This window comes from Silene latifolia, unplaced genomic scaffold (genome assembly GCF_048544455.1).
Source record: "Silene latifolia isolate original U9 population unplaced genomic scaffold, ASM4854445v1 scaffold_79, whole genome shotgun sequence".
NCBI classification, from domain to species: domain Eukaryota; kingdom Viridiplantae; phylum Streptophyta; class Magnoliopsida; order Caryophyllales; family Caryophyllaceae; genus Silene; species Silene latifolia.
The window spans coordinates 3,784,524-3,856,612 of record NW_027413701.1 but is presented as its reverse complement, the minus strand read 5'-3'; the positions used below and the strand labels follow the sequence as shown (position 1 = coordinate 3,856,612).

The window sequence follows — 72,089 nt, the reverse complement described above, 5'->3', positions numbered from 1 at the left end:
ACGTAGTATCCACATTGTATGCTATTCGGCTGGCGAGGGACCTATTATTACATAAAAAACGAAGAGACGAGAAGGCCCACATCAGAATCTTGCAATTTAGGTATTGTATTTGCGCACGTATTATTATTAAAGACAGATTTTTGCACTTAAGGTATTGTATTTGAGCACGTACCCCTGTTATCGTAATAAAAGTAGGGCCATCATCAGAATCTTTCGCGGGTTGATCCTCGTTAGCTCTTTTCTTCTGAAAGGCCCTTTTTTTTATAAAAAAAAAAGGAGGTAGAAACTCATATTTTTGGGGCAAAAATGAGCTTTTTGCTATAAATAAAAATTAAAACTTAATGTTATTATAAATAAATCAGTATTATAAACTTACTTAATAATCAAGCCCTTAAAGGTCTCGTTTGGTTCTCTATGCAAAGAGTCCAACAAAAAAAACTTTCTTCTTGGTCGGCATGATGGCTGCTAGCACCCAATGACTCCTACATCAAGAGACATCATCATTATTAACAAGTACATATATTAGTTATGAAAATGCAATTATAGGTGGAATCGTAATATTAATTTGTTTATTACCCGATTTCATTATAAGGGGCAAAAATGAGCTTTTTGTTTGTCGTCAATTCCCGAGCAATATAATCTACCCGATCTTCGTACGAAACCAACGTGATATGCATAGATAAAATATAGGGGCACAAGAATCCGTATTGATCACATGGAATCTTGTTCTCGGGGATCACTCTCGATTTCAAGAACCTACATTATTACGGTATTAATTCCGGTATTTAAAACACTATCTAGTCAGAATATTAGAATATGAAATGATTTATTAAGAAACTTTTTTCATCCAAATAAATAGGTGTTGGACATCAATCTCGAGAAGGCCAACCCAAATGGCTAGCAGCTCCCATGACAGAATTGTTTCGCGTTCAATCTCTAAAATTTCCTCATCGCGTGAAATAAATATCAATTGCTCATTTGCTATGCGACGGCTAGCCTCCAAATACAGTTCCCTCATCGTCAGCGTTCTTACTTTTTGCATGTATTCGCTCCCAAAAAAATTAGTGGAGGTTATACTCCTAACATCTTTCAGTTCGGGGAAATAATGCTTTTCTCTTTTTTTTTGCTACTACCAGCCTATAAATGTAGATAAATAAAATAATAAAAATCCAAAGGTAACATATCCTAGTTGGAGTAATAAAAATAAAAGAGTACTTAACTAAATACCTCATCAACCTGCTCTTTCAATGATGAGGCAGTAGTAGGCATGTCTGGGGACTTAGGCTTATCAGTCTTTTTTGTCCCCTACACAAAATTTCCATGCATTTTAGAAATACAGAAAAATATAAATAAAGGGAGGTTTTAAAAAAAATGGAGATGTTAATTAAATACCTCATCAAATTGTTGTTTCGACGAGGTAGTTGGCATGTCTGGGGACTTAGGCTTATCCGTCTTTTTTGTCCCCTACACAAAATTTCCATGCTTTATAGAAATACAAAAAAAAATATAAATAAAGAGAGGTTTTTAAAAAAATGGAGAAGTTAATTAAATACCTCATCAAGTTGTTGTTTTGACGAAGTAGTTGGCATGTCTGGGGACTTAGGCTTATCCGTCTTTTTTGTCCCCTACACAAAATTTCCATGCTTTTTAGAAATACAGAAAAATATAAATAAAGAGAGGTTTTTAAAAAAATGGAGAAGTTAATTAAATACCTCATCAAGTTGTTGTTTCGACGAGGTAGTTGGCATGTCTGGGGACTTAGGCTTATCCGGTTTATCCGTGTTTTTTGTTCCCTACAAAAAAAAATTACATATAAATTTAACATATAAAAACATTTAACATATAAAAATTTTACATATAAAGGTATTTTGTACCCCCAACTGCTTTTGGTTGAGGCGGAGACGAACGAGCCAGGAAGATGTGAGAAATAGGCCATTGGATGAAACTTCCAACCGCATCTGCCAGAATGGTAATGTCGCCAGGAACTGGGAAGGGCAGTTGAAATTTTTCATGGCCTTCAAAGACTTGAGTTATCTCCACTTTTTTATGATTCGACAAAAGTGGTTCGCCATGAATAAAGTTTCCGCTGATTTGGTGGGCAAGTCTACGAGACCCCGACCAACACGCACATGTTTTGCGGATTTAGGGTCAGTAAGAATAACTACCTTCCTGTTTATGGCCTGAAGAATACACATACATTATATATTTTATCCCAAAATTTAATAGAATTCATATAAATTTCACTAAAGACTTCATGCATACCTTGCCGAAAACTGGGAACTGATTTGAAGGGGATGTATGCTGCTGTATTTCATCAGCCGTCTTCTCAAGTTGCATCTCCTGATTATTGTCAGCTGTGGCGGATAACTCAAGTTGCATCCCCTTTCCAGACGCATTTACCTAATAAAATTAACCAATGGCACGATGTCAGAAGTTATAGCATTAGAGCTGGCAGGGAACACACCCTCTGATCTTACCCATAAAAAAAGAGAAGAAAAATAAGGAAGTTGATACGTGCATTTTATATAGCCTTTTTAGTCTTATTTTGCACGTATTTCTAGGCGTTTTATACTTTTTGTATTGCAATATGCCCCGAATTGGCTACTTTGGTTTAATTTGTCTGTTTAGCAGAAATGAACCAGAAAGTGGTGGAACCGTACTCTTTTCATCCTGTTTTGCATGCATTTTGAGGAGATGGGAATGTTAGAGCAAGACTTATGCATTGGGATACGTGAAGGATGGTCAACAAAGCAGTCAACGGCGAGTTTGAAGCTGACTTGGAGGAAGAACACTCGATCGAGGAGCATTTTGGTTTTATCGAGTGGTTTGGAGTGTTGAAGAGGTCGATCGAGTACTTTAATCTACTTGATCGAAATGCTGTTTTGAGGGTTTCCTCGATCGAGTGGAAATATTGCTCGATTGAGAGGATTATCATTTGAAGTCCTCGATCGAGTGGTTTTATACTGCTCGATTGAGAGGTTTTAAGTTTTCACGGGCTTAATTAACCCGTGTTGCCTTATTTCGTTTATGGACTTAGTTTTTCCTATTTAAGCATTCATAATTAGGTTATTAATTACGTTTTACTCATCTTAGAACGACACTTTACTCTCTTAATCTCTCCCTTAAACTTTCTACTGTAAATTTGCTCTCGGATTTCTTTGCTTGGATTTTGGTTGTTCTTTACGCCGGATCACTTGTTATTGTAATCCTTCTTCTCGTTATTAATCTTAATCTCGTTATTTGTTGCTTTAATTCTCATTTCTCTCATCATTAATTTCTACCCTAATTTCGTTTATGCATTATTATTGTTATTCCATCATGTTTTCTATTAGTTCATTCATTATTGTTATTATTGACATCATTAATGATATGAGTAGCTAAATCCATTCATGTTGGGATTAGGGAATCAAAGGTAGGATTGTGACGATGTAGCGAATAGACTAGATTGTTTACTTGTGAGAATCTGTACCCATGGCAATTTAATTATAATATCGACTTAGTTGAGTGCACGCTTCTAAGTTACTTTTAATCTGGTTTAAATTATTCCTGGATCGGAAGATTGGACTAAATAAACCTGCTATGAACAATAGACTACCCTGACGAGGACGGAAGTTAAGTTAGTGGAAATCTAGGATAGAAAGTGGACCGGAAGGAACTTTCCTGTATCCGTCTCACAATAGATTATCTAGGCTATTTGCAGTTAAGTTGCTAGACTACCATGGTAAACCGAAATCCTGACACGTTCTCTCTCATTTGATTATCTCTATCACATTTGCTGTCTTTTATTGCTCTTTCTTTGTTGCTATTTCCTTTAAGCCTTTATTAGTTTAGAAACCAAATTTAAACCCCCCATTTTGTGACCAAATAGACGGACCTTAACAGATATCTTGCCTCCCTGTGGAGATCGACCCGAATTTCCTAGCTATATTAGTTAGTGCCAGTTGGTTATTTTTGGTAGGTATACGACTAGCCTGTCAAATTTTGGCGCCGTTACCGGGGAGGCAATAGCCCTATCTGTTTTTGTTTTCGTTTATTTTTATCCGTCCCAGGGAATTTTTATTCCTTGAGACAATTCTCATTTATCTCTTTCAGTGTTGTGTATGCCCAGGTCTAACAGGTCGGAGTTAGTTTCAGCTAATCCTGAGCTCACTACAGGAAAAACGCGGGAAACTGACGGAAAAATAAAGCCTATACTGACGGCTTTTCCGTCGGTATTTCCCTTTCCTGACGGAAATTCCGTCGCAACTGTGGGTCACTTATTTCGTCGACAAAAATACCCATCTTGTGGAATTTCCGTCAGTCTCTAAAAAAACTGACGGATATGTGACGGAAAATCCGTCCTTTTTTATAGGTCAATAGTGACGGAATTTCCGTCAGTGTTTAGCATTACTGACGGAATTTCCGTCAGTTATGACTGACACGTGGCATTCCACGTAGGTTTCTGAAATCACATTAACAGAGGGTAGTGACGGAATTTCCGTCAGTTTTTTAGTTTTACTGACGGAAATTCCGTCAGTTTGTGGGACACGTGGCAGTTTCTAGTTAAATCTGGAAAATGGGGAGGGAAACGCTGTGACGGAAATTCCGTCGGTTTTTTAATATTACTGACGGAATTTCCGTCGGTAGTATTAAATAACAGAGCAGGAAACAGCAGCCTGCTGCCCAGCCACGATGCGTTTTTTGCATCGTTTCAAATACAGCCTGCTGCCAGCCACGATGCCTATTTGCATCGTTTCCAATATAAACAAAACCTGCAAAACACATCCAATCGTCGACCGCCAAGCGGGAATCCATTTTCACGTCGACCGCTAATGCGGGAATCAATACACAACAAAAGAGAAGGGGACGCAAATTGTTTTACATAAAAACATAGTCAAATTTGTACATTGTCTTACAAATTAAACAGAGAATTGTTTTACCATGTCTTTCATACTTACTAGACGACAATACTAACTAAACTAAAGTTCTAACCTAAAGGCTCTAACCTAAAGGCTCTAACTTAAAGGCTCTAAGTGTTTATAGGGTCAATAAAACTACCACCAATACCTCCAAACCCGTCATCACCACCCCCAAAGTCATCCCGTCTATGTGGAGTAAATTGTGAACACGTGTTTGGGGGTTGAGATGCTTGCAAATCAGCCCAAGCCTTTCTCATTGCCGCCATTTCTTCAGCTTGTTCACGAACCTGTCTTTCAAGAGCAACTCGAGCGGATCGCTCATCATTCATTTGGGTGGAAAGCTGTGAAATTATGCTAGGAGCATAAGATAAAGACCGTCGGCCAGCTTTGTTAGGAGGAAGATCATACCATATTTGGGCCCCTGTAGGTCCTGTCCCAAACATCCGGTTCTTCTCATCAAATCCTCCTACAGCCTTGTAGTAGGCCTGAATCTCGTCGGGAGACTGTCCAGGTGGCAATGGCTGCCTCATCTCCTCTTGGAAATCACGCTGAAAAAATAGAAAATCGTCAGAAATGATATATATATACCTATCTTTATAAGAAAGAGATTATCGTTCTTTGTAATAAAAATAAATATTAAATTAAATTCAAGAATTTACCTCAACATCAGCCGCTCGAGGGTTAACCCACTCGCCCTTCTTATTTTTCTTCGTCTTCATGAACATCTTGTGGGGGGTGGCCTCTTGACCCTGAAATTATTATGGAAACAAGTAAAATCAAGTATATTTTTGTCAATCATATATATTAACCACTTTTTAAAAGCAATATAAACAATACTTACCAATTCCTTGAAAGCATCGGAGCAACTCTTCCGACCAAGAGTGTGGGTGCCCAATGCTTTCCCATCTTTCCCACCCGACTTCCTATTTGCCGTGTTGATTTTCGAATGTTTGGCAAAAGTAGCATCATTTGGCCTATTCCTAAGGTTCTCCAACCAAGAAACAGGCACCCACTTTGGCGGTTTCTTGTTATATTTTATTCCATTGATAAGAGTGGTAATCCGCCTCGTTACCCTCGCCTGCCACTCAGGAATAGGATCATACCCAGGATCGATGGATCTTACATGAGTCTGTTTCAAAAACAAGTGTGAAATTAGTTATATAAAACTTTGGAAAATTCTTATAAACTTAAGAAAATTATTATAAACTTAAGAAAATTATTATTGAAAAACATAATTACCGCAAAGTAATTCCACATCTTCCGACGCTGTGCGTTACTCGCTTCACCCCACCTAGTGAAGTACTCATCTCCTGTGTTACAGGTGAATGACCAAGTAACATATTTCTTGATTGGTTCGTCATCCCACCTGAAAAACACATAAATATTTGAAATTAAAACTGTAAATGTTAAAGTTTTTTTAAACTTAAGAAAAATTAACATAAACTTACCAAAAATGATCCGGCCGAGCACGGGCCTCTCGAGAGAATCACCGCATGTTCTCCCCGTCTAGTTGATGGAAATTCAGGATTTTCCTCATCCTCAACCTCTTCGTCCTCCCGATTCCGTTGAGATGCGTTTGCCTTACTATTGCTCCCAATCACACGGCGAAAAATGTTCGCATAATCACCGCATGTTAACAATTCAAATCGTTAGTATATATAAACAATTGAAAAAAACACTATGGAAAATTGTGAACTAATTACCACTTGCCTCTTCTTTAATGCATTTTATTGGGTGAATTGAGAGGTTTCTTATAACCAAATCTTGAAAATTGAAACACACTATTGATGTTAAGCTAAAACGACATGTATAAAACAAAAAACCAAATAGCTTAGAACGACAAGTAATAAAAAACGGAGGGCATATTTTATTGAATGTTTAATAATTGTACAATTACAACTAGTCCTCCTCACTATCACTATCACTATCACTACAAATCAAAACAGGTTCATCATCTGAAAAAAGCACTCCCACTTCTTCCTCTGATTCCTCATTTTCGTATCTAATGAGTTCTTCAACTTCATCTTCATCCCCTTCTTCTTCGACGTCTCTGTCATATTCCCCTTGACCTCTTTCCACTGTCACTTCGTATACATCTTCATCATCTGTATCTTCCAACAAAATCGGTGAAATTGAGTGATCATTCACAACCACATCTTCTTGAAAGACACTTTCTTCAATAGGAGCATCAACTTGTGATCTTGCCTTGGTTTTAAAAACCGCGGACCACTGAATACCTTGATTACCTTTCTTAATGGTTGGATAAGGAGCATAACAAACTTGATCGACTTGAAAAGCTGCCACAAATGGGTTATGTCCACGAAGTTTCTTTTTCTCGTTTACATCTACAAGTCCATAAACCTTATGGATACTAAGTCCTTGTGGGGAATTATCAAGCCAATCACATTTAAACAATATAACCCTATAAACCCTTTGCCCGGCATAATAAGAAAGCTCAATTACTTCATTTAGGGTTCCATAGTAGTCCAACCCTTCAGTTGAATTCACAGAAACCCCATTGCTTAACGTAGACTTCGAAACATCAACTCCCTCCTTATAAGCTCGAAACTTATAGCCGTTGATGGAATACCGTCTCCAAGACTTCACCATGTTACTAGGACCCAATGCTAAAGCTATTATTAGATGATCCTTCAATCTATGAACCTATGAATAAAAAAATGTTAATTAAGTTGTTATATTTTTTTCAATATCTAATAAGAAATCTAAATGTATAGTTCAATTTCAAAGAAAATGTATCATCACTTACTTGATTTCGGAACCATTTCGGAAAACTTTTCTCATGTGATGCCCAAACATCATCAGAGGATGTGACATCAGGAAAATTGATTTTGATATGTGCCTCAAATTCCCTATAAGTAGGGAAAGCATGTTTTAGTTATGTATTAATTACCTATAAATTCGATCTAATTTGATAATTAAAAAACAATTGAGTAATGATGAAGTATTAACTTACTTTTCATAAGTATCTAAAAAATCTCCACAGTTCCTTAGCACATAAAAATGAGCTTCTTCATACTCTTTCTCAGTTAAGTACCTCTGTATACATTTTCCAGTTGTAGTTCCCATGTCATCATTGAATAACTCAGGTAACTTAGATTTCAACTGGTCATCGGAATTCACATTTGATTGATAACAACCTAGCAGCTGCTTGCAACAAACTCATATCACTTCCCTCAAACACCGGTTGTTCAGCTTGCTCTAACATTTTAAAGAACGAAGAAACTTTGGGGTTCGGGGTTTCATAACGCACTTCTTCATCGTCAAGGTCATCAGGATTAAGTCGATCCTCCAAAATTTGGTCAACAGTATCACGCAATGCATTTTCCACGAACTCACGGTAAGGATTCTCACTAGCATTTGTACTAGGTAGTTTCTCACCGTGATACGTCCATACATAATAATTATCGGCGAAACCATACGACCAAAGATGAATTTGAACATCTGCTTTCCTTTTAAAACCTAGGTTTTTGCATTTCTTACACGGACACCTCATTTCACCTAAATTCTTGTACTCACTACTTCCCTCCGCGAATTTAATAAACTCTTTCACCCCATCTGCATATGCTTTCTTGGGTTTCTTTTTTTCGTCTAATCTTTCATACATCCACTGCCGTTCTAATCTTTTCATGTTATTATATATCTACACATTTATATATATCATTAAAAAAGATAATAACCTAACAATAATCAAAATCAAGCATAATAAACAATAATTTAACATTTTAACCAATATAAATATTGTATTTCTTTGAATTGGGTCCTTATCACTCCAACCTAAACCCATCAATGTACGTTTTAAGTCACTAGCAAACATGTACTTGTGATTTATTAATGAGAAAAAAAATTCGGCAAAGAATTCCCATCCGTTCTCCAAATACACAATATAGAATAAATAATTACTCTACATATGCATTTAGAGAACATTAAAGGAATTGTCACCAAACTCTTTTCTCATTAACAAATCACAAGCACATGTTTACTACCTAAGTGACTTAAAACGCATTAAAGACAGATCCCAAAACGGGGACTATTCAAAAATTACTCCTAGTGAGTAATTTTTGAACGGATACTAGGTCAATATGAACAATAATTTTAACAATATTAAAAACAAAACATACAACAATGACTACTTTTTCAATTAACAAAAACTAACATGATTTACTTTTCATTTTACATATCTAGTCTAATTCATATCTATTCTAATTAACATTTAACAATAATCTAATTTTTAATAATAAAATTAAATATCTATCTTAACTCAACATGCATACATTAAAAAAAAAAAAAATTATAACTAATAATCTAAATTAACAACATACATTAACAACATACATCCGTCACAACATTGGCTTCTATCCTAAGTCAACATGCATCAACACCAACCCTTTTTCAACAACAATTAAAACAATAACTAATAATCTAAATTAATTAAACTAATTAAAAAAATTAAAAAGAGTAATATCCGTCGATTTTTCACAATTCTGATTTAATATCCGTCGATAGAAAACCTCTGACGGATTAAAACAATAACTAATAATCTAAATTAATTAAACTAATTAAAAGGAGTAATACCTAATTAACTTGACCAAAAAAATGAAAAAGGAAGTGCAAGTGGTGGCGGTATAAGGCTGGGGCGGCGGGGCGGGGAGGCGGCGGCGGCTGACGGCGGCGGCCTACTATTAACAAAAAAAAAAAGATAAATAAGAAAAGGAGAAGGAAAAGGATGAAGGAGAAGGAAAAAGATAAAGAAAATAGAAAAAAAAGATAAAGTTAATTACCTTATAGTGACGGCGACGTGGTGGTGGTGTTGGTGGTGGTGGTGGTGGCGCCGGAAGTGGAGGAGGGTGGTGGTGGTGTCGGGTTTTATGGAGGTAAGGGGTTGAGGCGATTTTAATTGATTTGGGGGATATTTAGTAAAGTGAAGGAGGAAATGTTCGCGTGTTGCAGTTAATAGAAACCACTGACGGAAATTCCGTCAGTTAAATAGAAATCCTGACGGAAATTCCGTCAGTATTATTATTAAACTGACGGAAAATCCGTCACTGCTCACTTTATCAGAAAAATAATGCAAGGACTGTACACGTCAGTTAAAGTAAAACTCCTGACGGAATATCCGTCAGTTTTTTCAAAAAACTGACGGAATATCCGTCACTAGGTCAATTATTGTGACACCCTGTCACACACTACCACTCACTAATAATTGACCAAGTGACGGATATTCCGTCAGAAGGGTAAAGTGATTTCCAGCTGTCATCCAAATTAACGCGCAAAAAGCATTGACGGATTTTCCGTCAGTATTAAAAGATTCCTGACGGAATTTCCGTCACAGTTCTTTTGGCGCCTTTGACTTGGTCAACGCGCCAATAGATACTGACGGGATATCCGTCAGGAAACTTTACCGACGGAATTTCCGTCACACATCCGTCGATAACCGTGTTTTTCGACGGCCTCTTTTTCCGCTCGGTAGGGCCGCCGTCGATGGCCGCGTTTTTCTTGTAGTGGCTAGAGAGACTATTTCGGGATAGACTCCGTCTGCAAAGAGAACGTCGAAAGGAAGACTTGAGTACTTTCGAGCCCGAGCTACAACACTTTCTATTTGCAGAAGACCAGTCTTTAGAACAAGACAATCTCATTTCTGCCAAAGAACCAGTAAAGATGCCGAACATTGCAAGTCACTCGGAGCCTAAAGCATCCTCTATTCCTAAAGGTTTCAACCTCCAAACTGAGGACGGTAAAACTTTTGATATCCGACCGTCTTACATAAATGAGGTGGAGAGAAACATGTACAAGGGTGTGGCGGGTGAAGACCCAAGGAAGCACATGGAGGTCTTTACTGACTATTGTTCTATTATTCCCGCTACAAAGGGAGTAACACCGGATAAGATAAAGGAAGTGCTCTTTCCTTTTTCTCTGACTGACTCAGCCTGAGAGTGGCTGACTGATCTTGACCGAACAGCTGCTGGGATCATCAACTGGGAGACTCTCGCACTTGCCTTTTACAAAAGATATTTCCCTCCACAGCCCACTAATCAGCTGAGGGGAAAGATTACCAGTTTTAAGCAGGCACCTGATGAGACTTTCTATGAAGCTTGGTGTCGGTTCAAGAAGTTGGTGAGGTCTCTTCCTCATCACGGTTCTGATCAATGGTTCTTGTGAAATCAATTCTATAATGGGTTGTATGATGACCACAGAGCTATTCTTGACGCCTCATCCAATGAAAGATTTCATAAAAACATTGATGATGATAAGGAATGGGGCATTATTGAGGAGATGGCGACCCATTGTGCTGAATATGGGAACCCACGGGACGGTATTCGAACAGTCCATTCAGTTGATAAGGCAATCGTGGCTCAGCTGAAAGCCATGAATGCCCGGTTTGATAGATTAGAGCTACAATCTGCCGGGGAGCCGCAGACAGTTCATTTGTTGACAAGACAGGAAATTGTCATTTGTGAGAGGTGTGGAAGCGAAGACGGTCATACTGCTATTGACTGCCTTGCTAAGAAAGAACAAGTCCTTGCTTTTCAGCAATACAGGTAAGGAGGAGGTTCTTATTACAATAATCAAGGGGCAGTCCATCCCAATTTGAGGTGGACAAGTCAAAATGTTCTTAATCCCAATCCTCCACCGCAGCAGCAGCATCAGCCATATGTCCCTCCTCATAAAGCTCAACAAGGCTTCCAAAAGCCTCCTTCTTTTCCTCCACCGAATCAAGGCGCATCATCTTCATGTGGGGTAAGTGAGCTTGGTGAGCTAAAGTCAATGCTCCAGTCATTGACAAAGCAATGGCAACTAAGTGACCAACAGAAAGAAGCATCCATCAAGTCACTTGAAACTCAAGTTGCTCAGTTAGCCGCGAACCAGTCCACGAGGAAACAAGGTCATTTGCCGTCTCAATATGAGAAGAATCCATATTAGATGGTAAATTTTATTAATTTGAGAAGTGGTCGTTCTTATGAAGGACCAAAATTATCTGTTGACAGGGATATTTTAAACCCGAGGAAGGATGTAAATGATGATGAGCAGTCATTTGTTGCTGAAAACGAGCTGACCATGAAGAAAATACTCGATCGAGTAGTTTCAGGGGGTCGATCGAGCAGAGTTGATGCTGAAATCACTCTATCTAAAGGAATTCTTACTCGATCGAGTGAACTGGAAAATCAAGGGTTCGATCGAGAGGTCCAAACCACTCGATCGAGTGAAAAGTATGAAGAATCTGTTCGATCGAGTGGTAATTCGCCTCGATCGAACACTGCTATAATACTACGGATTTTATAGGCTGGTACTCGACCGAGTATGGCCTACTCGGTCGAGTAGTGTGTGTCGTGGAGTCTGTTTGGTTACTGCCGAGGAACACTCAGCCGAGTATGATGAATACTCGACCGAGTAGAGGATACTCGGCCGAGTATAATCTATACTCGACCGAGTATCCAGTCTGGCGAGTAATATTTCGGCGGTTTGATTCGGGAGTAATTAGAGATTATATAATTCGATAATCAGTTTCTAAAACACCATTTACAAACCTAATCAAACCTACGACGCTCTAATCACTCCCAATCTCTCCTCTATGTATGTGTGGACAATCTTAGCAATCGCATTCAATCCTTCATCCTTTCATCGGTAAGTCTTTATTCCCATGTTTGTTGATGATTAATTCTAGGGTTTGCCTTTAATCATGAATTGAGGGAAATGGGGTTGTGCAGTTAGTGATTGAAATTATGTGATTATTGTTGTAGGTGACGATGTGGTATTTGTTATGCATTTGTATGGTTGATTGCAGCGTAAGCGGATTGCAAAAAGGTAGGGTTTCCCTACTCAGTTACTGTTAATTGATTTAAGATTGTGTTTCCATTGTAATTGTTGTTATCTACTGATCATCGGAGTATGGGTGTTGTGGTGATGGTGGTGATGTGGTTATGTTGTGACGGTTGTGGTGTTGTGACAGCTGTGATGTTATGGGGTGTGTGAGATTGTGGTGGAGTCACTTGCGGGAGTGGCTTCACACCCTAGTTCGCCCTCCGTGGAACCCGTCACGGGAGGGGATGTGCACATTAAGGGACAAGGATTGTTATTCGCTCGTTGATGAGCTGGAATTGGTGGGGATGGGTTGCGGTTCCCCACTGGTGGAGTATATTACCTGTTGCAATGGGTAATCCGGCAGGGCTACACACTTCGGTGTGTAGTCGGTTACTGTGGAGGATGATCAGCCGGTTACAATGTTTGTTTGTCTTATCTTGATTGAACAGTGCTGACCACGTTGTTGTTGATGTTTTATAAAACTTGCAGTGATCCATTCGGGGATGGTGAGCAGATTGTGACAGGTAATACAGATGTTTAGCTATGGGACAGTCATGGGGAGTCATCATTCGAGTCTAGCTTCCGCCGTCAAGAGACTTAGCTTGCATTCTTTGTAATTAATAGATATTTCACGATTATGCTTTGGTTTGGTTTTGGAATCATGTAATCGCTAACTCTTTATACTTTAATAAAGGTTGTTTGGAATTGGTACTTTGATATACTAACCTCAGGAAACCGAGATGGTAACAGCCTTTCATGCTAGGGTAGTCCTTGATAAGGTACCTTGGTATGAGGAGGTGTTACAACTGATGTTATTGAGGAACTCGATCGAGAGCCTGCTATTGCTCGATCGAGTGAAATTTCACCTGGAAAGACTCGATCGAGAGGCAAAAAGTCTTGATCGAGTGATAAAGAGCTTGAACCAGCTGAGACGTTGGAAGAGACAAACAAAGGGCTAGAGATTCCTATTACCGTGCCTTGCCCGAGGCGATTACAGAGCACGAAATCCAATCAACAGTTCGGTAAATTTGCCGAGCTCCTGAAAAGCCTACAGGTTACTGTTCCATTCGCCGAGTTGCTGACACAGGTACCCTCTTATTTAAAGTGTATGAAATAAATTTTATCATGTAAGAGGCATATCAATGATCATGAGATGATAACTTTAAACGAGGTGCCCTAGTTCAAAATAAGTTGCCACCTAAACAGTCAGACCCGGGTAGTTTCTCGATTCTATGTCATATAGGTACCCATTTGATTGATAACGCGCTATGCGATCTTGGTGCTAGCGTGAGCGTCTTACCTTTGTCTCTTGCTAAGAGACTTGGTTTGACTAAATTTAATTGCATAAACATGACCGTACAAATGGCCGACCGTAGTATATCACGGCCATTAGGAGTAATAGAGGACATACCTGTTAAAATCAGGAGATTCTTTATTCCCGTTGACTTCGTAGTGCTTGATATTCCCGAGGACACTCATACTCCTATTATTTTAGAGAGACCATTTTTATTCACTGCTCGCGCAGTGATAGATGTCGGGGGTAAGACACACATTTCAGGTAGGAGACGAAGAATTAATTTTCCATCAGTCTAAGTCTCGTAGGGGTGCCATGCAACCTCAACCATGTAATGCCCTTTCCTCTACTGACTCCCATATTGACACTCCAGATGATAATTTGGAATTTTGTGCTGCTATTGTGACCCCTCAGCCTCATATTGAGAGCGAAAAGGAGGAACATTCGTCTGTTTTCCTTGCTGCAGGTACAGATGGATTAGATTCAGGAGCTGTCAAAGGTCGTGATGCAATTAAAATCAATCAAGTTGGGGAGCCTAACGTCAAAGCTGATGGGAAAGATAAAGGGACGATAAAAGTTCGTGCATACTTGGATGTTAACTATTCTCTCCCTACTGGTTCAAATTCAACCTCGTGGAGAACGAACAGGACGGTCAAGGATGCTAAAGGGACCTCCTCCAGTCATAAATCCTCCGTTAGGCTACTGAATTATTTTGGGAATTGAGCGGGGAATGCTCCGTGTAACAATTTGTAAAAATTAATTTTAAATTTCCGTTGAATTTCTTTATTGCGTTTTTAGGATTGTTAGAATTTAGACTATTTTTAGCGTAGTTAGAAAGACTATAGAATGTTAATTTGTGATTTGGTATATTCGGGATATTTTTAAGAATGTTTTTATGCAGGGTTGGGGAGATAATGACGCACTTGGATGACTTACACGAAGAAAAGAACTCGATCGAGTACTTTTTGTACTCGATCGAGAGGATTTCACAGGGAAATGTTCGATCGAGAGGTTTGTAGGTGCTCGATCGAAATAGCAAAAATGAGGAGTTCTCGATCGAGTATAAATTTACTCGATCGAAAGGAATAAAGGCCAGACTCCTCGATCGATGGATTTAAAACCACTCGATCGAGTGAAATTGAAGACTCCACGCATGAAGTTATTTCTTTAACTTCTATTTTTCTTTCCTTCATTTCATTATTCACCTCATCATCTTCTTCGTGCAAAAACAATCCTCAAACCCTCTCTAAATTTTTGCCCTTTACCAAATTCACCACCCACAATTTGTTCTTTGCTATTAATTCGACATTTGCCCTCTAATTTGCCCTTCAAATTTGCTTGTTTACACGGTCAGTTACGGGTTCTAGGGTTTGCGGTTTTTGATTGAAAAATCGCCATTTTTGATTGTTTTCTTGTCGATTAATTTGCTTATTCTTGTGGGTTATTATCAAGTAAGTATCCCTTCTACCTTCTTGTTATTTAATTGCTTTAATTTTACAATTTGAGGTAATTAAGGGTTTAGGGTTTATGCTTGGAAGTCGAAAATTTCGACTGATATTGGGGTTTTTGCGGTTTAATTGGTTAATTGATTATCTATTCCCCATGCTTACTTGATTAGGATGGACATTAGCTCAATGTCCTCATCTAGTTCGACTGTAGCTCCGTCCCTGACTGAGACGGTGGTCCCTACTTCCACCACCGTCACCACGCCTGTTAGTACCACTGCTACTAGCCCCGTGTTACTTGTTACTACTGCTGGTACTGTTGTTACTTCTGCTAGCACTGCTGCTAGTTCCGCTTCCACTTCCACTTTCGTCTCAGCCTTTATTTTAGCTAGTTCTGCTGCTAGCTCTTCTTCTGTGTCGGTTTCTGCTGCTTCTTCTATTGCAGCCACAGCTAACACCTCAGATATGGTGACCACCCCTGCAGCGTGGTCACCCGCTATCACAGCTGCTTACCGGGCGGCTCTAGTACCTCGTTCGTCTGAGGACGGGCTTCTACTTCAGGTACTAGAGGTCGGGGTCGTGCATGAGCTACACCTACTATTGGCCGTTCTGCTGGCCGTGTTACCATCCGAGTGGATGACTCACTCGACTCGCACCCCGACTATCCCCGGGTAATTTTCGTTAACGCTATTCATCGCACTAGATTCTTTGCTTTACTTGACTGTGACTTTCTGTCGACTAAGTTTTTGTGCCGTCTGTCACTTGATAGACTTGGTATTTACGAGCCAGTTTGTGAGATTTTGAGGGGTACGGGGATGTCTGGACTTGTGACCATGAGTGCCTTTACCTTCAAGGATCTGACCCTTGAGTTTTTCAGCTCCTTTACCTTCTCTTCTGGGGCACACGACGCTGACCCCACTTGTTCTTCCGTGTCTTTCCGGTTGTTTAACCGGACTTTTTCTTGGACTTTAGAGGAGTTTGGTACTAGGTTAGGACTTTCTTTTACGGGTCCTACTGCTGCCCCTAGGAAGGTCATCCGCCAGTTGTGGAGGACCTTGGCACACACTACCTACGAGGAGCGAAAGCTCGCTCAGGTCAACTTTCCCCCTGCCCGATACTTCATGCGTCTGATGGGTAGTACTATTTTTGGCCGTAGAGAACCAAATATTGTGAACAACATTGATCTTTCTATTCTGGGCGGGTACCTGAACATTGACAGTGAGGGCCCCTTTGTCCTCAACATTGCTTACCTGACTGCCCAATACTTTCACTCTGTGGGGGAGAAGACCACGGGCACCATCGTCTACGGTGGCATAGCCACTGTCCTTGCCCGTTCTCTCTTCCCCGTCTTCCCTCGTGACTTACCGTACATTGGTGTTGATAGGTACCTGGACCAGGCAGCTATGTTGTCTATGACTTGGCTTGCTTCTGACTAGCAGACTTGGAAGATTGGCGGTTCCTTGTTTGAGACCCTTCTTTGCACCACCCTACCTCGCCTCGTCCCCCTGCCCACTATTAGGGGCAGGATACCACCACCATTGCCCATGTACCACCTCACACTTTGACCACCTCCTACTTTATCCGCTTCTAGGAAGCGGCGTAGACCTGAGACCGGAGAGGGATCCACACCTTCTACGGGTGGCCAGACTTCCACGACCATTCCTACCCCGATCCCTACTCCTACTCCTCCACCCTTTGAGGCGTCCGCAGTCATTGACTAAGGACGCCGTGACAGTTTGTTGCTTGAGCTTGTAGAGAGGCAGGCTCGTATGGAGCGAGACATAGCTCTTACTTTGTTCCCACTATACGAGTATCACATGAGGCGACACCGTACCGTCCCTGAGGGTTGGCCACACCCGTCCTTTTACTGGTACCCAGCTGAGGGGTACCTTGAATCAGCTAGTGACAAGGAGGAGGACCCAGCTGAGGCGGCAGCGAGGGCTCAGGCTGAGGAGGCTAGAAGGAGAGAGCAGTAGGTGGACCCGGACTACACTGTAACGGTGGAGGACGTGTCATAGGAGGCTGACGAGTAGCTACTGGTCTACTCACTTCCCCAGTTTTCAGGCTGGTTTGGGGAAGTTCGTGTTTTGTATGTCCCGTCTCGCTCTTTTATTTCCCTTTGTCTCATTTTTCTTTTTGTTTTTCATTCATTTATTGGCTGTATTTTCCCGTTCCCCGTATATATCTGCTGGTGTATGCTGGAGGACAACGAGGGCGTTGTCCGTTTTGGTTTGGGGAGGGTAATGCATCCTTTGAGTCTGCATTTGCATTTGTTTTGCATTCACGTTTCTATTTTTGCGCTTGCATTGTTTTATTTTTTTCATAAAAAATCATAAAAATCCAAAAAACTTTAAATTTATTTCAAAAATTAATAAAATATCAAAAATTAATAAAATATTCACGTTTATTTTTGCATATAGGTTGAGTCGGAACGGTTTATTTCCATGATGATATTGCACTTTAACTTGTCATTTTACTTGAGTCCTGCACTCTTATTGACGGTTATTAGCTGAGTCTTACTCATAATCTACGAGTTTTTGTTCAAATTAAGCTGACCTTGTAGACTTAACCTGATAAATTGACAACCTACTTTACAATTTTTGAGATTTAGAGCCTTATAACTGGTGACATTCATGACCGGTTTACATAGGAATTGAGAATAGTACTCCTTGCATAACATGTTTACCATTTTTGCACTTTTATGACATTCGATTTCTTGCCAATTTCATACATTCGGGTTTGTGATCGGTGTCACATGCAGGGAAGTGCTTGCAAATTTTCCCTTTCTTAAATTTTTCACCCATTTAGCTCCACTTAAGCCAAATTTAGCCTTTTTGACCCATTAGCTACATCCTAAACTAAGCCTGCCCAGTCAAGCTAGTCTAGTGTGACTTCTGTGGTATATCGATCCATGTCGCGAGTTTGACTCGATTGTATTGCTTGGAGTTGGTGGAAAATGGAAAAAAAAAAGAAATTGAAAAAAAAAAAGAAAAACGTGTGAAAAAAAAATTGAAAAAAGAGTGAATCATGTAAGGCAGGAAGAAAAAGAAAGAAGATTGAAAAAAAAATATTTGATTGGTTTGTTTGTTTAGTTAAGACCGTATTAAAAAAGGGAAGTTTGTGACGGTCTACTCCTTGTTCGTATTCATACATTTTTTGAGGAGATAGTGTATTTGGATAGTGAGCTGTGTGCCAAATGAAGGGCACTTGTGTTATTTTTAGTCAGTTGAGATTTGGACGATCTTATATGGTCCTGTTTAGGAACTAGCTTGGCGCTTTTACCTCCACATTTTCATAATTTATTTTGCCTTTTCTCACCTGAACCTCACTATTCCTATACTATTTGTAAGCCCTTGGCTGTGACGGACATTGTTCGTTGGAATGTGTGCATAGTACTTGAATTGTCTTTCATTTTTGTCGCATGCATGCTATGTAGGTCGTAGTTTAGGTGAGTGACTGTTTCTCTTTCTCTCTTTTACATATATAATTCACCCTTTGCTTCATGAGAGAATAGTGACCACGTGAGAGTCGGATTTTGTTGGTCTCGCAAGGTCGATAGGTCAGCTTTATTTCTGAACATCCTATAATTCGTTTGCGTATTCACTGTTGTAGCTGTAACTGTTGATTTCTGTTGCATTAAATTGGTTCAAGTAGACAAGTTATAGCCAGCTCTGAGTTTTCATTTCCGTTCCATTAGTTTGCATTTAGTTTACTCGAGGACGAGTAAAGGTTCGGTTTGGGGAGATTTGATACGTGTATTTTATATAGCCTTTTTAGTCTTATTTTGCACGTATTTCTAGGCGCTTTTATACTGTTTGGTATTGCAATATTCCCCGAATTGGCTACTTTGGTTTGTTTTGCAGAAATGAACCTGAAAGTGATGGAACCGTACTCTTTTCGTCCTGTTTTGCATGCATTTTGAGGAGACGGGAATGTTAGAGCGAGACTTATGCATTGGGATGCGTGAAGGATGGTCAACGAAGTAGTTAACGACGAGTTTGAAGCTGACTTGGAGGAAGAACACTCGATCGAGGAGCATTTTGGTTTGATCGAGTGGTTTGGAGTGTTGAAGAGGTCGATCGAGTACTTTAATCTACTCGATCGAAATGCTGTTTTGAGGGTTTCCTCGATCGAGTGGAAATATTGCTCGATCGAGAGGATTATCATTTGAAGTCCTCGATCGAGTGGTTTTATACTGCTCGATCGAGCGGTTTTGAGTTTTCACGGGCTTAATTAACCCGTGTTGCCTTATTTCGTTTATGGACTTAGTTTTTCCTATTTAAGCATTCATAATTAGGTTATTAATTACGTTTTACTCATCTTAGAACGACACTTTTCTCTCTTAATCTCTCCCTTAAACTTTCTACTGTAACTTTGCTCTCAGATTTCTTTGCTTGGATTTTGGTTGTTCTTTACGCCGGATAGCTTGTTATTGTAATCCTTCTTCTCCTTATTAATCTTAATCTTGTTATTTGTTGCTTTAATTCTTGTTTCTCTCATCATTAATTTCTGCCCTAATTTCGTTTATGCATTATTATTGTTATTCCATCATGTTTTCTATTAGTTCATTCATTATTGTTATTATTGATATCATTAACGATATGAGTAGCTAAATCCATTCATGTTAGGATTAGGGAATCCATGGTAGGATTGTGACGATGTAGCGAATAGACTAGATTGTTTACTTGTGAGAATCTGTACCCATGGCAATTTAATTATAATATCGACTTAGTTGAGTGCACGCTTCTAAGTTACTTTTAATCTGGTTAAATTTATTCATGGATCGGAAGATTGGACTAAATAGACCTGCTATGAACAGTAGACTACCCTGACGAGGACGGAAGTTAAGTTAGTGGAAATATAGGATAGAAAGTGGACCGGAAGGACCTTTCCTGTATCCGTCTCACAGTAGATTATCTAGGCTATTTGCAGTTGAGTTGCTAGACTACCATGGTGAACCGAAATCCTGACACATTCTCTCTCATTTGATTATCTCTATCACATTTGCTATCTTTTATTGCTCTTTCTTTGTTGCTCTTTCCTTTAAGCCTTTATTAGTTTAAAAACCAAATTTAAACCCCTCATTTTGTGACCAAATATACGGACCTTAAGAGATATCTTGCCTCCCTTTGGAGATCGACCCGACTTCCCTAGCTATATTAGTTAGTGCCAGTTGGTTATTTTTGGTAGGTATACGACTAGCATGTTAGAAGTCATATATTTACCTTATTGGCTTTAGTTGATAAAACTTCTGAAGCAGTAGGTACCTGATCTTTCTGAATCTCGTTGACCGATACTTCCTCCTCATGTATTGCCAAGGTAGTAGTGTTCTCGCCCTCTTCACCAATCTGTTGTACCTTACCTCCTTTAATGACATCCTCCATCATCTTCAATTCTTCTTCGGAAGGCTTGCCTCCAGAATTCATCTTTAGTATCACGGATGCCAATAACTGAACCTGCATGGCAAAAATGTAATGTTTAAGCAATTTGTTTAAAACAATAACATGTGAACTTAAATGAAAATAATAGAATAAATGGTACCATGTCAGCCTTATCAGCCTTAGCCTTCCTTTTCTTCTATTCGTGGCAGTTGTCCTATAATATTTCATGACTCCAACATGTAACGGGACGCCTCTCAATCGACCTGGATGTTCGGGTCGGCCGATCGCTCTAGCAAGAACGTCATCACGACCATTGGGAGTGACTTTCCCTTCTTGTACCTCCTTCAATACTTTCTCCTATAATATATTAAATAAACTTCAAATTATATTTGTGACTAAAATAATAAAGTTAGTAATGAACTCGTCTTAATAAAATAATGCTTACTATGTTGGCCAACACTTCCTGATCATATTTGTCACACGACCGGGATCCTTTAGGCGTGTGCCCTTCTTTATAAGTTACGTGCCGATTCAAGTCGGTCACTCCCTTTGCCATCTACACATTAGCATGGTAACAGTTATATACATAAATGTGTATCAAGTCCAAGTGTGATTAAAAAAATCAAATAAACTGGGGGATGCTACTTATGAGTTTGTCTTTTATCAGTCTGTAACCGCCTTGAGAACCATACCATATCCCCTTCTTTCATGAAATGTTAGCACGATTTCTTTTGCTAACGGCCTTCAAATTATATAAAAGCGCAAGTAGATGAGATAATAAAAAAATTATAGAGAACTCATTAATTAAAAAAATGATAGGTAAATCATTAAAAGGCGAGGATAGTTAACCTCAAACTTCTCACTAGCTCGAATCGTTTTGAAAAGATCTTATTGTTCCTGAGTGATGGTGGGACACTTCTTTGACGGTGGGCTCTTACGCATTTCCCCCGTCTCCTTGTCCACATACAACCAATACTTACCAACGTCACACTTCCACTGCCTTAAGACACCCCCTGCCTTCTTTATTAAATACTTATCATAGCATTCGGCAATATCAAAGGCTTCATGCATCATCATATCATCATTCAATTTACATAGCATTCAATTTACCTCCAAAATAAAATGTTGTTTCGCTACATAAGTTATCATACCTTTATACGATCCAAGAATAACTGCTGCAATATAGGATTCAAATTCCTCATTTCATCTAAATGGATAGGCACAAACTGTCTTGTTACACATCCAATCCAAGTGGATAAATCCTTCGCATTTGGACCAGTAGGCAAACCCTTCGCGTTCCATGTTATACTAAGCGGCTATTTAGCCGCTATAGCTTCAAGGGCATCTTATTCTTTTGACATCTTTTCCGTTTTTCATCCATGATAATCCTAAAATCCTAAATATGAATGAAATAGGAAATGAACAAAGACATGCAGAGTATCTAAAACCCTAAAGAGGAATGAAAATTTAAAACAACAGTTTGAGCTTCTAAAATCCTAAAACCCTAATAAGAGGAATGAAGTAGATGATGCGGGGTGCTAAAGATAACAAAGAAGACGAAAAACAAACAGATGAAAAACAAAAAAGATGATCTTAAAACCCTAATGACGAAACACAAAAGTGAAAATATCTGATGATGATGATGATAAAGAGAACGAGCAGGATTATAAGGGAAGGCGACGGAATCTGGGCGTCGGAAACTGGACGACGGTCGGCAACGAGAATGTAGAAAGCGGGGGAGAGAGAATAAACTCAGGATACCAACGGTTGAACTATTGTGAGTGTTTGTGTGGTATACTGTATACCTGTATGTGTTTGTAAATTAGTTTTTTATTAATACAAACTATTAACAACGAGTCCTAAAAACAAAACCAGTGTGATATGTTAATAACAACGGGTTAATAAACGTCAACTGTTGTAATAAAGTTATGACAACGGTTAAAATATACCTGTTGTAATATATTTTCACCCAATTTGCGCCAAAATGAAATGTATGTCTAAAAAAAGCAATGACAACGGGTAGAAGTACTACAACCGTTGTTGAAAGTAATAACAACGGGTAATGTCAATATAACCGTTGTTATTGTTTAACTCTTTTTTTTTTAAATTACTGTAATTGCATTACAGTCCAAACCTCAGAATAATACAAAGATCATATCAATCAGTAATAAAGAGAAGCACTATATACTTTGCAACATTAATCAAGAATTTCAACAACAAAGATCCACATCTAATAATAAGATCAAGAAAATAAGACAACAACAACAAAGATGCCTCTTCGTATATCTACAGGATTTACCATGCCAAATTTGGGAATCTTTAACAATGACCATTGCTTGTATTGGCTTTTTAAAGCTACCAAAAGCTAAAGACAACATACATACACTCTAGCAACACATCTCAAACTTGCTATAAATTCAGAAAAGAGGCATCCCATTAGCTCAGTATCTATTAACTCCCCACAACTCATAAATAAACCATCAAATTACTGGTCTGAAAATGACTCAAAATGTCGGTCGTCCATATTACTATGTCCTGATGAATGCCCCAGGCCACAGAGATATAGACAATGGAAAATTTGCTGCCAAAAGCTTTAATCCTTTGAGGAATAAGCTTATTGAGCTGGGATACTCGGTCAGCAGAATTAAGCCACAATGGGGACCATGGGGATTCAAATGGAGTCTACTCATTCAGTTTGGAACATCACCTCCATATGCAGAATCAGCATTTAAGCTTGACATGATGTTTCAACTCAGAGGCCATGGCAGGAATGACTGGAATGCTCCGAATAGATTAATACTCGAACCATACTTCTGGGTAGCCACAGACGAGGATGCCAAGCTTCTGAAGAATACCATGGACTATGTCCAAGAGCCGTATGCGACCATCTTTGATGGGCAGCTGTCGGCCAGTTCAGAAAGCGTCGATGCCTACAACCAAGTTGTGGCTATTTTCCGAGCAATGTACCCCTAAAACCCCTACAAAATTTGTCTGTGTCTGTGGCTGAAACTTCCAAGCAACATCGTGTGTTATTTGTTTAGTGTCAAACTGTGTATGTCTGTATCCGCCTATCATAAGCAGTGTCGTGGGCCTGTATGAAAAGGCAACTTAAATAAAGGTAATGTGTAACCCTGTGGTCTTGTCAGATTTCCAGTACTGTTGTATAAGTAGCGTCGAGAGTATCAGTGCTTTACGTTTGTATTAAATATGCAGTTCCTAAATGAAAATATGTTCAGTGGAGATAGTTATTTCAAAAAAAAAATAAAAGGAAGATATATATTTTTAAAAAATAAAAATAAAAATAAAAGCTAATAACTTACATTATAGACCATCTCAGGCTCGGGGACGTTTCTTGGATGTCATAGTTTCTTCGTTAACCCAAATACCTTCACCATGGTCATCACGCATATAGATGCTTCCAGTGTCCTCACGATCAGTGTCAACATCGTCGAAATAACATACAGTGGTAGAGTGATCCATTCCCTCAAAAACGACATCCTGATCATCATCACCATTATCGGATGCACTACTCTTTCTACTCCTTATAGACAGTAAAACATACCACTTCTTATCCATAGGATCAGTGACATAGAACACTTGTTTAGCTTGGGATGCCAATATGAAAGGATCATCTTATTATTGTCAACCTTACCTAGATTGACCAACGTAAATCCCATATTATCCTTTCGGACACAATGGATGTTATCAACCCAGTTACATAGAAACAAAGGCATTGTGAAATCAATGTAATCTAATACCAATATTTCTTGAATAACACCATAATAAAGGCATTTTCCCCAAATAGGCTTTTTATCTTTTGAAGTAGCAAAGTGCATTGCCTCAAATTCAAAACTCACACCCCTATTTTGCATTTTGCTCAACTCATCTTGCTCGCGGGTGTAAAAAGTATATCCATTAATGGCAAAACTGCTGTAAAAGGTGACCTTGACATTTGGACCTAAACCAAGACGTAGTAACCTAGGAGAGATGTCATCACCAGTTTGATTCTTATACTCTAAGACAATATTCCTAAACCAGTCTCCAAACGTCTTCGTATGCTCGTTTGCAATCAACTTCTCGGTCTTGTTTGGGTGATCGTATTTGAGCTCATCTTTGTGTTGTTGAATATAAGGTTGCACCTCATCTTCGTTGTTTAGCACATATGTATGTGCTAAATGCAAAATTTCACGTTTAACAATTTTTTCAACCCGGCCCCTAATACCTTTTCCGGTGATCTAGTCACTATGATGATTCTTAGGAACCCCAATCAACTCCTCAGGGGAGATATGAGCGTAACAATATGAAAGAGCTTCGTCTAAAATAGCGCGTTCAGCAATACAACCTTTCGGACGATACCGATTAGATGTATAGTCCTTATAAACTTTCATCAATATTTCGAAAGGATACTGGTATCTCAAGTACACGAGCCCAAGGTACAAAATCTCCCTAACCAAGTTAATGGTCAGATGAATCATGATAGTGAAGAAAGAGGGTGGAAAATACATTTCCAACTGACAAACAGAGGTTACAACGAGGTCCTGCAATGAATCCGCGTCATCGGGATCGATGACTTTCTCGCATATGGACTGGAAGAAGAGACAAAATCTAGTTATAGCATATCTTACCTTTTCAGGTAAAATGGAACGAATAGCCACATGTAGTAATTGTTGCATCAAAGTGTGACAATCATGTGACTTTAACCCGATGAGTTTTAGGTCTTGCATCGACACTAGGCTTTTGATGTTCGACGAATAACCATGTGGCACTTTAATTCCATTCAAGCATGCACAAAACTCTTTTTTCTAATTCCGTGAAAGGGTATAAACTGCTGGCGGTAAAAATGTACGATTACCTCTCTTCTGTGGTGCCAACTCTAGCCTAATACCCATCATTTTCTTATCTTCCCTAGATGCGGCATTATCCTTTGTTTTACAGGGAATATTCAAAAGGGTATTGATAATATTATCACAGACATTTTTCTCAATGTGCATGAAATCGAGGCAATGCCTGACCTCCAGGTCAGGCCAATATGGAAGTTTATCAAAAAATATGGATCTTTTCTTATACCCATGAGTAGACAATTTAGAGTCGCTCTTCTTCTCATAATCTATCTCAATATGCTTTACTTTGTGATAAACTTCATGCCCACTCAAAATTCTAGGAGGTTGACGAAGTTCTTGACGTCCATTGAATGCTTTCTGCTTCTTGCGAAAAAAATGGTGATGATACAAGAACCTCCTATTTCCCATATACACATACTTATGGGAAGACTTCAAGTATTCAGACTCGATATCCTCCCCACACAATGGACAAGCCTCTTTCCCATGAAGTGTGTGCCCAGAAAGGTCGCCATAAGCCGGATAGTCAGATATTGTACATAATAACATCGCTCTCAAATTGAAAGTTTCGTTCTTATATGCATCAAATACTTCTATCCCACTATCCCACAACATTCGCAAATCATCTATAAGAGGTTCCAAATAGACATCTATATCATTTACAGGTTGTTTAGGGCCGGAAATTAACAACGACAACATCAAATACTTTCTTTTCATGCACACGTATGGGTTCATTCCATCAGTGGACAGCGCTAGACGTAAGTTTCTAGGTTCATTGCTGAACTCGGGATACTTAGCGTCGAACAATTTCCATTACATACCATCTGCCGGGTGTCTTAGCTTTCCATCATTTATTCTTCCAGTTTCATGCCAAGTTAACATTTTTGAATCATCGCTTTTCGCATAAATCCTTATGAATCTTGGTATCACTAGAAAATACCACAACACCTTAGCCGAGATCTCTTCCTTATCCTTATAACGCCACTCCAAACATTTAGGGCAATTGGTTAAGTTTTGATATAATTTCCGATACAATATGCAATCATTTGGACATGCATGTATTTTCTCATATTTCATACCCGCTCCTCTTATTATTTTTTTAGCCTCATATGTCTTAACAGGTAGAACATTACCATCTGGAAGCAACTCCTTTATCAAGGCTAAAAAACTAGTGAAACACGTGTCATTCACCCCATTTAACCCCTTGATATTATACAACTTCACCACAGCCGACATTTTTTGTGAACTTACAACCAGGATACAGAGGTGCTTCAGACTCACACAACTTCTCATACATGTTGTTAAGGTCATTCCAATTAATAGTGTCATCACCTACAGCTTGAAAAGCACTCGACTCATCACCATTCTCTTCATTATCTATAGACCCAACGTTCAACTTGTCTGCTTCCAACTCTTCCAACTCAAAAAACTCGGCAAACTCAGGATCATCAGTTAGCCTTTCGTATACCTCAACATCATCTTCTTCAAATATATTCTCGTCCTCTAATGGTTCCCCATGAAAAATACAACGTGTATAAGATCGACTAAATCTCCACTTTTATACGTGTATTTTAACGTCCGGAAAAGCCATATACCTAATATTACCACATCTTTCACAAGGACATGAATACTAGAAGAACCTTTCAAATTGTTCGCAACGACTTCATAAAATTCAGCTAAACCATCCTTATAGTTGGGGTCACTCATATTTGCAGCAATCATCGAAGTTCGAGTCATTTTTCTACATTCGTAATATATAGGCAACTAATTCAGAAAATCCAATAATAGGCAAACAAATAAACGAAATTCAGGAAATCAATTAAGCTAAATTATCAACAAATTAGATAATAACCCAACAAATTCACCAATTCAAAAAAAAATCGACATTCATAGGCCAGGAAATTGAACAATCATATATATATATATATATATATATATATATATATATATATATATATATATATATATATATATATATATATATATATATATAGGATCCTATGAGAACCACTAACATAATGAGAACCATGAGAACCCTTACTAAATCATCATCAAATCTTGTTCCGAAAGTTTTGATGGATCATTTACCTTTAGTTTAGTTTATTCTAACACATTTTTAGTATAGCTAAACAAAAAATTTTGATTTTATTAACAAAATGTAAACTTAATGTACAAAAATACAATTAGGTATACTAAAATGGCTATAGATGTACGAAAACCAATACTAGGTGCATGAAAATTGTTACATGCATGAAAATGATTACTAGGTGCATGAAAATTGTTACATGCATGAAAATGATTACTAGGTGCATGAAAATAGCAGGCTCTAGGTGCACGAAAACGAGTTCTAGGTGTGTGAAAATTGTTAGATATATGAAAAATGAGTACTAGGTGCATCAAAATTAATAAAATGTTTATCTTCTCGATTCCGGTCAATAATTTATACTTTTTTGACCAAGAAATATGTTATCTAGACATAAAATTCTATGCTGAATCCAAATATGTCGTTATGTTTTAGAAATAAAATCATTAAGGTAGAGTTATCACGGTTCTCACTATGTAGGTGGTTCTCACTGGATCCCAAATATATATATATATATATATATATATATATATATATATATATATATATATATATATATATATATATATATATATATATATATATATATATATATATATATATAGTTTGAAAATCTTAATAAGAAATAGTTAATAAGAAACATATATACCTGATTGATAAACACGATGAGGGTGAGATGACGGTGATAACAGTGACGGAGATGAACACAGAGAGAGACGATCAGGGAGGAATGAAGGATGATATTTGTGTAGCAAAGATTAGCTTGTGTTTGTGTATTGTAGCGTATAGCGAAATAAAGCGATCTGACACGTGGTGTTTGTTCTTTAGATCTTCATAACTTCAATAACAACGGTTATTGCGTCTACAACCGTTGTTAAAACCTAATAACAACGGGTACTAATATAACCGTTGTAATTACGTTTCACTAATTTTGCGCCAAATTATTAACAACAGCTATAATTTATTACAGAGTAAACTTTTGTTATTAGTTTTTATATTAACAACGGTTGTGAAAGTTTGACCCGTTGTTAAAATCAATAACAACGGTTAACAACACATAACCGTTGTAATTAAGTTTAGTAAAATTTCGCGCAATCCATTCTACAACGTCTTTTGGTGATTTTCGTGAATAGGCGTTGTTAAAGAGCCGTTGTGGTTGCCTGGATTTATAGTAGTGAGCAGATGATTGTATAAATTGGTTGACTTTCATCACTAATTAAGTATTTACGTCCAACATTCCATATAGAATGGACAATAAACTAAAAATCACATATCACAAATCACGGACAAAATTTCGAGTTGAATGCACTCTAAACAACTCATAGTGTATCCGTTTTCCTTCTACTTTAATGAATGTAGTATATTTTACGTACCCCGTAATTTTTATAAACCTAGAATACAATTTGACGTAACAACATACTCCCTCTTATTAGCTATATTTTTCTACATTACTTTTTGGGTAAAATTTAGTGGTGTGATGATATGTGAATGTAAATGAAAGTAAGAGAGAGAGAGAGAGAGAATATGGAGTCATAACTTATTATAACCATAATAGATAGACAATTAAGAAAAGTGGAAGATCTTTGTGAATTTGCCGTTTTAGGAAATGTGGAAGATCTTAGAGAATAGGAAGAAGTACCGGTGAGTGTTTAAAGTACAAAGGAAACTGATACACTATGGATCAGTCTGTCTAAAGTAAATTCAAAATGCAATGTGGGACGTAATATACTAATATTTACACTCGTTGATGTATTTTACTTCATTTCAGATACTGCTTAATTCTGATCGAGCATTCTTCGAGTATGGGCGGGGTCGTCATTTCAATTTTTCATTTTATTTGTTTTGAAACTATATTGACCATAAATTTATCTTCGGCTCGATAATAGGTTTTCTCGGTTGGCTTTAAATTACTGAATCATTTTGAGTTTGGGTAGTTTTCAACTATGGGTTTGGGGTCAAGTTTTACGGGAATAGACCTTAATAAAACTGGCCGATCGGGTTCAGTAAAGTTTTGACCGATCAATTTCAAAGTAAGACTTTTGAAAATTGATCATGTCTTTTATATATTTTCTATCTTGAAAATATATTTAACTTAAATTTATTTTATCCATTTTAATTTTATTGTCTCAATTAGTTGTGTTGCATGACAAAAAGATTTATAATATTGAGAGGCGCATTTTTAACATGACTCACTAAATAAAATAAAAGAAATAAAAAATTTAGTATTTCGAGACTTGAAAAGCGAATGAATGGGTGGTGTATGTTGATGGTGGGAGGTCGTGATAGATGAGGGGTCGCGATGGGTGGGGAGTCGCATAACGTTACGAGAAGAGCTGGAGGTCACGCATAGAGTAGGGCCGAGATTATGGTTATGCTGGAGGTACGAGACGTAGGGAATTGGGGGGGGGGGGGGGGGGGGGCAAAGAGGGGATATGGTATGTAGTGGGGATATGTAGTTGGAGGACAGGTATGGTTTGTAGGGTGGTGGTTAGGTATGTGGCGGCTGACGTCTGAGGTGTTGGGTGTGGTCACCACTGCAGAGGCTTTACTGGTGGGTTTCGAGGCTGTCGGTTAGTGATAATAATGGTGCATGTTGCTCAGATGTCTGACGATGGTGGCTGTGAGAGAGGAAATGGGAGAGAAGGTAGAGAATTGAGAGGATGACAAATAAGTGGGGTAATATGATAAAAAAAAAGTTTACAATAATGAGTAAAATTAATTGCTTATTGCGTAAGTAAACAGCTTATAAAATCTATAATAATACTTCCTCCGTACCACACCAAAGGTAACGTAGAGAAAATTGGAGTATTTAAGAAAAAGTGGAAAAAGTAAGGGAAAAGAGGGTAAAAATAGGTGGGGTATGTAATTGTGGGTTTAATTGTGGATTGGTTGGTGGGGTATGTAATGACATTTTCTGTAAATATCAAATGGGTATAAGGATAACTTGGTAATATTGTGGGCCAAATAAGGAATATTACCTTTGGGGTGGTACGCCCGTTTATAGTAAGTGTTACCTTTGGTCTGATACGGAGGGAGTAATAATTATTTTATCTCCATTTTTTTCAATTCAACCTCTCATAAGTTGGAAAGTTGAGGAAAATAAAGTAGAATACTTCGAATAAAACTAAGCAACACACATTCATCAAGAATGTATGGGTAGAGTATAGACAATATATTCCTAAAATTTAGTTATTTTCTAAATCCACCGCAAGTTTTACTTTTAATAAAACTTTTCGCTACCATCTATGCAGTGCACGGGTTCAAAAACTAGTAAAAAGGTTAATTGAAAAGTGATAAGAAATGCGACATAGCATAGTTAGATGCTTCTAAACAGCATAAAAAACACTCCTTAGAGCATTCAACAAAATCTAGCGGCAATAAACACAACTAACTTTTACCATTCCTTATTCTCTTAATCACCATCCATCTCCCCCTAACAAAAAAAAACGGTACATTCAATTATTCATCCCGGATTCAATGACCCAAATCACCATTATTACATCTTACACGTTACACCTTAATTACCATTTCAATGCATTGTTTAGCTTACTATTATTTCACCATCAACTTGATGGAGGATTTTGCCTCTTGATATTCATACATTTCCCCTCTAAATCATAGCTACTTATGGCAACAAATCATTGATTAGCGTACTATTACTTCACCCATCAACTATTACTGTGGTCGGAAGGTATTTTCTTGATCTCTGGCTCTACGTTATCGGACGTTATACTTTATTAATGAGTAGTTTGTGTTTATGTAAAGTTAGGTTGTTCTATAAATCAATAATACTGGTAACGGAATATTCTGTGCTATGATTTTATATCCATGCTCCATTTTGAATTACTCTGTTTTGATTAAGATTACTCCCATTTAGTTTACCAATACAATTTTGCGGCTCCACAAAATATGGACATTTGTGTGGTTTAGCATCAACTCCTTATATTTAGTTTAATTCATTTACATGTTTTTTTTCTTTTCTCAACTTCCGTCTAAAATTATTGGTATTGTTATCATCATTGTTTACTCTATGACCAATTACGTTGTATGTATACGTTATTGTTATGGATAAAAATACCACTTATCACCTGTGATGTGACATTATTCTACTGGCAGAAAGAGTGGCAATGGGTGGCAACGTGGCACGCGGTAATTGGTAGAAGAGGGGAGAGAGGGATCGCTGATGTGGCATATTGTGGACCGTGGGATCAAAAAGCAACAAACACAATGTGGACCAAAGAGGAAATTCACGTGCAAATAAGAGAAGGAACTGAGTCAACAAACAAACCCCTATTTTTTAGAGGGTTGACCTGGTATTTAGCAACAACGCAGATGCAGCTCAAAAACCCTAGTTCTGATTCCAGCAACTATATAAGGACGAGGAGAGCAACACTCAAGGCATTCGAAATTCAACCCAAGCAACTCGACAGGTCACAAAAATCCCGTCTACACTTGGCGATAATTCACTAGTTAAAAATCAATCTTGTATTTTCTTACTTGGGCGTTTACTCTCGATTATAGTGCAAATTTGGTGGGATTCCGACTCCCCCGCGATTGTTCCCACACCGAGTTTTCCGCGTCACCAAAAATCCTCCGTGTCATTTTCTTTCATTTCGTCTTTTCTTCGTTCATTGTCATTATTGCATCCAAACCGTAATTGGCATTAGATTAATCACTATCACTCACCAATTAAATTAATAACTCGATAAATTTTTACCAAAACAGTTTGGTGCCCACCGTGGGGCATAGTGATCATTTTCTATAGCCAAACCTCGCAAAACCAAACCAGCCGTCACAATGTCCGGAACCAGCCAAAATCCTTCCAACAGCCAGAGCATGTCAGCCCTGTCTTTTGGAGCAGGACTTACTTCTGCATCCGCAGGATCGTTGATGCATCCCCGTCGGCCTAGATGATCCCCACAAGATGTCGACCAGAGCCATGCCCCAGCCTCAGAAGCCACCGTAGATTCCAAAGGCAGCAGGTGCATCCAGTCAATCCAAATACACTAGGAAAGCAAAATTTCCCGAGCAGAGGTGAAGTCGTATCCGTGCTGGACCAGAAGGCTCAAGCGCGAGAAGTTCTCCGGCGAGGATCTCCGCCGATCCGACGCAGTGATGATTCGTGATGGACACTGCGTCGGGCCGTTGAGGATCTAAGGAAGGACAACCGAACCCGATTGCTCGATCGTGATAGCAGATCCAAAAAACCAAGATTAGCACCGAGGCTCCGACTGTAACCCGGTGGAAGATCGGGTCGATCAATTCCATCAGAACTAGTCACCAGACTGGACCTTACAGGAGTAGCACCCAGCGAACCAATTGAGCCCAGAGGATTGGGATGCCTGTCATTTGATAATCCACCCAGTCTGCAGCAGACAACAGGTAATGCTTTGTTTAGCACCCCATCACGATCTGACCTTCCACCCTTTTCAGGTACCCCCGCACACCAGACATCAGGATGACAATCTGGACCTGTCATCACGCAAAGAATTCCATCCTCGCAACCAAGACACCAAAGGAGGCCGGATCGGAGGATTACAAGCAGACACCAGGATGGCAGCCTGATCCATAATCGCAACACCAAGAACCAAATCATCCAAAGACTGCCAATTTTCTGAGCGCCTTGGCTAGGAGGTACACCTACTGGTTCTTTTTCCGCTGCTTAACCCTCTTGCAGGAGCAAGTAATTCGCTGGAGCAGCAATACCAGGAGCTGAGGGAGCTATTGTATAGGATACCAGGCGTAGCCCGTCCGTTGGAGAAAGCAGCCAGAGACAGCTATGCAGACTCCCCATTCGTGGATGACATAGCCCTAATTGGTGTTCCTAAAGGATGTGTGCCTCCAGCCATGACGCTCTATGATGGAACCACGGATCCACTTGCCATATCAACCACTACAAACAAAAAATGATGGTGATAACTGCAACTGGATCTCTAAAGGAAGCTTGCATGTGCAAAGGATTCAGATAAACCCTGTCAGGAGCAGCCCTGCAGTGGTTCGTCGGCCTGCCGAACAAAAGCATATCTAGCTTCGCCAACCTAGTCAATGCCTTCAACCAAATAGCCCGCAAAGAAGCAGAAAGCGGAGAAGGCATCAAACGACTTTACCTGGATAGTGCAAGAGTTCGAGGAGTCCACCCGTGATTACTTGAATAGGTTTAACAAGAAGAAGGTGTCTATCCCAAGATGTGATATAGCAACCGCTATACAAGCCTTCCGTCGAGGACTGCGCCAGGATTCAGATCTTTACAAGGATCTGACGAAGCACCCTTGCACTACCTTTGAGGAAGTACAGACAAAGGCAATTGCTGTCATGAGATTGGAGGAAGACTCCGCACCAATTAGAGGTATCTATGATTCAGACCCAGTATCCAGAAAAGCTCCAGTAGAAAAGAGGAGTGAAAGGCCCAAACCCTACAGCAGAAGCGTGAATAGAGTTTCTGGAAATTCTGAAGGAAAGAGCGAAGCAGATCTGCCTCCGAAAGTAAGTGAGTATGGTTTTACTACCAATATTGCAGGACTATTCAAAGCCTTGAAGGAGCTAGGATGCAGAGTCAGATGGCCAAAACTTCCAGAAGGAAACCCCAGCAGTAGAAAGGACACAGGCAAGAAGTGTGAATTCCACGGCAGCAACACCCACGACACCGATGAATGCCACTCCCTCAGAAAGGAAGTCAAATTCCACTATGATCAAGGAAACCTAGATCACCTCCTACCTAGAAACAAAACTAGAGTGAACTCGGCAGATCAGGTTCTGCCATCTCCTCCTCCTCAATGCACTAGAACTGTGAATGTTATTACAGGTGGATCAGAGCTGTGTGGGCTGACATATTCAGCAGCAAAGAGGCACGCAACCAGAACTAAAGGAGACAGACCAGAAAGCTCCTGCAGGATTAACCGCCAGAATCTGCCGTCAGTCACCTTTGACGAAACAGACGCATGGTCTGCTCCAGAACAGCACCATGATGCTTTAATCATCACGCTTCCTATAGGAAATTGCGAGGTGAGAAAGATCTTAGTGGACACCGGAAGCTCCGTCAACTTGATCATGCTAGAGAAACTCAAAGGCATGGGATTCACCGAGAAAGATCTAGCAAAGAAGGCGGTGCCCTTGGTTGGTTTCAGTGGCGAAACAAAGCACTCCCTAGGAGAAATCATCATCCCAACCTATGTCGGAGGTGTAAACAAGCAGGTAAGGTATCTGGTTATTGACGGACTCTACTTACAATGTGATCCTTGGCAGGCCCTAGATCCACGAGATGAAAGCAATCCCCTCAACATACCACCAGTGTCTGAAGTTTCCAACGCCTTGGGGGTGCAAGAGATACGTGGGGACCAGGAAGAAGCTAAGGATTGCTATAAAGTGGCTCTGAAGTCAACAACTAGCCCACCGGCATAGCAATTACAGAGCCAGTGCATCCAGGACGAATATCACTACTACAGATACAGGCTATAACAACGGTCAAAAACCGTTGTTATATAAAAAAGCGGACGTTGTTAAAGCGTCCGTTGTAGAAGGTTTTAACAACGGTTGGCTTACTTAAGGAAACCGTTGTTAAAACTATTAACCACGCTTTATGTATTAAAACCCGTTGTGGAAAGTGTGACTCAATTTTGGGGGAAAGTTATAACAACGGGTTTTAATATACAAAACCGTTGTTATAACTAAAGACAACGGGTTGTTATAAAATAACCGTTGTTGTTTGTTCTTAAAAAATAAAAAAATTAAATTAAATATTACTAGATGCATGCATAATTACGGCTGTTAGAATTCGATGCATGCATTATTACCGACATCACTTTGTACATATGAACGGATAATATGGAATGAGAAGGGTTAGTAATAGGATTTGAAGCAAAGATTATTGAGAGATATGATGATGATTATGGCACAACTTCCTAACATATTTATTAATTAAAAAGCAATTAACTCAACCCACACATTGCTTAGTATAAATACATTGCATATCTCAACTAACATTTCCATTATCTCATATATTCATCTCCAAACTCTAATCATAAAACAAACTCTACTTAATCTTTCAAATCAAACTCAAAAAACTCTAACAAAATGAATGATTTCATCCTAAAGACTCTTACCATGATCGAGAACAACAACAACTTCATCCGCCGGTTCCTCCATATTGAGGAAAGTTTCAGAGCTACCTTGCGGAAGCTCGATCCGCATCAAGCACGCCAAAGAAGATGGCTTGACGGAGCGGCGAAATAGCGGCTATATGACGATATAGCAATGCGAACGGAACCTCAAATAGCCAAGGAGGAGAGGATGGATACGATAGAGCACAATAAGATCCTCCATGAAAATATAAGAATTGCATTTTTACATATGTAATTTTTTTTTTTTAATTTATGTATTTATAAATATATATATATATATATATATATATATATATATATATATATATTAATTATGTTTATCTTACTTCTTCATCTTGCTTCTTCATTGTTTTAGTAACTAATTATGCGAACAATACTTAAACAAATAACATAGTGGTCGATAAAAACACATATATGCAAAAGAAATAAATAGAAAAAGAAAATAATGACGATGAAACTAACAAAGGATTTGGCGAGATTTACCTGATAAATACCGAACGTAATAGACGATGAAATCACAGTGACGGCGAGAAGATAAAGCGACGATGAGAAAGAGAGAAATAGAGAAAGAGAGAAAGAGAGTGTATATGTGTTTTGTGTTTGTTTGTCTCTTTGTGTTTGTGTTTGTGTATTAAGGGTTGTGTTTTGTGGGTCGCAGCAGACTTGTTTGTGTGGTTTATAGTATGGAAGGTATTGACAACGGTTATTAAACAACAACCGTTGTGAAATATGTTTTAACAACGGTTGTAAAAAACACCCGTTGTCAAATATGTTTTAACAACGGGTTTCTTAAGTAACCGTTGTGATTACTTTTCACTAACTTTGCGCCAATTTTGCGCCAAATTATTAACAACGGTTCCGCATGTGTGACCCGTTGTTAAAAATAATAACAACGGTTTTTATAACCATACCCGTTGTAATTGATTTTAGTAAAATTCGCGCCATACATTCTACAACGTCTATTGTGATTTTCGTGAATAATCGTTGTTAAAGGGGCGTTGTAGTTGCCTAAATTTGTAGTAGTGTATATTGAGCCCCAGCAGGCAGAACTAGACGAAGTCAACCTGGACGCACTGCACCCAGAGCGAACTGTGCTCATTGGATCTGAATGTACAGGTAACATTCATGAAGAACTCGTTCGATTATTGAGAACTAACATAGATTGCTTTGCTAGGTCACATGATGATATGATAGGGATAGACCCAAGTGTGATAACTCACAAGTTAAGTGTGGATCCAAGCTATAAACCTGTGCAGCAGAAAAGAAGAAAATTTGCTTCTGAAAGGAACCAGGTCATAAACCAAGAAGTAGATAACCTGCTTGCTGCAGGAAAAATTCGAGAAGTAAAATATCCAGAATGGTTGTCTAATGTGGTGGTGGTTCCGAAGAAGAATGGGAAGTGGAGGGTCTACGTCGATTTCACGGATTTAAATAAAGCTTGCCCAAAGGATCCATTTCCACTACCACACATAGATGCCATGGTGGATGCTACTGCAAGGCACGAGATGCTGATATTCCTGGATGTCTGGAGCGGATATAACCAGATAAAGATGCACCCCAGTGACCAGGAAAAGACAGCATTCAGATCCGAGCGAGGTATCTACTGTTATAATGTCATGCCTTTTGGACTGAAAAATGACGGATCTACCTATCAGAGGCTGGTAAACATGATGTTTAAAGAGCAAATAGGCCAAACTATGGAAGTTTACATAGACGATATGGTCGTCAAATCGAAGCAGGCTTCGCAACACCACCAACACCTGACAGAAACTTTCAATACCCTCAGAAAATACCAAATGAAGCTGAATCCTACAAAGTGCACCTTTGGAGTATCTAGTGGAAAATTTCTGGGGTATATGGTGACCCAGAGGGGGATAGAAGCCAGCACCGAACAAATCAAAGCAATTCTGCAGTTGGAGTCACCACAGAAACCGAAAGACATCCAAATACCGACGAAGAGTGGCGACCCAATGCATTCATATCCAGATCCTCGGACAGATGCAGGCTGTTCTACGATGTACTTAGAAAGAGCCAAAAATTCGAGTGAACGGAAGAGCATGAGAAAGCATTTCAGGAGCTGAAACGTTATCTCAGCACCCCACCACTCCTGTCAAAGCCAGAGCCAGGAGAGCCACTATTCCTGCACTGCTCGATCCATGATAGCGACGATCGGTGCGATTAGTACGACAACAGGAAGGATCACAAAGATCCAAAGATATCGCATCGAAGCCTTTGCTTCCAGCAGAGACCAGGTACACGTCACTAGAAAAACTTGTCCTTGCACTAGTTACTGCATCCCATAAATTGCGTCCCTACTTCGAGTCTCATACAATTTCTGTGATAACTAATTATCCTCTTAAGACTATCATGAGAAAACCAGAATTTTCAGGAAGGATGGCTAAATGGTTCGTGCACTTGAGCGGTTACGATTTGAAGTTCGAACCCCGTACGGCCATAAAGTCTCGGCTCGCGGACTTCGTGTCGACTTACGCCAGCCTCTCTCGGACCCGGGCGAGAACAGGACATTCTCGAGTCTGGAAGAAGATAAAGGGGAACAAGTATGGGAGCTACATGTGGACGGAGCCTCCAATGCCAAGGGAGCAGGAGTAGGACTGGTCCTCAAGTCACCCTAGGGAGATCTCATAGTCCAGGCTGTACGATGTGAATTCAAGGCCACAAACAACGAAGCAGAATATGAGGCATTGATCCAAGGTCTGAAGCTGGCTCTGGATCTGAAAATCAGACACCTCCAGGTTTGCAGTGATTCTAAGCTTATCGTTAACCATGTTAATGACTGTTATGAGGCCAGGGATCCCCGAATGATGGCATACCTAGACATAGCAAAGGAGCTGAAAATCAGATTTGCCACGTTCAACATCAAGCAAATCCCCCGGGACCGAGAATGCGAAGGACGCACTAGCCACCCCGGGGGCAACCTTCAAAGCAGAACCATCTCCACGATACCAATTGTCCACGTGCTGGAGCCAGCAACACTAAAATCTCAGCAAGAAGCAGAAATGGTGTGCAGCACTAGCAGTGAAGAAAATACTCCAGACTGGAGGAAACCCTACTTAGACTGGCTGCAGAATAATGTCCTACCAGGAGATAAAAAGGAGGTAAGGAGCTTTAAAATGAGAGCATCCAGATTCATACTAATTGATGGTGTTCTGTTCAGGAAATCCCTTGCTGGACCCTACCTTAGATGCCTGGATCGGGAAGAGTCTCAGGCTGTTTTGCATGCTCTCCACAGTGGAGAATGTGGAAACCATGCAGGGGCAGAAGCCTGTTCAACAAGGCACTGAGGCAGGGATACTTCTGGCCCACAATACGCAAAGATGCCATGGAATTCGCAAAAATATGTGACGCTTGTCAGAGGCATGCCCACATTAGCCACCAGCCAGCAGAGCCTCTGCATCAGATTATCTCACCGTGGCCCTTCATGAAGTGGAGAATGGACATCGTGGGACCATTACCCAGAGCACCAGGAAACAAAGTCTATATGCTCGCCATGACGGACCACTTCTCCAAATGGATAGAAGCAGAATCATCCTCTCAGGTTACAGAAACCCAGGTGATATCTTTCATTAAACACAATAACATATGCAGGTTTGACATTCCATCTGAGATTATATGTGATAATGGGTCCCAATTCATTGGAAATAAGACAGAAGCTTTTTGTGCTAGGTGGAATATCTCATTGCAGAAATCTACTCCTAGGAACCCCTAGTCCAACGAGCAAGCTGAATCCAGCAATAAGTATCGTTGAAAATCTGAAAAAGAAGCTAGAGGAGATTGGGGGCAAATGGGCAGAAGAGCTACCTTTGGTTCTCTGGGCTGACAGAACCACACCCAAGGTTGCAACGGGGCAAACCCCTTCACTGGTGTTCGAGCGACGCAGTCATTCCATCCGGTTAGGGTCCCAACCCACAGATATGGATGCATAACAGAAGATCGGAATCAGGTGGAAATGGCAAGCAGTCTGGACACGATAGATGAACTCAGAACCAGTGCCCAGATCAGGATGGCTTCCTACCGACATACTGTGGCTAGAAGTTATAACAAGAATGTAAAAGTAAGAACCCTGCATGTAGGAGATCTGGTCCTGAGGAAAGTCTTCCAGAATACCAAGAACCAACAAGCGGGAAAATTCGCCTACAATTGGGAGGGGCCATACCAAGTAGAGAGCACAGTTGGAAATGGAGCCTACCGTCTCATGACTATGGAAGGGCAAATGGTTCCCAGATCCTGGAATATCACTCACTTGAAAAAGTATTTCACTTAAGTCACCAGCATGGTCAGCAACTGGGTACTCAGCCTACCAGATACAGCTCAGCCAGGTTCTAGATATTGCGTTAAATATTTCCTGGCTCTAAATATTTTTATATCTCTAAATAATTTTCTATCTCTAAATATTTCTTTATCTCTAAATATTTTTCTATCTCTAAATATTTCTCTATCTCTGAATATTTTTTTGACTTTGAATATTTTTCTGGTTCTAAATGTTATTTCTGAGTTCAACATTTCTGGTTCTGAAACAACCTTATTTGTATTTTAACTCTAATAAATTTTAAGTTACAGAACCACTTTGAATGTTTTAAGTATAGAATCCCTTTTTATTTCTTTCAAATGGCCAAGTGAATAAAATGCAAACTAATCTGGCAGAGTCTGTATTCTTTACAGAAGGCGTGTGTCCATGGCTAAGCACGTACAACCGGGACAACCAGCCTCCCGCGATGCATTAGCATCCACGCAAGCCTGGCTCCTCTGAACGAGTGGGCATACTAGACCCCTTAGCCAGCATTCAAACAGCGATGACCAAACAAACGACGTGCATGTACAAACCAAAGCACCAGAAACGGTATGACACAAAGATATATCTAGCAGAAATACTTAAGTTCAAAAGCAAAATACGTCTGGCACCAGAACCAGATCAAAATACATCAAACTGTTCAAAACAAAACTGAAATGTTACGCCCCACAGGGCCAAAAACTAACTAAGCATGGTAAAAGTCTTTCAGACGCAGAAAAAGCTAATCTATGTCAATGTGATCCACAGCCCACGTATAAATACCGGTGCTGAGTGTCGGGAGCGGGGAATTCACCTCTTCCTCAAAGACTGGATCATCATCGGCAGGCGAAAGACCAGCTCTATCAAGCCGGCTAGCGATCCGAGTTTCGAGCCATCGGGAAATCAGCAACAAGCCTCTCCTCTTCAGCTCCCAAGTCCCAAGCCGAATGCTCTCCATTCTGGAACGCCTTTATGCACTTAATCTTCGTCTCCAGAGCAGCGTAGGATAGAGCATTCACCAAAGTCTCCCCGAGCTCAGCATTCTTCTCTTTCAACACTTGCACCTCAGAAGCCTTCTCTTCCTGAATCTGGGAAACACGAGCCTCCGCATCAGAAGCACGTTTCTCAGCCTCTGAGGCACGTTTCTCAGCTTCTGAGGCACGTTTCTCAGCATCAACAGCAGACTTCCTAGCCTCCGCAGCACGTTCCTCAGCCTCAGCAGCATTCTTTTCAGCGCCAGAAATCCGCCCTTCAGCAGCAGAAAGACTGTTCTGCAACCTCTACTTCTGAGCACCCTCCTCCAACAGCAGACTCTGAGACTTGTCTAAATCAGCCTGAATTTTAATCCTGCCCTCATTAGCTGCTTTCATCTGCTTCTGAAAATTAGCATTTTCTGCTTCTAGGAGAGGTACCTTCTCCCGCAGATACAGAGCCATATGGAAGGACTGTCGCACCAGAACAGAGTGTCAAAAAAAAAAAAAAAAAAGCTTGAAGCAGTCAGTGTCCGTTTACCTCAAAGGAGTGCTCAGCTGCACGATCCACCAAATCATGCAAAGCTCTGCTGTCCAACGCAGACCTAAGAGCAGGAAATAGCAGCTGGTTCATTAAGCCCAGGTTACGCGCAGATTTAGCCTTGCCAAAGTCGTCTGGAAGTGTTAGGGCAACAACCCCAGTAGTAGGAGCAGATTTGGAAGTAGAAGTAACCCTAGAAGCAGGAGCAGCTCCAGAAGCAGGAATGGCTCCATACGCTGGGATTGAAGCAGAAGCAGACGTGGCTGTAGGAACAGGGCCGGAAGCAGAAGTAGGTTTGGGAATAGAAGGATCCCCAGAAGCAGATAACCCATGCCCAGGAATTGGAGGTCTCACGGCTAGAGGAGTGGCTTCGATGGGAATCTGCTCCTTAGCTTGACCCGCAACATCAGACCTTCTCTTGGGACGAGGTCCAGAACCAGGGGCAGGGGTGGATTTTCTCTTTTTAGCGGGCTTGGTAGCAACCTCGACACACTTCTTCTCTCTTAGAGCCAGAACGTCATCCAGTGAAATTTTTGCAGAACCTGGAAGCAGGGAAAACCAAGTCAAAACTAGAAAATATCGAAAATCCAGAAACAGAACAAAGTCAAAAAGAAAAGAACAACGCACCAGTCGATATTGATTCACATTGTTCTTTTTCCTCGGCTGCTGTCTCCTTCACCGTAGAAGCAGAATCCTGAACCAGATTGGGAAAAGTCCAATGCTCGGGGGGTGGACCAAATAGCTTGGAAAGACACGCAACTTCGTCAGGAGATGGGGGCAAGTGGCACAGATCTGCACAAAGAACCAAGTAAGGAAGTATAAGCGCCAAAGAAAAATGCACAGAAATAAGAGCATGCAAATACCGTTAGTTGACCGCCAGGCGCTGACAATGTAGTCAGTGGGAGCAGGAAGAGTATCCACTTTCACGAAAATGAAGCGGGTGAACCACTTGCTATCATCCGACTTCACGGGGAAGATGATGCAATTCTTCTCCCCGTTTCGAACCCGGATGGTCAGTTGACCCCAACTAAGGGACCTTACCGAAAACAAGTGTGCAAGGTCGGGAGACCGATTTCATAACCGAAACGGCTATTCATAGCGTTAATAGCAAGCAAAGTTCGCCAAGTATACGGAGCTACTTGGCAGATAGCCAAGTAATTCAGGTTCAAAAACTCCTGAATCAGAGGAGGAAAGGGAAACCTCAGACCCAGACGGAAAGCGTACTCATACAGACATATCCACCCCTCCCTCACAGAGTCGGCTTTTTGGCCAGGGGTTTGAATATGAAACACCACGTCATCAGAAAAACCAAACGTTTCCTTGATATAAGCTAGATCTTCTGGAGTAAAATCGGAATCACAGGAATGCTTGGAGGAAAGCACACCGCCGGAAAGGAAAAGGTCAGGCGGCGTCAAGGGATCCGCGGCAGAGGTCGAAGAAGCGGTATTTTGAGACATAGCAAAGAAAAACAAGGAACGAAAGTCGAAAAAAGGGGAAAGGAAGATGAAGTACCTGAACGGCGGCCGGAAAACTGAGGGTCAGTAGTGGAAAAGTTAGGAGGTGATTGTAAATTGAAAGGGAGTTGGGAAACCGAGGGGATGTGATATAAAGGAGAGAAAGGGAGTTTATGGGGGAGTAGGGGATTGAATGTGGCGGTTGAGGACATTAAGTGGGAGGTTATCAAAGTTGAAACAACTGCAAACACTTCGTCAGTTCTCCGCATCACAAACAGAAATTTCCGCCTAAAAAATATTTTGAAACGGAAATTTGTGGGCAATTGTTATGGATAAAAAATACCACTTATTACCTGTGACGTGGCATTATTCTACTGGCAGAAAGAGTGGCAAGGGGTGGCAACGTGGCACGCGGTAATTGGTAGAAGAGGGGAGAGAGGGATCGCTGAGGTGGCATATTGTGGACCGTGGGATCAAAAAGCAACAAACACAATGTGGACCAAAGAGGAAATTCACGTGCAAATAAGAGAAAGAACTGAGTCAACAAACAAACCCCTATTTTTTAGAGGGTTGACCTGGTATTTAGCAATAGACGCAGAGGCAGCTCAAAAACCTTTGTTCTGATTCCAGCAACTATATAAGGACGAGGAGAACAACACTCAAGGCATTCGAAATTCAACCCAAGCAACTCGACAGTTCACAAAAATCCCGTCTACACTTGGCGATAATTCACTAGCTAAAAATAATCTTGTATTTCCTTACTTGGGCGTTTACTCTCGATTATAGTGCAAATTTGGTGGGATTCCGACTCCCCCCGCGGTTGTTCTCACACCGGGTTTTCCGTGTCACCAAAAATCATCCGTGTCATTTTCTTTCATTTCGTCTTTTCTTCGTTCATTGTCATTATTGCATCCAAACCGTAATTGGCATTAGATTAATCACTATCACTCACCAATTAAATTAATAACTCGGTAAATTTTTACCAAAACAGTTATAAGCTTAGTTTTTGAATTCATTGTTGCATTGGCTAATTTGATTTAGTTACCTTTAATTTTGTCTCGAATTATATGATGGTGTGTTATGGACTGTGACGATTGATTTTTTACCTCCTCCTGTACGGCTGTACATAATTGATCCTTTACATTTCGAAGATAATTTATACTTTAATAGTATTTAATGCTACAGAATTTAGGCTTATCCTCTTTAAGGAAACTGCTCATTGGTTATATATATTTACATGACTTTGAGTTTATTAGCTTTAAAGTAACACACGACTAAAACACTCAAACACTCCTGGGGGTGGATTGGTATTCGTTGTTATGTTGTATATCAGGTTGCATTCAATGGCTGCATATGACGGATTGACGGGGGGTAATTGTTTGGTGACGTAGTTAAATATTTATTACTAACTAAGAACCCGCTTTCTAACTTATGTTCCCTTATGTCTTGCTAACTGCATAGCCCGTAAAAAATGGAGAATGCAACACGCACCTTACAATTAAGAAACAATAGGTCTATTAGGAAATGGACACTTGAAGCTAAAAGGAGGATATGATAGCATTGGATTTGCATTATAACATATAATTGGATGTTTGTGTCTTAGTAGATGGTGGTAGATCTGTCAAACGGGTCGGGCGGGTCGGGTCATACGTGTTGGGTTGGATACGGGTCGGGTTATACGGGTCACGGGTCGGGTTAGGGTCAGAATACGGGTCAAGAAAAAATTTCTAACGTCTTTTTTAAACGATTTTTTAATTAAAAAAATATTTTTTAAAAACGTAAATCATATTTAAAATTAACATTTTAATCATATTCAACGTTTACATTAATTATATTGACATAATTATTAAAATAAAGTTTTTTTAATAATTATTTTATTATTAAATATTATAAAAGTTATATAAAATTAACATTTTAGTTGTTTTTTAATTCGAAGTAATAAGAAAAATATTTTTTTAACTATTTTTTCAAATATAATATATAAATATTAGTATTTTAATAAAATTCTTGATTTACCTTTGACCCAACGGGTCTACCCGTTCGGGTCGGGTCTCGACTCTAAAATAACGGGTCATTTCGGGTTCGGGTCAAACGGGTCGCGGGTCATAAAAATTGGGTCTGTAACCCTAGAAAACGGGTCGGGCGGGTCGGGTTTTCGGATCGGTTCGAGTTTTGACAGGTCTAGATGGTGACAACGGAGGGGTTTACATTATAACATGTTAATTGGGGAGTATGTCTTGAGGTATCTCTTGGATTGTTGGTTCACATGAGTACTTGGCTTAATTGGCATACATTTCATATGAGAAAGAAGCATGTTGATAATTATTGCACATGCGAAAATATATGTTGGCATATTGTATCCCATATTGTTTTATATTTGATTGTGGAGGATGTTGGAGGAGTTGTGGTGGTGATATTGTAATACTCCGTATTTTAATTAATAGCTTATATTTATATTTATGTGAGTAGTCGTAAATAAATAATAAGATGAATAAAAACGTAATTTATTTTCGCAGTACATATTTTACTCATTTCAGTACATTTTGTGTCATACTTTCCATTTGCCTACCCCTGAACAAAAAAACATCGAAACATAATCTCTCAATTGCTACCTCTTTCTCTTCTCAAAAGCAATCTAATTTTTTCAATTATGAATAAAAATTTAAGTGTAAAATAGCCATTTAATTCCTTAATCGTATTATTATTGATCAAATTATGTTATTCTTACTATATTTAAGGCTATTTTTAATTAATTTAGTCTTTATGCTTAATTTAGGGTTTCTAATTGATTGATAAAAGAGGGATGGTGGTAGTGGGTGGCTGCCAGCGGCAAGAAGTGGTTGGATTCGCCGGAAAAAGGGACGAGATAGGGGCTTGGTGGCCGGCGAGGGTGCGGACGCAAGGTCAGGGGTGAGATAAAGACGGAAGGAGAGGAAAAGCGATTGTAGGGGGAGTGGCTGGGTGACCGGTCAGGGTGACTGGCTGCCGGCGATAGTATTGGGCCGGTTGCCGGCGTTTAGCAGTTCCCGGCGCCGATGGCCGGCGATGGAGAAGAAATATAAGGTTGTGGGTTATTAATGGTGGTGGTGGTTATTAAAGGTGTTAGACGTTTTTGTTTATTTTTCTTCTTTTTTTTCTTTTTTTTTTCTTATTTAATTATGTAGTACGATTTCATAATATATATTACGCATTATGTTTTCATAGTACATTTTATTGGAAAATAACTTACGACACAGTAAACATCTAGGAGTAAATTTGGTAAAATAATTTATTTACGTATTATGCTTATAATTTATCGACACAGTACAAGGTGGTTGACGACGCAGTGGATGAGAAATTAGAAGAGATGAGAACTAAGGGAAGTTAGAGAGAACTAAGAGAGAGAAATTGAGGGGGGAAATGAGAGGGGTATAATCGTCAACATTGTACTACAATGAGTAAAATGTGTACTGCGAAAATCAGTACCCAATAAATATTAAGTGGAATAATAAGTAATAAGTTGTAGTTGTAATAGAAAAGAAGTAAAATAAAATAAGCAAATAAAACGGAGTGGGGACCACTATTGGACCGTGTGGTGAGCCGTGTAGGGCCACGGTGGGGACCAAGAGAAAGGAAGGTGGTATTTGGTTTGGGTGTTACCTATGCTTTAAGATATTTTCATTATTTTATTATTAAAGAGACTTTTTTATAACCTTCCTACTTCTCCTATCAACTTATATAAATACCAACCATATACTTCACAATTATAATTATTCTTCTTCAAAAACTCAAATACAATTGTGAGGAGAGCTTTTGTGTGACAACTTTAAGACGGAGCTTTGCACCTTGCGATAATTAATTACGATAAGATATCTAATCATCTAATATCAATTGTTTACGTTTGACCTTGAACCATATTAAGGCCGATGACCATGAGGACCGAGGCCGTGTGGCTGTTGACCGGCAGGTTGACCACCGTCGGTTTGGCCGTGTGATTGGGGATTGTTGTGGCATTTTGCGAGATTTGTTTTGGGTAGTTTACATCTTAAATTTATTAATAAGATTAATTAATAATTATATTTAATTCAATTATTGTTTAGGTGATGAATTTATTGAAGAGACTTTTTGATTTATTTGCTTAATTGAGAAGATTTGCTAAGAGCTACGTTAACTACTCAACTTTACTATATTGGTAATTGGAGAATTGTTGGAAGATGAATTATCGTCGTAATTGTTGTCATGAGAACATCGTCGTAATTGTTGTCTTGAGCATATTGATATCATTATTGTCTTATGATCATATTATTATCTTGTTGGTTGGATATCTGTTGTTGATTGATTGTGAAAGAGATTGGCATTGAGATTGGCCTTGTTGTTGAGATTGTTTGGTCGGTCAGGCACGAGAATGTGTAAGTGTTGTGGTCCTGTACGCGTATGATGGTCAGACAGGCATGGTGGCGTTAGGAGTGGGCCATGGACCTGAGCAGTACACCGTGTGTGGTGTCGAATTGGAATTCACCGTATGGTGCGTGTATGTGGCACGGTCAAGCCGTGTGTGTGTCGTGTGTGTGTGTGCCGTGTGTATGTGTGCCGTATGTGAGCCGTGCATGTATGAGCACCATGACCTTTGTTTGGTTCGTTGATTGTGTTGCAGGCTAACGTATTATCATTATTGTTATTGTTGTTTGGTTATCCTACTCAACCTCGTGGTTGACTGTGCATTCGTGAACACATGTGATGAACCATAATGGGGAGCAGATTGATTTCCGGTTAGCTTGTGAGAAGTGATGGATGCTTAGAGGGGAGCTTTGAGACGAAATCACTTGAGTCTAGACATCACCTTATTAATATTCAGACACTATTTATTTTAATTCCGCTGCGAGTTGTTTAAGTACTCTATAATAATTATTTATCTTGTTGGATATTTGTAATAAACTCTTTTGTGGCATTATAATAACATATTGTCTTAAAGTACTTTTGTATTGTTTGTCTTTTATACTTACTACCTCAGGCAACTAAGATGGTGACACCTTTATTTATTTGGGAATGTCTAGCTAAAGGCTCTTAAATAAATAGGGGTGTTGCAGATACATTGTTGTTGAGGAGACGTAATGCGGTTGGGAGACCGTTTTACGCTTGAGTCGCCCTCTTGGAGCTTCTCACTCCAAGAGGGATGTGCACATTAATGACTTGAGTTACAGGGGGGGCTTGTGTGGTTGAGACATGACGTCTGGCAGGGGATCTGGTTGGCTTCAAAACCCGGTACCACGGGCGTGTCGCGAGTACCTATTTATGAGGTGTGATATCGTGGGCGTGTCCCTGTGGTTGTAGGTTACGGCTGGGAATGTCCCGGTACTGGTGTGGTTGTTGTATAGTCGTGTCTTGTGCATTCATTTATCATATTGCATCTTTACATTCTTGTATCGTGTCTTAAGTAGTTATATTATTTAAACTGACGTGTGTTGGCCGTGTGAAAATTGTCACATATTTACGGGGTGGCCTATGTCGATCCATATAATATTTACGATCTTATGGGGAGCAGTTCGAGCACAAGTTTGGCTTTGGTGTGGCGCGGGAGACGGGACGAGACACGGACCTTGGAGTCAAGTTCCCTAGTTGGTAAATGACATAGACCTTAGTCGAGTTGTACGAGTTGTATAATGCATAGTTCACACTTGTATTAATTTAGTCATTTATAATTCTTTAAATATGTTAATTTTATATAAAGAGTTACCTAATTGTAGTTCTTATTCACTGCCTTGGGAAATCGAGATGGTAACGCTCCCAAATACCTTGGCTGGGTAGGTGGGGGTATTACAAATAGCCCTTTAAAAGTTTTAAGATTGCAAATGTTTTACCTATGGGGCTGCCTAGTGGTTAAGGCACACAGATTTATAATTCGATATGGCAATGGCAAAAGTTAACCCGAGTTAAAATCTTGACCAAACCTCCTTGAAATTTGGAACTTCAGTGAATCAAAACTGACCTAATTCGACTTGAGACGAAATTTATATAATTGAGAAAACGTAATTTAGTGCGCTTAAGGGCCTACATTCTGAAATTTCGCCCAATCTCCAAAATTTGAGGCCTACTTACAAGCAAATAGTTCCTTTAGCAATCCAAAATTTAACGAGATCTGCATATTCCGTACATGGGCGAAGAAGGCGTTTGGCGATATTGTGAAATCATTTACCGTTTCTCGAAACAAAACCTCCATGGGCTCCTCCAGATATCACCTTAATAAGCATCATTGGTGCCTCTTTACTATTATAATGCACATTACAAGTGTCGATAAGAACCGAACCTGGGCCGTCCGGTGGTAACGGAGTATCTCATTGATCTATATGGACGTTACATTGGTAAGACTAAATGGAAGATAAACCAGTAATTTGAGAATTAGAGTTGCTAATTTCAAGCACATAACAAATACTATGGGTACTTTGTGTTGAGAATAATTAGGTCCCATATCTTGACTAACCTAATTTACCTATTCTTCCTCTATTAGTTAGCTTGTAATTAGGAAGGATATCCCATGTATCTTGGTAATTAGTATGTACCTAGTGTAGGTTGTTACTCCTAACATTTTGTATAAATCTCTCCTATATAACTATTGTAATTATTCTGAAGTGCTTACTAGCCCTATGAAGCACATGAATGGGGGACTGCACAATCCACCAGAAGATAATTTTAATGGATAACATAGAAAGTTGGAATGTGAATGGTATGAATAAGAGTACAAAGCAAGTTGAAATAAAGAGATTTCTTTATCAGAATAAAGGAGGCTTATATGGGTTAGTTGAGACTAAAACAAAAGATCAGGATTGTACTTGAGTGTTGTTTGTATTTGGCCAACAATGGAGAGGTGTGAATAACATTCAGTATCATCCTGGTGGTAGAGTTTGGCTTGTTTGGATTAATCAGTTCTTTGATGTGCAAGTTAAGTCCATGTTTGATCAACATATCACTGCAAGAATCACTGAACTGTCCTCTTCTAATGAATTTCTTTTCTCTGTTGTGTATGGGTCTAATGAAGAAAGAGAAAGACCGTACTTATGGGAAGAGCTTAAAAGAATTAAAGATTCCTAGAGAGGCCCTTGGTGTGTTTGTGGGGATTTCAATTATCTCTTAGATCTTCATGAAAGAATAAAAGACCTGTCCACTGGAATGATATTGTAGATTTTAGGGTGTGTGTTGATTATTGTGAACTGATGGATGTTAAAGCCCAAAGTTCTTACTTTACTTGGAATAACAAGCATAAACTGTAATACTCCGTATTTATGAGTCTTGGGGTACTCTATCGAGTAGGCCTTACTCTGTCGAGTAAGGGAGTTTTGCGATATAAAATAGTTTCTGACCTGTTGGGTACTCGATCGAGTAACTAGGGTACTCGATCGAGTAAGGGGGCACTCGATCGAGTACCTTAGCTACTCGATCGAGTAGCCCCATTTACTGGGGCTGTTTTGTCGGGTTTTGTTAATAATGCGATTAAAGTATAAAACACTTCCGTCATTGTTTCCAAATCACTTTTCCAAAACCTAAATTTACTTTTAAGAGAGAAAGCAAACAAGTTCATCTTCCTAATCGCATTCTTAGCAATTTCCGGAGTTCAGACGGTCGGTTCTTGTCGTTGTTTATACCGTTGAGTTCCTTGCGTCGAGGGTAAGATCTATGTACCCTTTTATTGTCTTTCCTTTGATTTGGTTAAACCCTAATTTTGGGATTTGGGGTTTTTATGATTTGTTATGGTTAGATTGTGATTATGTGATTATGTGATAGGAGAAGGATTTGTAAAGGAGAGGTTTTGAGACAATTTGCTAGATCGTCGATGATTGTGTTGCTTTCCGGTAGGATTTCTACTCGCATTAGTCCCATAATGGGATGATTGTTGATGTGTTAAGATTGATTGTTTGATATAGTAATTGTATTGTGACGGCTGTGATTGTGATTGTACACTGTTGATAGATTCAGATGATTGTTGATTTTGTGATTGTGATTGGTTGCCTATGGTTCTCGAGATGCGTTCTCGGCTGAGTGGAGTCACTTGCGGGAGTGGCTTCACGCCCTAGTTTCGCCCTTCGTGGAACCCGCCACGGAAGGCGATGTGCACATTAATGGGACGGGGTTATCGCTCGGTATGATGAGCGGGGCTTAGGTGGGAACGGCCGCGGTCCCCCATCGCGGCCGGTCCAAAGGGACGATCGATGATTGAGATGATTGGAGTTGGTTGGTTGTGTATGTGTGATTACAGTTAAGCATGCCTGCTTATCTTATTGCGACATGTATATTAATTGTGTGATTAGTATCGACCCCGTTTAAATGTTTTAAAATCTGTGGTGATCCATTCGGGGTGGTGAGCGATTGCTTGCTAGCGTATAACTTGGATACGCGTGGGATCTAGTCAGATGGAGTCATCACATATCGTAGTCTTTAGTCTTCCGCTGTGTTTGTTAGGACAGTTCCTTTCAGTTGGTTTATAGTTTGAGAACAGTTGTATTTTGCTTACAGTTGGTTTTGTAATGTAATCACTTAAACTTATTTAATAAAGTATGTTTCTTCATTGTCTTATGATTATCATGCCTCGGGTAACCGAGATGGTGGCATCCTTATACCTGAGTGGTCCTGGTAAGGCACTTGGAGTATGGGGGTGTTACAAATGGTATCAGAGAGACGATCCCGAAACCTGTAACCAATGAATCTAATGAACCTAGGGAGTCTAATTAAAATGAACCCGGGGTAAAGGTTGTAGGAGGTAATGCAAAGACTTGGGAGACGTCCTAAAGTCGCGAACTCGCCCTACGATTTTGAACCGGTCACCATGGGATATGAGTCGGGATCGCTATGTGTTTATTTTGTGAATTGTGTAACAATATGGTGATGTGTGGCATGTAGAAGGGTGATTTTGTATGCTGTTGGTTGAAAGCATGTTGAATGATACTTGGTTTACCATGTTGATTGGAATAGTTGGAAAAGTATGTGAGAATGACGAATGATGTGGTGGAAAAAGGAAATAGTTTATATGTGATGAATAATGATGTGTAGGATGAATGATTTATAATGAGGCAATCCTAATAACATGTGGATAGGGGGTGTGATAATATTTGTTTTCATAGTTTTGTTTGCGTAAAGCTATATATTAAGTTCGTATAATTGTCTACTATCGTATCATATGCGCTTGTTAGCTGAAGTATGTGATTGAACTAGATGAATTGATTGAAAAATATGAAGTGGCAATTTCGTAAGGATATGAATTTCTTGATTACGGAAGTGTTTATGTGATGAAGTGGATTTGTAATGTTGTTGTATTAGCAACATGGAAATAGGATTTGTAGTGTAAGGGTGTGGTTTGTGTCATGAAAAGTTATGAAAATTAAAAGCATGCGGGTAATACATGATTGAAAGTTGAATGTTATATGAGCATGATAGATGGTAATGTTTGGCTTTTGGTAAGTAGTAACATGAAGAATAGAGGTTCAATGATATGTGTTTTGTATAACAAATTGGATGAAAAGCATGATGGTTGTTTATAACGTGGCACTTGATAACACGAAGTAGATTATTATGTTGATTGTATGAGGAGTCGCGCAGATTTGAATGCATAGTTGTAATCATAATGTTGAAATAATAATGAATGCATAGTACGTTGGGGGTATGTGAGATAACATGCGGGTAGTATTCACGAGTCTACATGATTCGATCGAGTGGGTATTTGTCGTTATTTTGACCAGAATCGTGTTTTTGGGCACTCGATCGAGTACCTCGGGCACTCGATCGAGTATGGGGTCACTCGATCGAGTAGCCTGGCTACTCGGTCGAGTAAGTCGAGATCGAAGGTCCGTTTGGGTTAAGAGTCGGGGCACTCGATCGAGCATGTTGGGCACTCGATCGAGTAGCCTCAACTCGATCGAGTAGGTTCCGGTACTCGATCGAGTGGGGTCTGTGTAGGTCATATGCGTGTTTCGGGTCATATGTTTATTTTTGACATTCGTTGCATATTACGTTTAATCCAAAGGTGTTGTATTACTTCTTTATGCATTGTTTTACGTATGTGTTGGTCCTGGTGCGTAAGTTACCCAATCTTAAGATGTAAAGAGTGGCACTTATGATGAATATGAGTTCGGTGGGGAGGACATGAGTTATATGTGATTATGATAGATGGTGGAAAAAGAAAAGGAAGATTGGTATAGTTTATTGAGGCATAGAGCACGTTTTGCGAGAGACGGATGAGTGATATGATTGTGTGTTGAGTAATGTAAAAGTAAGAGAATATGGGCAAGGGATGATGTGAGTATAATGAGCGTGAGAATAAAAAGATTGAAAAGGAAGGATGCGGATAGTGGCAGCTTGAGATGTGTAACGAATTATGGAGGGAGATGGTTAGAAATAGAGTTGAGTAAGGATATATGTAGTGAAAGTGCGTTTTAAAGGAGTTGAGAAGAGTAGTATATAGTGAACTTTGTGGAGACATGTCGCGAGGTGGATTTGGGAGATTTGGTTTATTAAGAGATGAAACTACTGTGTGATTTCCTTGGGCAATTAATGGTACAAAAGGAATTCTGATTTCTAGAGAGGTACAAAGGAGATGCAATTGTTAGAACAATGAACGTTGATTTTATGGATAAACTAGAGGCAAGAGTGATTAATGGCATAATAAGATAATATTTATGGTAAGAAAGAGTGAGATGATATCGATATGAAATAATGGGATTTGAGTTTTGGAGCAATGAAAAGATAATCAGAGCACTAAAGAGTTAGATAGAAGTAATAAGGAGCTGAGCTATTAATGGTATTTTTGAGTATAACGAGAAAAGAAGGATGAAAGTAAGTTGAGAAAAAGTTCACCGGAGTTATGTGACATAAAGTAAGGAATCGTCGAGATGTATGATACTATCAAGGGTAAGTAAGTTAATAGTTATACGAAGTTTCGGACAACATGATTAATCATGAGTTTCGAGGAATTAAGGGAGTATGAAGTTGGTGGAGTATTTGCACGATACGAGATTTTTGGTGGAGAGTTAGATGGTGATACAATTAAGGATAGTATTGGGAAGAATGTTGAGGTAATTTTGTTAATGGATTGGATGTTCGTTATTTGGGATGTCAACCAAAGATAGGAAACAAATCGTGATGTTTAGAGATGAGTGTAAGAGGTTTGATGCCCTTGACAGCGGTAGTGTTATGGTTTGTGACTAGTGGTTAAGGGTAATGGTATATTAGAAAGGTAACAATTCTAAAGAGGTTGATTTTGCAGAGACCTGATTGATAAGTACAGTTATGAAAGAGTATAAGATGTGGTTATATGAGGCGGTTGTTAGTAGTTGAGTATTAATGGTGTGGCTACATTTGGCAAAGGGTGATGGATTTGCGAAAGGGAGAATATGTTATGAGGTGTATACGAGTTAAGCTCGGGCGACTAGTAACCTATGTTGAGTGGTAACTTACGTGGTCGGGATTGACTAGTTGGTTGTGATTACGGGTCTATGATATGTGTAAATGTTTGTGTGAGGTTCTGACCTCACAAGAAGTGGTATGGTGTGATAATTATAAAGTTGTTTTATGAATGTTCTGTAATATATAGGTTGGACACGGTAATTTAATTGAATAATATCCAAAAAGGTAATAACTTGATTAATTTGACATGGCTAGTTATAATTTTATGTGTATTAATAACACATGTGTATTCCGTGAAATGGTAGAGATGATGTTCATGAGATGCTTATCTGTTTATCCATATAATATGTCGCGTGGTGATTTAATAAAGTGGATTTGAGTAAGTTTTCTTGTCGAGAAGTTATGCTCGATCGGTGTTTATGGGAATCGTATGCGATTGTGATGTCTATCGGTGTGGTTGTGGTGCCTCGGGTGGTGATCCGGGCACGGTACATAATGTTGTGATGCGGGTATTTTTGCACTACGGTGTGGTTGTTGGTGGCGGTGTTGTGATGCCGTCACCGGTTGTGGTGGAGTAGGCGGGATGATTATGATTCGAGTTTCTAAAGTGCATACCAGTTATTCATAGTTTGTTGTTTTGTTTGATGTTGCTCCCTGCGAGTTTCGGTTTCACAGATAGACATTGTCTTGTTTATTGATGTTTTCTTTACCGTTTAAGTTGGGAATGAGGGTATAATATGATATGAAATAGAGTCGTATATGTTTTCGTTGTTGTCATGGTATAGTGATGTTCTATTGATGGGACACGGTTGTGAGAGGTTGTTACAGTAATTTTGATCTTGTTCTAGATAAGGCTTTAGTAGACATGGTAATGACAAGTGGTCCGTAGAACATGTGTGGTAATGATCCCGAAAGTCGTAGGTGGTTCATAATCTTTTGTTGGGACAATGAGTGTAGGGTGTTGAGGGAATTAGTGTCATATTAGGTTATGTATGAGTCTTGCGGTAATGAAGGAAAGAACCGGAGGATCTAGTGTGAGTGTACGTAACGAGTGTGGATCGTGAGTTATGCGTTTGGGAGATAGGTGCTTTATATAGAGAGGTATGTCATGTTGCGGTAATGTGGAAAAGTTGAAGTTTTGGGTTAAGATAAAGATTTTGAGGTATAGGTTAGGTGGTGTGACGAATGAGTTGAGGTATGAGGAATGTTTAAGTAAGAGAGCCTTGGATATATGCATGGCGAGTGTTTAGATTATAAGTGGTTATCTTTGACATGCGGTGGTGATGAGGATAATGACACGATATAGCTAGGATTTAGTATTAGTGAGTTACGAGGACGTAACATTTGTCTTAAGAGGAGTAGGATGCGATAAAAGAGAGTTTCATGGTGGTGCATGTTGTAATATAATTGGAATTAGAGTGTTAGCGTAGCGTAAAGGAGGGATTTGTTTTGTGGATGATACTTATAAAAGGCCATGGCCGTACTTGTAGTAGTGTGATGCTTCAAGTGTGGGAATATTTTATATAGTGTTGACGATTGGAGGATGGTGTTATGAGTCTGAGTAAACTTTGAGGACGAAGTTCCTTTTAAGGGTGGTAGAATGTAACATTCCGTTTGATGTTATGAGTATTTTGGTAGTGTATGGAGTTAGTGTTGAGAGAGATATAATGGAGTGGATACGATATCGTGAGCCATGTTGTGGAGGTAGGAATAGTTAGTGGAGTTGGTGTTACGAGTTCATGTTTGGGTTGGAGTTTTGTTTTGAGTTCTTAGTCACGTTGTTGTGTCTTGATCGAGTTAGTATGTTTGTTTTCATGTATGGGTTGAACTTCGGGGACGAAGTTCTTTTTAAGGAGGGAAGACCGTAATACTCCGTATTTATGAGTCTTGGGGTACTCTATCGAGTAGGCCTTACTCTGTCGAGTAAGGGAGTTTTGCGATATAAAATAGTTTCTCGACTGTTGGGTACTCGATCGAGTAACTAGGGTACTCGATCGAGTAAGGGGGTACTCGATCGAGTACCTTAGCTACTCGATCGAGTAGCCGGTTTACGGGGCTGTTTTGTCGGGTTTTGTTAATAATGCGATTAAAGTATAAAACACTTCCGTCATTGTTTCCAAATCACTTTTCCAAAACCTAAATTTCTGTTTAAGAGAGAAAGCAAACAAGTTCATCTTCTTAATCGCATTCTTAGCAATTCCCGGAGTTCGGACGGTCGGTTCTTGTCGTTGTTTATACCGTTGAGTTCCTTGCGTCGAGGGTAAGATCTATGTACCCTTTTATTGTCTTTCCTTTGATTTGGTTAAACCCTAATTTTGGGATTGGGGGTTTTTATGATTTGTTATGGTTAGATTTGATTATGTGATTATGTGATAGGAGAAGGATTTGTAAAGGAGAGGTTTTGAGACAAATTTGCTAGATCGTCGATGATTGTGTTGCTTTCCAGGTAGGATTTCCTACTCGCATTAGTCCCATAATGGAATGATTGTTGATGTGTTAAGATTGATTGTTTGATATAGTAATTGTATTGTGACGGGTGTGATTGTGATTGTACACTCGTTGATAGATTCGACGATTGTTGATTTTGTGATTGTGATTGGTTTCCTATGGTTCTCGAGATGCGTTCTCGGCTGAGTGGAGTCACTTGCGGGAGTGGCTTCACGCCCTAGTTTCGCCTTCGTGGAACCCGCCACGAAGGCGATGTGCACATTAATGGGACAGGTTATCGCTCGGTATGATGAGCGGGGCTTAGGTGGGAACGGCCGCGTCCCCATCGCGGTGGTCCAAAGGACGATCGATGATTGAGATGATTGGAGTTGGTTGGTTGTGTATGTGTGACAGTTAAGTCGTCTCGCTTATCTTATTGCGACATGTATATTAATTGTGTGATTAGTACTTGACCCGTTTAAATGTTTTAAAATCGTGGTGATCCATTCGGGGTGGTGAGCATTGCTTGCGGTATATCTTGGATACGCGTGGGATCTAGTCAGATGGAGTCATCACATATCGGAGTCTTTAGTCTTCCGCTGTGTTTGTTAGGACAGTTCCTTTCAGTTGGTTTATAGTTTGAGAACAGTTGTATTTTGCTTACAGTTGGTTTTGTAATGTAATCACTTAAACTTATTTAATAAAGTATGTTTCTTCATTGTCTTATGATTATCATGCCTCGGGTAACCGAGATGGTGGCATCCTTATACCTGAGTGGTCCTGGTAAGGCACTTGGAGTATGAAGGTGTTACATAAACCTTCTTCCAGAGTATTTTCAAGGTTGCATAGATATATGATTAATGCTGAATGGATGAATATGTACCCTGATTGCTATGCCTACTTCTTACCTGAAAGTTTGTTTGACCATAACCCATGCATATGCTACAGGAGAATGGATAGACAATAGAGACCTCCTTTCAGATAGTTCAATATGTGGAGGTAAGATCCTCATTTCCTGGATATTATTAAGCATACCTAAATGAAAAAGTGACAGGGTCGTGGATGTTCCATGTTTTTACTAAACAAAGGAACTTGAAACGGCCTCTAAAGCAACTCAATAGAAACAAATTTTCTGATGTGGAGAAAGCAGTGAGGTGGCTAAGCTCAGGCTGTCAGAGTTACTAGTTTAGATGTATAGGGATCCTACCAACCACTCTGTATTAGAGGAAGAATTAGCTGCTACAGAGGAATATAGTGTTGGAGTAGTGTCCTCCACAATAAGTGCGGTTAGATATTAAATCTCGTAAAAGGAATATCAGGGATTTTTTTTTTGTCAGCTGGTCATCGTTAATCGGTAATGATTGGCTGACTAGAGTTTGACATTACTGTCGTGTGACGACGGTGATCAGCTGATCCCTTTAGGTCACACCTATAGGATGACGCCCAAAAAGAATGAATTAATTGTTTGTATGAGATACGAGATAATTAATTTTTTGTATTATTTGACTTTTAATTAGTCGCGTGTATGTATTATTTGATGACGGGTTGTGAACTCGACCGAGGAGATTTATTATTTAATTATGTGATAATTAAAATTAGAATTTATTAATTAATTAATTAATTAATTTTATATGATATGTGTATTTTTGAAGTGGAATTGATGAGCTATTTAAAATTTACAAGAGGTTGTAAAATTAGCTAAATGGGGTAATATTAACACATTATATGTTGATAAAATGGTCTTATGATTACTTAATATTTAAGTAGTCATTAGTAGTTAATTTGTGTTATTTAAGTGTTAAATAATTAAATTAATATTTAAATATGTAAGATAATTAACGTAGTTTATTTTTGCAGTACGATTTTTACTCATTTCAGTACTTTTTACACTAAATCTTCCATTTGCTACCCTTGATTAAAAAAACACATCAAACTTATTTCTCTCTACCTTCTCTTTACATCGTCTATATTGTTAAAGCCTCAACCTTTTTCAACCTCCTTAAAATTCTTCATTTATGAAGATTATTCGAATAAAGAGCAAGTATTTAATTTATTAATCCCGTATGAATAATTTAATGACTCTTGCTTATATTTTGTTCCTTTTTAATTAGGGTTTATATCTTAATTAATAAAGTGTTAGTTAGTGTATGGTGGATTTGCTATTGGTGCTTTAGGGTCGCCGGCAAAATGGCGGCAATACGTAATAAAAATGTTGTTTGTACTGTATGGACTAGTGTTTTATTTCTTTTTCTCAAAGTACTGTGAAATTCCTTCGCTTTTTCTATTCTCTTTACTCATTGAGTTCTAAACAAAATATCCAATGTAGTACATGTCGTCAGATGTCAGGTAGTACACAATTGAAAGCAGAGTGTAAATTATTGAACCAATGTCATACACGACACCACCCTAACCCACCCATCCCAATCTGCCGGCTAATCACCGGCGGCCCCTCAACGCTGACCCGTCTGTCAGTCTCCCTCCCTGACGGCAACCCAGACCCACCGACGTCACACCACCGCCATGTCCTCATCCACGGCGACCTGGCCGGCTGGCGTGTCTCTCCACCAATGTCAACAAAAACCGCTGAGTATTAGCTTTGTAAAATTAGGGGGAATGAATGTTTCGAAGTTAGGGAGAATGTACAAAAGAGAGTTTAGAGAGTGAAAATGATAGAAGAAATGAGGTTGGCATAATTGTCAGCAGCGTACTAAGATGAGTAAAATGCGTACACCGAAAATGATAAGCATTTGTGGGGCAAATGTCGAAAACCGAAAAGGACCCAAAATGTCCACTTGCGCCGGTTTTATAAGGACATCACAAGTGTCCATTATGTGGCATTTTACCACTCATTTTAATCTCCACAATTGCTTATAAATACCCAACTATTCACACCATTTCTCTAGTTGAAATAATTTGAAGAAAATTTGGTCTTTTAATGTTGCATTTAGCCGGTCCATTTAACCCTCTTAGAGACCAACGTTTCTTCTTATTTTGTTCATCTTTTACACTTAGAAACACATATAAAATAAACTAATAATATTATCAAAGTAATAATATTATTTAGTACACCAAATTTACATATAAATACTCAAATAATATCTAGTCAATATTATTTTGTAGTAATAATTTTTTGGGCTTATCTTGGGTGTATCCTTAGGAGATCACCTCTCTTGATGATTTGGGTTTTTGGAGGATCATCCACATAGCATTAGCTCAAGAACAACATCAAGGAAGGAGTCCTTGAGTTGTGCCCATATATATCTCCATCACCAATGTAAGGAAATCACTCTTTAATGGTTCTACACCATTTTTATTTTATTTTTACTTGCTTGCATCTAGATTTAGACCATTACATAAAATTAGTTAGTAATTTGGATTTCATAATATGAGTCTAATATGGTCTAAATAACTAACATATAGAACCCTGTGTAAAGCTAATTATAGTTTTCTCAGTCATAATGCAAAGTTGGGGTGGGTTTGTGAAGGGGATGAGATTACTAAGTGCTTTCATAATCAAATCAAGTCTAGGCAAATGCATAACAAGATAATTCAAATTGAGGATAAGAATGGAGTGACTCATAATGAACCTCAAACCATTGAGAAAGCTTTCCTTAATTATTATATGGATTTACTGGGAGATAATAATGACACTTTGGATGTCCATTTTCCTACAGTCGGATCTGGAAGCTTGATATCTGCACATTATTGTGGACAGCGGGCCGCCCACGGGGGCGCTTGGATGAAGGGGCTCGAAAACAAGCGTTTGCATTTTGTAAGGAGTCGCCACCAATTTTTATGGGAAATTGGAACCGTTCGAATACCTCGTGTCATGTCAAGACACAAAGTAGTGACATGAACACTAAGCAATCGTTACCCTTAGCATTCTATGTCTAGAATGACTCTCGTGGATGCCAATGAACACGGGTGCTCACGGAGATCTGGAGTAAGGGGTGAGGGTACGTATTAGGAAGCTCTTTTGATCGAACACCTAATCCCGCCCGCCTCGATAGCGGCCTCTACTAATGATTAGGGAAGTTATTCGTACTTGATATATTGTCGGCTACATGCATGCAATGCAACATCCATAGATTAATCCTAACATGTGAGAATTAGACTAAGTCGGTGAACACGTAATTAGCTTACAATTGATGTCGAAGTAGGATTTAAGGTTGATTTACATGTGGAAACAAATGAATAAATCATGCAAATGAGATAAATAATACAACGAAAATTACAATAATTACATTGAATTAGGCGATTTATGTCGAAAATACCGCTAAAACGGATGATTTGATAAAAAAAAGAATAAAAGAATAAAACAAAGAAATACGAACAAGCCAGAAGGTGATAATACGATTATTAGTTGATTAATGCGTAAACAATTAAACTATGTCAAGGCAGAAAAGGAGTTCAGAGACAGAACTCAACCTGGAACAGGCGCAGCGGGCACTGCGCCCTTTGGAAGAGGCGCAGCAGTTGCTGCGTCTGTTCCAAGGGTGAGTTCTGGCTGTGAAGCCGGAACTGCAAACCGTTAATGTTAATTGGTAAATTTAGGGATTGATTGCGATTTTAGACTCGGATGAAAGTTATTAGCAGATTATTTACATATGATTGAGGTCATAAAACAGTAAAACATGGATGAGACGGAAATAAACGGATTAATTATGTGAAGGGTCGATGTTAATGAATGATTAATTAAACTAACTAAACGAATTAATATGATAAACATGACGAATAAGACGATGAACATATGAATATGGATGCAAATATATCAACGACGAATCTCAGAAACCCAATATGAACAGATTGAACTTCTAAAATCCGGGTTTGAATATTAAAGACGAAAACCCGTAAATATTGATTATTTAGGATTTAAATCGGAACAATGATGAATTAAACATGTTAATGATGAATGAATAATATACATATGAATTATCATGACATTAAGACGAAGAATTAACAGATTTAACAAAACAAAAGAAACAATTTTGATACGAATTACGAGGGCGGAGGAAGAAGAAAAGAAGCAGAATCTGCGGCGGCCTCACGAAGAGGCGCAAAGAGCCGCGCTTCTTCGAAGAGGCGCAGCGGTTGCTGCGTCTTTTCTCGACGTCTGTCTACTGGAAATCCGCAAAAAAAGGTTTTAAAGACGGTTTTAGAAATCGGTTTTAACGGTGTACTTTCGACATAAATCTTACAATTGTGATACAATAATACACTAAAATAAATACAAGAGAGATTAATACACCCTCAGACTTACATGTTGACGGAACGAGAAGAACTAAGAAGATCGATTAGTGATGCTCGACGCGAACGTAAGGAAAGAGTGCCCTCGTAAGAGGAAAACGATTTAACAAGTTGATTAATTAGATTGATTGAGTGTAGTGGTCAAATTGGTCGGTCATGCAACGGAGAGGCTGGTACCCGGAAAGATCCGAGCTTACGTGGTCGGAAGTCCAAGCACGTAGGCGCCAATTAGTAAGAACGAAGTCTAGAATGCAATGGGAGAAGAGAAGGGCGGACACTCGCGTGAGAAATATGAGGAACGAAGGCTCCTATTTATACTAATCACGTGAAGGAATAGGGTTTCGGAGACTCTTTGGAAGTGAATCTCGGAAAGATATAAAAAAGATACGTAAATTAATGCAAAGAAGGGCCTGGAAGAGGCGCAGCAGCCCACTGCGTCTCTTGGAAGAGGCGCAAAGACTGCCGTCGTCTGCTCCCGAGAGGTTTCCTCCTGCTTAAGAAAGATTTCCGTGTTTAAGTTATGGTAGGACGGAATTAATTCGATTATTTCTAATATCTTATGTAAATATTACGGGATATTATTTGCCAAAAGATAAAATTTGAGAAATATGGAATAGAAATATCCTAACATTCCAACATTCGACTCGATTTAACGATTATCGAAAAATGGAGACGGTTTTTGACCCCGACTCCGAATGTACTCTAATTACTGCCAAAACGACCGTATCGGGACGTAGATGACAACTAAGAGGTTGACATTAGTATTTGAGCAATCACTTGACGATAATCTTACGAACTGTCACAAATCGTTCCGCGAACCAAACATGCGGCCCAATCATCACCGGGTGGTTTGCGAGAGGTGCGAAACGAGGTGTCTCTCTGAGCCCCCACTTTGACGAGGCTTGGACAAGGCGAAAGTCAAAGTATAGCCATCAGTCAATCGATGATTACAACCGACAACTATGGCGACGCGAGGCGGCTCAAGGGGTCTGAGCCAAGGACCTGCCGTCGGGAACATTTTAGAGTCTGTCGACTATCGGGGAGGGTCGTTTAAAGTCCATTAGACTACGTAAGGAAGCTCGCCAGCCATAAGAAGAAACCATACCTGAGACTTCTTCTCGAGATGCTTTCGGAGGTGCGTAGGAGCTAAGGTTAAGCGTGGGAGCTAAGGGTAAGACCTAAAAGATACATAAGGATTGGTGCTAGGGTGTGGGACCCTAAAGGAAAGCATTGACGGGAAGGAGGCCAAATATGAGTTTCGACCTAAAGGTAACTAAGGTTTGAGTATAGGAACTTCCTGAGAACGACACTCGTCGGACTCAGGGGGAAACGAGAAACATTGAAAGCAAAGGGACGTCGGTAGAAACTGCTGGGGAATCCGCTTGCGTCGGTCTCAAACGAACTCTGGCAAAACTTGGGGTTGAGGTTGAATCTGCTTGCGTCGGTCTCAAGCGAACTCTTGTTGGGAAATATACTGACGACTAGGAACATCTTGATCGTCGGGAGAAGTCTTGAGTGAGCAAGATGCGCAAAATACTACTCGCTACCGGGCAAAACAAACCGAGCAATATCAAAAATATCTGCTGCGCGGGGTAAAATGGGTTCGGACAATACTGCAAAATACTGTCGCGCTGGATAAAATACGGGCCGAAACGAAAGAAAATCGTCGAAACGGACCAAAATGATATAATAGCATCGAAGAAGAGGCGCACCAAAGATGGGCCCACAAATAACGAACTCATAACGAATTTTTGAAAATTCGTATGGAGGGAACAAAAGGAAGAGGCGCAGCAAGAGCTGCGTCTCTTGGAAGAGGCGCAGCCCTTTCGCGTCTTTTCCCCAATTTGGCAATTCTTGCGTAAAAACGCGAAATCAGAAGGTTTATGTTCATTTTATTCGAAACATAAATCACCCCATTCTCTCTCAAATCTTCACCATTTCCGTCGAGGTTGGATTCAAAAGCTTGCTTTAAATATGACTAATCGAGGTACGTGTCTTAATCTTGCATTAATCATCCGTATTTGTCGAATTTTGAGCCGCAATATCTAGGGTTTTCGACCCATTTAATCGAAAATTTGGGGCTTTTCCCCCAAATGGATTTGTCTCGCTAAATTGATGCTAGAAATGGATAATAGGTAATGTTAGGAACATAACCATGTATTTGCTTCGAATTTTCATCGAGTTTTGAGCCCTTGAGCGAATTTTGAGACGGTTTCACAGCTAGATCATAAATTGCTTCGAAAATGGCCTTAGGATCGCCCATTGGCGATGAAATTTGATATTTGGGACCCTTGGATGATGGGTAAACTTCCCGTCATTTCGGAATTTTGGTTGGTGACAACTTTTGCAGGGCACCTTTCTAGGGCATAACCGCCATTATAGCGAAATGCTGCCGAATTTTCGACTTGGACCCGGGACTAGGCTTTGACTTAGACTTGACTTGACCCAATTTATCACATGAGTGATTGGGTTGGCGGGAATATGGCCAAGGATGGCCAGAAAAAGACAGTTTTCAGGGCCCCGGAGGCTCGAAAACTTCTTAACAAAGGTTCGCCGTCACGTGACGCGGCCTGTATTTGCTTTAATGTTGCAGGTGACGATGCTTCTACTTCAAGGAGGACTCCCATGGATGTAGACGCTGCTGTTGTGGAGGAGGCTTTGGACCAGGCCTTCAATGCTGCGGTGATGGCTGCTGCGGACGAGGTTCCCGAGGAGGAGGCTGCCGAGGAGGAGGAGATTCCGAGACGGGCCCACCTCGGACGAGGGGGTCGTCACCGAGAGGGCTCCCGCGTGGCCGAGACTTGGGAGAGTAGGCACCTTGTGTGGGTCTGCAGAGGGTCACTTGTCCTACAGACATGTGAAGAGCTTGTAAATAGGAATTCCCTAACTCATTGCCTATCCCTTTCTATTTTTGTTCAAATTTCCTTTCAAATTTACTTAAAACTAAAGATAGCTTTATTTCGAATCATAATAGGAGGCCGGGAACATCCGATCGTTCTCGGGGTACACGACGGCGATGGAGCACTACGAGCGGCTGTCGGCGGAGGAGAGAGCCATGATCGAGCGTGGAGCGTTCAGTCCTCTGGTTCAGGTTTGGAGGGATATCGTGAAGAGGAAGTTGCGAGCCAACCTTAGCCTGGTCCGCGCTTTCTTGGATCGATTTTGGGATACGACTTCCACGTTTCACCTGCCTTTTGGTGAGGTGGGAGTCACCTTGGAGGACTACGGCATGATTTCTGGTCTGCCGTGTGGGATTGAGGAGATGGTGTGGCCGGAGACTGGCATGAGGGCGGATTCGGCCGAGGCGAGGAGGTTGATTGGCTGGAACCTGTCGCCGAAGGCTGTTGCGGTGCCGGGTTTGGTACCCAGTACCTACGTTCGAGATTACTTTGCGGGGAAGACCCCGACATCGGTGGATATCGATGGGAGGGAGACGGCTCCCCTCCTTGTACAAATGAGCGAGGGCCTCGTCGTGGCTTTGGTGGTTCTTGTCTTCGATTTACCTCGAGACAAGGGTGAGAGGTCGTCGACGAAGCTTCTCCCCTTTCTTTCCGACCCGAGCTCCCTAGGGCGTTGGGGCCGGTCATCGCTAGTTTTGCGGTCCTCATCCGCTTTATGAGGGCCATGGTTCGTCCGGAGTTGATGGAGAAGGGGACTTCTCCTGGTGCCGTCGGACCCGGGCTACTGTTGGAGGTATGAACCTTCCTTTAGATCAAAGTCAATCTCTTCCTTTATCGAATCAAAGATCGAAAGATCGTCATTGACTATCCTGTTTTGCAGGCGTGGGTGTACTCTTACTTTCCGGGCCTCGCGCCCAAGAGGACGGAGCCGCTGGAGAGGGCCTATCCCGTGGTGAGGGATTGGGTCATGTGCCGGACGAAGAGCAAGCGTTCTTCTCACAATGTCTACCGGCGGGATGTGAACGCTCTTCAGCTGAGCAGCGTGAGTATCCCATTCGCATGCACTTATTCTTCTCATACTTTGTTTTAAATCGATCATAGGAATGACCTTTGCCTTTATCTTGTCGCAGTGGGTGCCCAGACCTTGGGCGGAGTATGCCGAGGCGCCTCCTTTTGTCACTGAGGTCCTTCGACCTAGGAGCCCGAGTCGGCTGTTGTTGTGGACGTCGATGGGTCCTGTGTGGTACTTAGGCGAGCGTTTGGCCCGTCAGTGTTCTCAGGGCGCATTGACGGTTCCTATTGACCCTCCGAGGACGATGTTCAGGGAGCCTTCTGAGGCTGAGAGGGAGGCAGACTTGGCCGGTGCCAGTGGCGACGACCTTCTTCTGCCTGGTGAGGACTACTCGGCGTTCCTTTACGGGAGGTTGGCGTACTGGCCAGTAGTAGTGAGTATCCTTTATTTTTCTTTTGATTGACTTCGGGAATTACGATGAAAGATCATCGATTAATGAGAGCTTATTTGTCTTTGCAGAAGGTTGAGGCGGCGGGCATCGAGCCCCCAGTGTACCCCGAGACCCTTGAGTATACTGACGCGACTGGGAGGACGACGATCTCCGAGCTGCGTGACTTTGACGTAGCTGCGACGGATGCTGGCCTAGATGATTGGCAGCATCTGATTCGGAGGGTGAGTTCTTATTTTGCATAATTTTCGTGTAAGAACACATTTGATTGAATCGGTTCGATTTGCGAGAATTCTTTTGAAACGCAGGTCGCGCCATCTCGGTTTGTGGCACTATGGAGGGTGGCCAACCGGCTACGAGCTACGGCTATCGAGGCACTCATTGGCGGTCGAGGTCGTCAGGTATGAACCTCATTTGTTTTTCCTTGATCTTTGGTTTTTCAGTTTTGTTTGAATTGATTGACATGAGCCAATTTCTTGTTGTCCACAGGCCGATCGTGAGCTGGAGCGAGAGTTGACCCAGTCTCGGGAGGAGACGGCTCGTTTGTCGAGGGAGCTCGAGTTTCGGGACGCCGAGATTGCCACTCTTATGGCGAGGGTTGCCGAGCTGGAGGGTGCCCAGCAGTAGTCTGCGTGGTTTTGTAGACTTGATTTTGAACCTTTTTTTGGATTTGTTTGGGGCGCAAGCCCCCAGTTTATTTGGACTTGGATTTGGTTTGGGGCGCAAGCCCCCAGTTTGCTTGTATATTTGCTTTTTTGTTGTATATACGACGGCCTGAGTGCCTTTTGCTGCTGGGTTGTGTTGCTTGTACCTGCAGGTTAGCTTTTGAACAGGTTTGGTAGACAACGGTTTGCACCGTCATGCTGCCGAAATTTACATAGAAACTCACGTAACACATACATTTTATACACATAAGGCCTTTAATTAGTGCAAAATGAGACTCGAAAGGACGTGAAAATGCAAAAATTTTGCCGGAAAAGACCGGACGGTAGGGAGGGTTACCCCCGAAAAAAAAAGAAAAAGAGAAATCTATAAGTTAGAAAATGAAAAAAGGTAGAAATTAAGAAAATGAAATGATTAAGTAAATATTGAAAATAAGAAAAGAATTAAAATGAAAACTAAATATAAAAGTGTGAGAGAATGGCGGAAAATGTCGATGTCGCCTCGAAACGCGCGTTTGCGGATTTAAGGAAACCTGGAGCATGGTAAATCTCTCGGATTTACCGAAATAAAATCCCGTAGGAATAGGAAATTATTCGTTTTATAGAATTAGGAAAGATCCAAACGCGGAGATCGCAGAAGATGTCTTTGGAAGAGGCGCAGACATGAGTCGCGTCCTTTGAAGAGGCGCAAAGCAGGTGCCGCGCCTGTTCTCAAGCAGGTCGGTTCTGACGGATTTTTGGAAACAGCAATTAGTATAGATAGAAGCGTCGACGAAGCTTTAAATCATATAATTCTTCCGTCTCTTCTTCGTCGATCCACACATAAAAACTCCCAATTATCATCATGAATACCTTAGAGATTCGTTTGAAGGAATGGACTAATGAGTTTTCGAACATTGAGAAGCATGATATGGGTGCTTATAACCTTGGGTCTTTGTTGAGTTTGAAACTCATTAAGGTTGTAAAACCGTTCTTGGATGCTTGCCTTGATTATTGGGACCCAAATTATCATGTTTTTGCGTTCCCAGGAGGTGATATTTGTCCTTTTCCGGAGGAAATTGCTGCTATTGGCGGGTGGGACCCCGAACATTTACCTGCCATCCCTTCTAATGCTCAAGGGTATAAGAGCAAGTTTAGAGATTTGCTTGGACTTACTAGACTTGAGGTAGATCGTCTCGCTACTCCGAAGGGCGTGAGGATGCTAGATTTTATAGACCGATTCATCAACAGGGCCGACCCTACTGTCTCTTATGTTGCTAGGAGGAGAGCATTTGGCTTCTGTTTGCTTCATGTTTATGTCTTCCAGGGACATGTCGATGAAGATTTGAGAGGTGATCCCCGTCTATTGGGTTTTATTGAGCAAATGGAGCTCACAGAGCCCACTTGTCTATGCTTAGGGAGATTATCTTGGGTTTGGATAATAGGAAATCCAACCGCGATCTTCCATTTTTGGGGAGTCCCGTCATCTTACAGGTAAAAGACACCCTTCTTTATTTTTTTATTTTTTATTTTTTCCTTGGGTGTCTAATACCTGTATTTTGGTAGGTTTGGCTTATGGAACGGCTCCGATTGCTCGAGCCCCCAGTTCATGCACTTTCCTATCATGCCCGTATGATTTCGATGAGGACACGACTGTACATGGTGGACTTCACTCGGGTCTGCGATTATTGGAAGAACAAGCTGAAGAATGATGATGGCCCGCTGATCAGGTGGATCGTTCCGTGGTGGCACCTAAAGTCTATCACTGGAGTGTCTTCTTTGGATCCTACTAGGTCCGTGCGCATTCCTGGATTGGAGTTTATGGTATGCATCTTCCTTGAGAGATTGATGAGGCAAGTCGGGTTGAAGCAGATGATCCCTAGGCTTGACACCGTTCCGCAGACTGCTATGGCGCTTACTACAGAGAGCCGAAGAGAGTGGGCTATGAAGTGGGCCCAAAGAAACGTGTGGTTCTTGAACTTTTCCTCCAATGCCTTGTGGGTGTCGGACTCTTATCTGAGGTGGAGGAAGGCAGCAACTTCGGAAGAGCGCGAAAGACTGAGGAAGCGTGAGCCCGTTGACTACAAGGTGCGCGAGGAAGAGAAACAGAAGCATCTGACTGAAGGAGAAGAAGAAGCCGGGTTCCAAGTCGTTCATCCTTCGAAGAAATCGAAGACTACTCCTGTCGCAGAGATGGTGGTTAGTAAGAATGGAAGAGTCAGGCCTCGAGAAAGACCGTTGGTGATTAGGTCCGAGGTGGTGCAAGAGCGCCCGGCTCGAGGTCGTGACAAGAAATATGACAAGAACGACAAGGGCAAGGGAAAGATGGAGGAATAGCCCAAGTCTTATTTATTATTTGATTATTATTATTATTGTTGTAATAAGAAAGGAGGGATTTTTAGAATCCTAGCCTAGTCTATTTTTATTATTTGCCGTATTATTATTAGAAATTGAATGAAATAAAAAAGGTTAAGTGGTTATGAAACCGTTGTGATTTTCTTTAATTATTCTTGTCGAATTTCAAATGCAATGCAAATGTCCTTCTATTTACATTTTAAATATAATGGTGGGTTGAATCCCGTGAAGGATTGCCTACGTATTCACTTAAAAAAAGCAAAATCAAACCCTTGCGCGTAGTTCGAATAAATGTAAAAGAATAATTGTTCGAAGCAAGAGCTTGTAATGAACATAGAAAATAAGCATGAGCTTTTGCTTACTCGGGAGGTGCGAATTTAGTTTGTTTGATGATATGAGGATGACAAGTTTGCCAAGATGCAAGAGCATAGTGACATTCAAATGGGCCAGGGGCCGTTCATTTAGTGCCACAAGAGCGACACGTAGGTTTACGCGAGGCGCGTTTTTTTGTTCCTGTTCTAGGCGTAGTATCGTTTCAATTGGTCGAGATTTGTGGGGTTTGAGAACTCATTCCCGTCTAGGTCTGTGATTCTAACCGCACCCCCTGGGAGTATTGATTTGACTAGATATGGTCCGGCCCAGTTAGGTTTGAATTTTCCCCTTGGGTCGACAGGTAAAAGAGCTCTGACCGATTTGAGAACTAAATCCCCTTCTTTGATGTTTCTTGGCCTGACCCTTTTGTTGAAAGCTCGTTTGATACGTGCTTGATATGTTTGGACATTATGCAAGGCGCGAAGCCTACGTTCATCCAGGAGGATGAGTTCTTCGTATCTATCCCTCTTCCAATCGGCCTCCGGGATTTGACTTTCGAGTAGGATACGCAAGGATGGTATTTCTAGCTCGACTGGTTGTACGGCTTCCATGCCGTAAGTCAAATAGAAAGGAGTAGCCCCAGTGGGCGTCCTGACGGATGTTCGATATCCCCACAAAGCGAAGGGTATTTTGCTTGGCCAATTTCTATAATTGTCAGTCATTTTCTTGAGGATTGTGACGAAATTTTTGTTAGCCGCTTCCACCGTGCCGTTGGTCTGTGGTCTATAGGGCGATGAGTGATGATGCTTGATCTTGTACTTGGCTAGCAATTGTTCGGTTTCGGCTTGGAAGTGGGATCCATTATCGCTAATGATCTCATGTGGGCAACCATATCGGCAGATGATGTTATTTTGTATGAATTTGGCTACATTTTTTGCCGTAAGAGCGGTGTAGGAAGCCGCTTCTACCCACTTGGTGAAGTAGTCAATTGCTTACTAGGATGAAACAAAGACCTCCCCGTTCTGCCGGGGTTATTTTCCCAATTATGTCAATTCCCATGCGGAGAATGGCCAAGGAGATGTCATCGTATAGAGCAACGAAGGAGGGACATGTTGTACATTCCCGAAGATTTGGCAATTGTGGCAATGTCTCACATATTTGATGCAATCGGATTCCATTGTGGTCCAATAGTACCCTAGACATGTGATTTTCTTTGCCATCATAGGTCCACTCATATGAGGACCGCATTCTCCGTCGTGGACTTCTTCCATCACCTTTCGTGCCTGTGAATGATCAAGGCAACGTAGGACTACACCAAGAGGTGTTCTTTTGTACAACTCTCCTTGCATGAGAACGTATTGTGAAGACAATAGGCGTATAGCTCGTTGTCCCCTCTTGTCCATATCTGGTGGATAGGTACCATTAAGTTTGAAGTTTAGGATTGCTTGGAACCAGGGTTCCTGCGCGATTTCTTCTTCATCGGTAATTTGATGGACATAGGCCGGCTCCGACCGTCGTTCGATACACAAAGGCATTTCCATCATGTAATCTGGCATGTTTATCAAAGATGCAAGTTTCGCAAGAGCGTCTGCAAATTGATTTTCCTCTCGAGGTAGGTGTAAGTAGGTTACGTGATCAAAGAACTGAGCGACTTGGTCTATCCTAGCCTGATAGGGTGCTAGGCTTTCACTTCGGATTTTCCAGGATCCCGTAACTTGGTTGATGATTAGCGACGAGTCTCCATGCACTCGGAGGTTTTTGATGCCTAAGCTTATCGCGCTTGTAGTCCAATTAGACAAGCCTCATACTCTGCGTTGTTTGTCACCTCGAAGTCGAGTTTGACAAAGAATCGGTGTATGCTCACCTTCAGGAGAAATGAGCAACACTCCTATCCCAAATCCTCTTAGGTTTGATGCTCCATCAAAGTATAGGTCCAAGGAGTCTACATCTGCTTGAAGTATATCCTCGTCGGGAAATGACCAAGTATCTATGGTTTGTGCGTCGTTGATGGGATTTTCTGCGAAGAATTCGGCGACGGCGCGACCCTTTATTACTTTCAGTGGTACGTATTTGAGGTCAAATTCCGAGAGCATCATGGTCCATCTTGCCAAAGGGCGTCCGTTGAGGACAAAGTTTCTCGAAGAGGTATTTGACTGGATCCATTTTGGAGAATATCTTGACGGAGTAGCTAAGCATGTAGTGACGTAGCTTCTTTGTTGCCCACACAAGAGCGAGGCATGTCTTTTCGAGTT

General features: G+C 40.3%; 2 protein-coding genes, 1 long non-coding RNA gene and 1 other non-coding gene across 4 annotated transcripts; 2 read left to right on the top strand and 2 right to left on the bottom strand.

Annotated features, from left to right (window-relative positions):
* Nucleotides 1-4,628: 4,628 nt before the first annotated feature.
* On the bottom strand, nt 4,629-6,269 carry LOC141640379 (uncharacterized). The gene is made up of 5 exons (XM_074449184.1): nt 6,138-6,269; nt 5,740-6,027; nt 5,558-5,647; nt 5,107-5,446; nt 4,629-4,720 (listed from the first exon to the last, which is right to left on the bottom strand). The coding sequence occupies exons 1-5, from the start codon at nt 6,153-6,155 to the stop codon at nt 4,629-4,631; spliced, it is 828 nt and encodes a 275-aa protein (XP_074305285.1). The 5' UTR covers nt 6,156-6,269.
* Nucleotides 6,270-10,949: 4,680 nt separating this feature from the next.
* Nucleotides 10,950-11,056, bottom strand: LOC141640472 (small nucleolar RNA R71). Its single transcript, XR_012543004.1, has one exon. It is a non-coding gene; the product is annotated as a small nucleolar RNA R71 (small nucleolar RNA).
* A 21,498-nt stretch (nt 11,057-32,554) lies between these two features.
* On the top strand, nt 32,555-35,155 carry LOC141640378 (uncharacterized). The gene is made up of 3 exons (XM_074449183.1): nt 32,555-32,657; nt 33,435-33,592; nt 33,821-35,155. Exons 1-3 carry the CDS (start codon nt 32,555-32,557, stop codon nt 35,153-35,155), a joined length of 1,596 nt encoding a protein of 531 aa, XP_074305284.1.
* A 30,617-nt stretch (nt 35,156-65,772) lies between these two features.
* On the top strand, nt 65,773-66,281 carry LOC141640453 (uncharacterized). Its single transcript, XR_012542988.1, has 3 exons — nt 65,773-65,862; nt 65,950-66,111; nt 66,200-66,281. It is a non-coding gene; the product is annotated as an uncharacterized LOC141640453 (long non-coding RNA).
* Nucleotides 66,282-72,089: the final 5,808 nt, after the last annotated feature.

Excerpts from the sequence above, each read along its gene's own strand:
- LOC141640378 (XM_074449183.1), top strand. The coding sequence starts at position 32,555 with ATGTCCGGAACCAGCCAAAATCCTTCCAACAGCCAGAGCATGTCAGCC. Across the intron at positions 32,658-33,434 it reads AGGATCGTTGATGCATCCCC|GAGCAAGTAATTCGCTGGAG; the intron begins GTCGGCCTAGAT and ends ACCCTCTTGCAG. Across the intron at positions 33,593-33,820 it reads TTGGTGTTCCTAAAGGATGT|CCCGCAAAGAAGCAGAAAGC; the intron begins GTGCCTCCAGCC and ends TCAACCAAATAG.
- LOC141640379 (XM_074449184.1), bottom strand. Across the intron at positions 5,648-5,739 it reads CCGATGCTTTCAAGGAATTG|GGTCAAGAGGCCACCCCCCA; the intron begins GTAAGTATTGTT and ends TAATAATTTCAG. Across the intron at positions 4,721-5,106 it reads ATCTCAACCCCCAAACACGT|GCATCGTGGCTGGCAGCAGG; the intron begins GTTCACAATTTA and ends CGATGCAAATAG.